Source organism: Nesoenas mayeri, assembly GCF_963082525.1.
Source record: "Nesoenas mayeri genome assembly, chromosome: 15".
Classification (NCBI taxonomy): Eukaryota; Metazoa; Chordata; class Aves; order Columbiformes; family Columbidae; genus Nesoenas; species Nesoenas mayeri.
This window is the reverse complement of record NC_137559.1, coordinates 8,972,428-9,030,588: the sequence shown is the minus strand read 5'-3', so window position 1 is coordinate 9,030,588 and position 58,161 is coordinate 8,972,428. Positions and strand designations below refer to the sequence as shown.

The 58,161-nt window shown below is 47.9% G+C and overlaps 2 protein-coding genes across 2 annotated transcripts; one reads left to right on the top strand and one right to left on the bottom strand.

The window, feature by feature from the left end:
* Positions 1-4,731: 4,731 nt before the first annotated feature.
* VRK3 (VRK serine/threonine kinase 3) lies at positions 4,732-13,723 on the top strand. Its single transcript, XM_080353899.1, has 12 exons — positions 4,732-4,858; positions 4,950-5,275; positions 6,622-6,677; positions 8,603-8,669; positions 9,428-9,512; positions 9,949-10,051; positions 10,404-10,496; positions 10,713-10,845; positions 11,604-11,724; positions 12,002-12,060; positions 12,529-12,677; positions 13,381-13,723. The coding sequence occupies exons 1-11, from the start codon at positions 4,743-4,745 to the stop codon at positions 12,675-12,677; spliced, it is 1,308 nt and encodes a 435-aa protein (XP_080210025.1). The 5' UTR covers positions 4,732-4,742; the 3' UTR covers positions 13,381-13,723.
* Positions 13,724-14,434: 711 nt separating this feature from the next.
* On the bottom strand, positions 14,435-28,210 carry CCNF (cyclin F; the record flags this gene model as incomplete). Its single annotated transcript, XM_080353973.1, has 18 exons — positions 14,435-15,673; positions 16,205-16,374; positions 16,558-16,688; positions 16,986-17,085; positions 17,658-17,745; positions 18,176-18,356; positions 18,740-18,863; positions 19,483-19,647; positions 20,298-20,449; positions 20,858-20,935; positions 21,482-21,586; positions 22,103-22,156; positions 22,507-22,700; positions 22,865-22,932; positions 23,850-23,956; positions 24,384-24,538; positions 27,198-27,671; positions 28,039-28,210. 18 exons carry the CDS (start codon positions 28,208-28,210, stop codon positions 15,225-15,227), a joined length of 2,967 nt encoding a protein of 988 aa, XP_080210099.1. The 3' UTR covers positions 14,435-15,224.
* Positions 28,211-58,161: the final 29,951 nt, after the last annotated feature.

Genomic DNA, 58,161 nt, shown 5'->3' with positions numbered 1-58,161 from the left:
ATCTGCCTGGCTCAGAAGCCCCAGCCCTGTCTGCCCTATGCCTGGTTTCAGGACTAAACCTGTTCCTGGTGCCAGGAAACGACCTTATCTGTCCATTGAAGCAAGGCCTCCCCTTCACCACCCAAACAACAGCCCTTTGGATGGGTTGGCAGAAGCGCTGTATAGTGCGATGTCCTGCTGAATCTCCACCTCAGTCATGCCAACTTGGATGCATGGCTTGGACCTGGCACAGGGTGCACCTCATCTCACCTCCTGCAGCCAGCGGGACAATGCAAATATTGGGAAATGGAACATCACTAAACAATTTCTTCTTTAGTTCCTCTGCTTTCCTTGTGGCCCTGCTGCCGCAGTATCCAGGCAGAGACTCTGGCTGGCGTTCAATGCCTCTGCCGTTGTGCCACCATTCCTGCAATGCTCCCTGCCTTCCCTCCTCCCGCTGCCCTGCTGCTGCCTGTGAGGGCAGGGGGGAGTGTGAGCAGGGCAGACAGCCCGTAATGCCCAGTGGCACCTTCCCCCAAGGCAGCTGGCAGCTCGGGGACAGGCAGCAAGGGCATCCCATGAGCGGCTGGGCCAAGGACAAACACACCGACTGCTGCTAAGAGTGTTTCCCATCTTGTCCTACTTTCTTCCCACACCTTAACTTTGCTACAGTGCTGGATGGTGCAATCCTGGGACTGGCATTTTTTACTCTCGAGGGCCACCGCCCAGGAAGGAAATGCCAGGATGATGGCTCTTGTGAAAGCAGGGGAGCAGATCCAGCACCTTCTGCTTCCCCAGACTGACCAGAAGAAGAGCCTGCTCCTGTCTATCTCCCAGTGCCAGGACTACGCATGGCCTCACAACCTCTGGCCCCACACCTGGGTGTTATCAGCAATGCAGCATCAAGGGGTTACTGCTGTAGAAGGGCAGTGTGTGTGTGTGCACACACAAATGCTTGAATCCTTGCTGGCCATGGGCAGAGGTGTCTGCTCTGCACAGCCAGGAGAGCTGGGAACAACCATTTTTTTTTTTGGGAACACCAGCTGCACAAAAGCAGAAAGGATGGGGGGGGTTCCCATCTGGTCTTATTCTAGGAAAAGATGTGTGTCTGTTGCTTCCCAAGCAAGATCCCGAGGATTGCTGCAGCTCATCCTCCCTCGCATCTGCAGCACCAGTGCCGTGGTGAAGAGGTTCCACTCCCCAGTCTGTCTGCAAGACCCTGGCGGGGGCTTGGGAGGAGAGGCTGCTCCCCCCCAGCCCTGGGGGGAGTTTTGCTGCCTTGCCTGGGTGCCGGCGCTTGTTGGGGAGATGATCAAATCTGTTGGGCTCCTTTCTCCCGGGCGTGCATTCCCTCTTCCCTTGTCCCCAAGGCATGCTGGTTTGCAGCCCCACAGCCTTGGCTGCCAGGTTGGAGTCTCTCAGCATGTCACTCTGCTCTGGAAGAGTGAGGTTTTGCTTGTAAACAAACTGCTTAAATGTTAGAGTAAGACTAAATGGACAGGATCTGTGCCATACCTGTGCTAGTCAATACAGACATAAGAGAGCAGATCTTTCTGATGCTGTACAGTGTTTCCGTGGTCAAATTTAAAGCTGACTGTGAAGAGCTGGAAAGGGATCACAGGATGTCAAGCAGAGAGACATCAAATGCAATTCAATATAATTAAATTCAAGGCAATGTAGAAGTAACCCTATGTGTACACAGCTTTAAATGAGCTTTGTTTTTCAGGAAAGAAATGCTGGGGTCTTTGTGGGTGCTTCGCCTGCGGTTCTGCATTGGCAACAAATGGAAAAGGGCATTGGGAAGGAATTGCTGGGATTGCTGTGATGTGCAAGGACGGTGGGGGCGGCTCGGAGAGGACAAGGTGGGGAGGAAGAGAAGAGCAAGGAGATGGAGCAGCTCCCATGGGGGAGGGACTTGACGCATGCTGCAGCCTGGCAGGGCCATGGGAAAGGGACCTGGTAAGGGGTCACTGAGAGGGGAAAAAAGGAAGAAATATTTCTGTTTCCTAGAGCAGAGCTTCAAGGAACACCACAGGGCTGGAATGACGGGAAGCACTTTCCAAACCATGCATTACCGTGCTGTGGGAAGCTCTATCTGCTGCAGAGATCAAGTGTGCAAATGGGTTCAAAAGGGAACAGGAGAGAGTGCAGGGGGTTGGTTTGCTGGGGCTGCAGCAAGTCCAAGATGCTCCCAGGCCACTCCTGGGTGGAGAGCACCAGGACAAGATCCTTGTTTCTTTCTCTGACTCAGCCTTTGTGTGGTCCCAGCTCCTCCCACCCTGGTCCTTCCCGCTGTGGCTGTGCTGGGCACACCAGTCCAGTGGCACTTCCCCAGTGTCCAGAGCCTGGTACCTGCCACAGGACCAGCCCCAGCCGCTCCCCAGTTCCTCGGCCCCCTCCTGTGTGCCCCAACAGCCTTTTGTGACACCAGCAGCACCTGAGCAGCTCCGGGCCAGGGGCTCCTGCGCTCACCCATGGGGCTTGAGAACCTAAAGGTTCAAACCAGCAAAGCTCTACCTGGTGCTCTGCTCCTTCCTGCTCCCCAGAGGCTCCCCAGGAGTTGGTTCCTGTCCACAGCCAAATTCCAGGCTGGTTTTCAACGCTCAAGGCAGGAAAGTGGGAGCAAACTCCTGCTGAGGCCAAGCAGAAGGTGTAATACCCACAGGCACAATCCCCTGTCACGAATCCGCAGGAACCCAGCCTGCCCTGCCACACCGCTGATGCAAATTACTGGCAACCAATTGGACAAAACTGCTCTCTGTTTCCCCTTTTATCCATTTATTATAGCTTTCTTTATTGCTAATTATTACTTTCAACACGCCACTGAAGTAGGGTGGGGGATTCTCTTTTGTAATGATAGGTTGGTGGCTCTTGGAAATAAATCTTAAAGAATTGTCTTTTTCCACAATTTTCTACCTGCCTTTTCCCACCATCAGTTTTTCTCAGGGTTTTTCTTGGCTTTATGAGGTTTGACTTTTTAAAGCACCGTGTATTTTTGTTTACTGAATGGATTATCCTATGCCCAAATTGAATGTAATCAGGTTGTGATCACTGTTCCCTAGGCAACCACCAATGAAATTATAGAGCTATGATCATGAATTAACACTGTTTTAAAAAGGTTAAAAAAAAGAAAAGGTAACTGCAAGGCTTAATAAGTTATTGCTGAAACAAAATATCCACAGCAGTGCCACCAGTCACCATGGAGGGCTTTAGCATGATGGTGCTTGGTCCTGATAAAAGAACGAGGGGAAGCCAAAATACCAGACACCACCCTGTAAAGGTAAATTCAAACCAATTTGATGAAGAAGAGATGCTTATTTTCTGCCAAAATGCCAAGGGGATGATTTGGTTAACAAAGGAATTGCTGTGTGCACCTATATGGGGTGTGGAAATAACTGTAACTGAAAAGAAGGTTGTGTGGCTGGGGTGACAGTGAAGGTGAGGCAATTCAGCACAGCCCTGCTGCCACCTACAATCCCAGTGAAAAATGACGAGGAGGGATTGTAGAGCGCAGTGTCCTGATGAACGTGGTAGGGAGGAACGCGAGAACCCGGTCAACCTGCCCTGTCGCTCCCCACAGCGCCCACATGCTTCAAAGAAAAATCCCAGCAACAGGCTGCAGAAACCAACCTGAACACATGCTGCACCTCCCAGTGCCATTTGGCAGAGTTTTGGCTTGGCTGGGATTTTTTCGCGTGCTTAGTGAATGTTAGGAACGCATTCTGGTGTTTGGAGGGATTGGGAAGGGGTGATCAGCCCCCAGCAGGATGAGGTCTGTGCAGAATACTTTGTCTGGAGAAGCATTTTCCAAGCCCCAGAGCCCTAAGCTCACTCGTGGGGCTGATACCCCATATATTTATTATTCTATTCTACTTTCCGCTGTTGCTCTCATTAGCCACACACCAAGCCCATTCCTCATTCTCCACTAAGCTTTTGTGAGCGCAACTGTTGCGACTTGGCTCTTCCATCACAAGCCGCCACCTTCCAGCTCCCCGTTGCTCCAGTTCGCACCCCATGGCTGGCGTGGTTGGCTCACTGGGAAGGGTTTTGAGAATTGATATTGTTCCATGCAAGATGTTCTCTGGGATAAGAAATTCCCAGTCCCCACTGCCCTTCTCCTCCTGCTATGGAGTCCTGGGCTGGGGCACCTCAGCATTATCCCTCCGGAACAGAAAAGCTTGAGCTCATCTACACTTATTTTATGGTAATATATTGGTGCACGCTTGAGGTTTATAGGTGTACAGCATATGTAAGGGATGGTATATGCACACATGTACACTGAATGTACAGTTACCCCTCCCAGCCCTATGTAACTGATTAACTCTAGCACTCATTAACTTGTGAGAACCTGCTGTGTAGTCCTAAGGTCGTTTTTAAGTAGCCCGCTGACGTTGTTTAAATAACAAACTCCACAGGGAAGCACTGGGGACAGGGCCAGCTCCCGCCTCAGGGAGCCTGCTCCGCCGGGGCGGCTCCTTCCCCCTCTCTGGCCGCGGCTTGCCAAGGGCGGCCTGCCCGTTCACCTGTCCACCCTCCGGCGCCCCCGCTCGGCCGGCCCAGCGCGGCACCATCCCCGGGCGCCCGCGGAACCGCCCCAGCCTCCGCTCCCCCTGCCGGGGCCACCGTGCACAGCGGGGGCTGCAGCGCATGCGCGGACGCCGCCGCACTTGGAGGGGCGGGGAGTGGGTGCGCGCATGCGCGAGCGGTGGGCGGTGCCGGCGCGTGCGCGGGTCGGGCGGCAGGCGCGGGGGCGGCTCCCGGGCATGTCGGGCCGCGGGCGGCGGACCCGCGGGCGGCGGAGACCGGCGGGGGCGGAGCCAGATCCGGAGCGGCCGGTGCCGGAGCAGCCGGGGCCCGAAGGGGCCGGCACCTCCCCGAGGTGGTGGTGGTGCCGCCGGGGCGGGATGTGGGGCGGGGTGGCCCGGTGGGGCGCGGGCGGTCGCTGACGGCTGTCCCCGCTGTGCCCGCAGGCCGAGCCGGTTCTGCCCGCAGTGCGGGCGCGGCGTGGAGCCCGCCTTCCGCTTCTGCCCGGCCTGCGGCGAGAGGCTGCCCCCGCCGCCGCCGGAGAAGGAGACGGAGCAGACACCGCCGGCCCCGCCGCCGCAGCAGGCCCGGAGCCCCGCGGTCCCAGCCCGGCGCTCCCTGGCAGCGAGGCCCAGCTCCCGCTCGCCCCGCAAGGCGCGGCCCGGCCCGGCGGTGCCGCTCCCGGTTGACACGGTGCTGACGGACCAGGGCGGCCGGCAGTGGAGGCTGGGCCGGCTGCTGGAGCAGGGCAGCTGCGGGCTCATGTACGAAGGTGCGGTGGGGGCCGGGGCAGGCGGGGTCCCGGGAGCGGGGCTGGTCTGCCTGGAAGGCCGGGGATGGAGGGTGGGCTGCGGGCAGGGCCGTGGTGAGGGCAGGAGCTGCTGGGCTGGCCGTCTCCTAGGGGATCTCTGTCTGTGTTTGGTGGCGGCTGTTGGGAGATCCCTAAACCGACAGACCCTGCCGTGAACACACGGTGCAGCGCGGAGGTGAGGGCACTGCAGGTGTCCTCCAGCATGGCAGTGACCAGCTGGTCCCTGGGGTCTGGCCTTCCCACGCTGGGCATCCCAACTCAGATACTGCCACTGGTGTAAGATCGAGCGGACGCTGGGCTGCTCTGTACATTGACAGAATGCAAATCATTAGAGGCCATACCTTTTTTTCTGGTTTTTAGACTCAAAACCTAAACACTGTTGGCACCATACAGGAGTTCCTACATTATAGGTGGTGTCGGTGTTGGCTGAATGTCAGTTCAGGATTCTCAGCCTGTTTTGGAGGCCAGAAGAAAACAGCTAAATCATCTGGGCTGCTTCTCAGCTGTTCAGTGGCTGCCGATCTTTTCTCTGCAGTCTAGTTATAAACTTCCAAAGGAAAGATTTTGATCTTATTCTCTATTTTTAACTTGGAAACAGTCTTCAGGAGGAATTTTTGCCAGTAGTAAGCTTTGCCAAATGCTTGACTTTAGTTTCTTTTTAGTTACTTATGTCGTTGTGTAACAAAGTCCGGGCATCCACCAATGTCTTTAAAAAGATATGATTTAAAAAGAAAAATCTATGTTGTTGTTATAGGGGAGGCTGCCTTTATAGAAACACTTTTTGGATGATGAACAGCATGTAACCTGTGTACAGCCCTCAGTCTAGGAGCAGAAGAGTGACTAGCCCAAAGCCAAGTGATGGGTACAGGAGGAAGGCCATATATAACTCCATATATATATATAAGGCCATATATAAGTCCATGCAGAGCAAAAGGAACTTTGGCATCTCTGACAGAATTGACAGATAATGCAGTGAGCTGTAGGGAATGCTCAGCAAATGAATTTGGGAGTGCATTTCAGATTCGACTAATGATTTGTTCTTTACGTGCCATTTTCAAAGCACCCCACTACTGTAGCCATGCCTAGATGCTTCTGTGACTTAAGCAGAACTGCACTCAAAGCACATCAGGGGTGCAGTGCTTCGGGAGCCAGGTAAGAATTCTTTTGTAGTAATCTGGGAAGATGCTGTCACAGAAGATGCTTTTGCAAAGACCAAGTGAAAGAAGCAGAGGCTAAGTAAAAGCCAGCTGTTTGATGGTACTTCTTGTCCATGCTCCTGTAACCACATCTGTTCCATCCTTCCACAGCACAGTCAGCATCTGGAGGAACCAGTCCTCAAAAGCAAAGATACTCCCTCAAACTTGTGAGTTTTGATCTGTTTGGGTAAGGAATAGTGCATAGTGTGTTGTGTCCAGGGCCTGACTCATTTGGCCTGTAAGGCTCAGAATGTCTGAGGAACTCAGAGAAAACGGTCACAGAAGCCCTGTCTAGCTTAGATGACTGTAACTTCTTGAGAGTGTCACACTTGGATTTTAGTAGCAGTTGACTCTTCCACTAAAGGTGTGAAGAAAACTACATGAGAATTTTAAAAATGAAAAGCCCTCATCCCAGAAGGTTGCCTCTTCAATCCACCAAGCTCAGTAATCTCCAAAACTGAATTTGGTGTTGTAAGGTAGAGATCTTGATTCATTAGCGTCAGACCCTTTTGTTTTATTTTGATGTTTTGTTTTTGTTTTGTATGGCAAGTGTGCACATACCCTCCTGAAGTCTGGGGAAACTGGAGAGGTTAGAACTTAGTGGCTGTGCAGAGGGAGTATAGTGAACCAGCACTGAGAAGCTCTGTAAGGCCAGAACACGTCTTTAAATCAATCAGTAATTATAGTTGGAGTTCCAAGCCAGCTTTCTAGGCACTTGACAATAACTTGGGTTCTCCAGAAACATGTTATTTCCAGTAATAGCTGTTCTGCAATGGAAATTCAGTTTGATTTTCATTAAGTCACAAGCTAGAGCAGAAAGACTGATTTTTTGTCTGCTGTGGCTCTTGGGGGTTGCTCGTGTGTGGGAAGACCAGTGGTGACTAATGGCTCTGTGGGGGACCTGGTGGTGCCTGCTCTTGTGCGCACTCAAAAAATCATTTGCCCTTTTGTCAGAAGAGACATTTAAGAGGATGGAGAAGCAATACAGTGTTAATGTGAAAAGACAGCTAAGTGCCACAAAACTAGAACCAGGAAGTAGGTGGGAAACTAATCACTTTTGTATGCAGCACTCCCAACTCCTCTGTTTTGCTCCTTTGGCATCTTTTGGCGTTTTGCTGTGTGGCCTTCTGATAGTCGAGCCCAGCCCTTGCAGAGGGCTGCAGAGTGTGATAGGGCACAAAGAGCCTTTTGGCTCCTGGGTTTGATGGCTCAGATTGGCTCACCAGGCAAGGTGCAGAATAAAATATCCTCTGGGACGTAGTCAATTGTGTTGTCTGGAGCCTGCTGATCCTCCAGCTACCTCGGCCAGTTGTGGGTAGGGCCTCTAGTATCAAACCAGCCAGAATAGAAAACTTCTGCCTCCTCCCATGCATAATAGCATCTGTCATAAGTTATCTTGCATTATGCTGGAGATGCATATATATATATATATATGTATACCTCCATGTGTGCGTAGGCAAACACATACATACTGATTGTAAACTATATGCATTTCAGGTCACTCGATAACAGCAGAAGTAAAAGGGCAGTAATGCGTACTGATTTTAAAAAGATAGATTGTAGGATGTCAGTACACTTCCCAGACACTGGAATGTCACAAATACAGACTTTCTTACTTGTCTCACTTTCTGACAGCTAGAATAAAATGTTATAGGTCTTTGTTGGAACTTGCCTATTTGCAGAAATAACCTCATCTGTGCTGTGGATGAGAAGGTTGCCTCTGTCTGCTTCTAAATAACAGCTTTGGGCCTAGAGTTCACTCTGGGTTGCCAGATAGTCTGTGTTGTCCAGGTGCTTTTAATCCACAGTTGTAGTGCTTGAAATGTCCCATGTGAGACAGCTGCTCCCTTGTTCTGTGTTGATGCTCAGAGTTTATGTGGTTGTTAGGAACAGCATTAAATAATGAACCAAAAGACCTGAGCTCTCTTCTCAGCTCTGTTGCTGATCTGGTATTTGATTTGGGGGGTGGGAGCAGGGGTTATTAGTTTCTTTAGAATGAGTAGCGAAGGTCTTTTAGCATTCTTGCCCAAGTTTCCGTTTCTAGCAGGGTGTGTGTGGCTGAAGTAACACTTCTCCTTCCTGTTCCCTTTAGGATGTCAAAGATGGCAAGATCTACAATGAACAGAACTTTTTCCAGCGAGCTGCAAAGGCAGGCACAGGTTGGTGCTTCTTGGAGGGGCAAGGACTAGGCTGCTTGTTGGGAATACTGGCATCCCTCTCTCATCAGTTGTGTGAGTCTCTCAGAAGGCCAGGCTGGAATAAACTAATTTGCTGCATGGTTGGTGCCAGAGTGCTGAGCAGTTTGGCCAAGAGCCTGCTCTGCCAGGAGTCTGTGTACCTTAGAAAACCACAGTATTGGCATTTTGAAGCTTTCTTGTTCTACCCATGCTTTGCGTTGATCTCCCTGGTAGCTGTTCCCCACAGCCTGACCTGCCTTGGCCCTCTCTCCTGTGCCCATTCCACGAGTGTTTCTGTCAGCTGCTGTCTGGCGTTTACTTCATTGACCCAGAAACCTGAGCTGGCCAGAGAACCTGGGCAGGTTTTTGAGCAGGGCTGCTGGAGTACTTCATGTCAAACTCATGCTTCTGGGAGGACCATAAAAATCTGCTTCTCCATCCCTCTCTCTCCCCACTTCTTTTACCTAGCCCTATGGCAACCACCTGCCCTCGCTTGCTCCGGTATTCCCCACGTCCTGTCGGTCTTATTGTTCCTCTGCGGTGCTACATGCATTGACGTGCCAATACCCCAGCACATTAGGCTGGCATTTCTGAGACAGAATCAGTGTGAGAGGCTTCCCGCTGTGAGCTGCCCAGGGCAGAGCCAGCCTGCGGGGAAAGGGCATCCCTGAATGAGCTGCTTTGTTCTAGAGCTCCATAGCAGCATCTGCCACACTGTGTCCTCTTCTCTCCCCTTCTAGTGGAGAAGTGGAAGAAGTGGCACTCTCTGCCATTGCTGGGAATCCCCAGTTGCGTTGGCTTTGGACTGCATGCTGATAACTACAGGTGAGGTGACTCCGTGAAGGGCACAGCTGAGCTCTTTTGTCCGCGACTGCCGTCTTCTTGCATTTTCCCTCTCCTCTCCTTGCTGTCTGCTATTCATTTTCTCATTTTCCCCTGGCCTCCTAACCTTATGCACTGCTCCTGTCTCATTTATTAATAAGTGGTTTGCCTCTCTTGTTATCCTGTTTCCTTCAATCTTTGTGTTGCTAGTGGAGTCATTGCTTTTTGCTGTTCAGGTCAGGGGACACCTTATTCCTGCCTTACAAGACCCAGACTATATATCTGCAACATGAGTTCAGCATGTTTCTCCTTTTCAAGGAGTTTTCCCCTATCAAAAGTTGAGGAAATGTTTGCCCAGGTCACCTGGGAGTTGAAGGGGAGTTGCAGGGTGTCCAAATCAGGTGGGTACTGCTATGTGCTAAGCCCTTGTCTCTTGTAGGTTTTTGGTGTTCTCTGACTTAGGACGAACTCTTCAGTCAGTCCTGAACGATGGTTTACACGTGCTGAGGGAGAAGGCAGCTTTTCAGATTGTAGTCCGGCTGGTATGTAGAAAACCAATACTTTCTTAGAGACTTTTTCAGAAAAGACCTGTAACTTTCTTCCGGATCTTTTAAAGGTGTTCTAAAGCTGATCTGGGGGTTGGCTGGGGTCTTGAGGTAGCACCTCTCAATCCTGTTGTAAACTTGAGTAGCATCTTTTAAGCAATATTGAAGGAATTTGGGGTAAGGAGAATGAGAGGAACCTGACACTTGAACATTAGAGGCTGTGAGATGTGGGTTTTTGTGCTCCTCTGCGCAGCCATGGGGAGCTGGGGAGGGTCCGGCTCAGTGATAGCCAGGGCACTGAAGGAGTCTGCGTGGTTCTGATATGCTCACCTCTTCTCTTTACTCCTAGCTAGACTGCCTGGAGTACATTCATGAAAATGAGTATGTGCATGGTGACATCACAGCTGAGAACATCTATTTGAACCCAGCAGACCTCACACAGGTAGGGAGCAGGAGCGGTGCTGCGAGGAAATGGCACTGGAGGTGGGTTTGTGCACTGGGACAGAGCAAGACGCAGGTTCCTGCTGCTGGGTATGGGACCAGCGCAGTCTGCACGGTGCTCAGGCACCTGCTGCGGTGTGGGATTGCAGGCTGTGCTGTAAGCAGAATTCACACCTCACATGTGCTCAGATGTTGTATGCTTTTTGATGACTTCCAGGTGACCCTAGCAGGCTACTGCTTTGCATTCCGGTACTGCCCAGGAGGGAAGCACGTGGCTCAGCGCGAAGGCAGCAGGACACCTCACGAAGGCACGATAGAGTTTATCAGTCTGGACAGCCACAAGGGAGCAGGTGAGTCTCTGTTTCTGACGTGAGCCAGCAAAGCTCAGAGCAGTGATGTGGCAGTGCTCTCTGGAGCTAGGGCTCCCTGCTGGCATTTCTGTTGTTGCTGCTTTCCAGGCATTCACAGGTATCTGGAACCAAGTTCATGTTTGGGCTGTTTACTCTTGCCTCTCCCTGGGCTGCTGTGTTGGGACTTGCCAGGTCACCCAGCGAGTGCAGCAAGAGGTGCAGGGATGTTTCTGCTCCATCTGGAGCCTTGGCTGCTGCAGGTGTGTGAGGAATAGAAAACAGGGCTGCTTTGTGCTGGTTTAGCAGGGAACTTTTTCAAGCCAGACTGTATCCCTGCCCAGAATAGATTTGCAGCAGGCTCTGCTCTGACCTTGAAGCAATGAGAGCTGGAAAGGCATTCAAATGAGCCAGTTCCTCTCCTGGCTGGGATGTGCCTGTTCTCTCCCAGTGTTCAGACTCTGTAAATCTTCCTCCAGAGGCTGGGAGGTGATTCCTCAACTGCGAGTTAGCAGGCTCCCAGAAGTATTGGTATCCTAGAGCACATCTTAATGAAGCTCTTGCATTTCTGTACTTCTGCTCTTTAAGCATGAAGCTGCCTGTTTTACAGAATGGGCACCTCAAATAGAGACTCCCAAGGTTGTGCAGCAAGTGCTGGAGTCTTTACTTCCCTTTGGAGGAGGGGAATAGCCTGGGTCACTTCTGGGATGGCTCCCAAACTCTTATTTTTTCACATGTGAATCTCTCTTCCTTCCCATCAGGACCATCTCGACGGAGTGACTTGGAATCTCTGGGCTACTGTCTTCTGCAATGGCTCTGTGGCTTCTTACCTTGGTCTGATGAACTGGACAAAGTAGAAATTGTGATGGAGAAGAAGGAAAAGTAGGAGAAATCATCTACTCTTTTGGGAAATGCTCAGCAGAAAAAAAAACGAGAGAGGTTTTGTGGCTGAAATCATTGAGTCATACTACGCTGTGGGTAAATCCCACTGTAAAGGCTGAGCCTGGCCAAAGGGTGTTTCATGAACCCTAGTTTCTGCTGCACTTAGAATGTGGCCATCTGAATTCAGCCTTTTTTTGTCGCTGTTGCCAAAGACAGGCTGTTTGGGCACCTGCTCCATTGCTTTTCATCTGACAGCACTCTGTGCTGATTATTCCAGGTACAGAAAGGATGTGAAATGTCTTCTCCATCTGTGCTTCAGGCAGAAATCCATTCCAGGTATGGGCTTCCTCTCTGTGACAGTGTGACTTGGGGAAGAATGACTGACTGTACCTGAAGCTAGAACCTTCCCTGCATTGGGGTGCTAGTCCAGGATGGCTTCCAGTGGTGATGGTGACCAGGCGTTGCATGGACTGGTTGACAGGCTATTCCTGTGAACAACTCCCTTGTTTTCTTTACAGCAAAACAAGGAGGGCTGCTATCCATTTTCTGTACTAATGAGCCTAGCTGAAGAGTCAAATGTTCTGGTGGTTTTAAAAATGCCAAATTTGGGGCTAGAGGTGATTGCCCCATCTTATATTTGAGCTTCATATTAGTCTTTGGCTTTATTTTCTGTCTCTACAGCTGACCAAGGCAGGTGGGTGAACTGTCTCCAGGGAGAGCAGTCTGAGAAGGGTGTTTGGCAGCTTTGTAAGGACAACTGATGTTCCTGTGCTGCTACATGCAGTGATGTTCTTTGCTTTGCAGATGCACTGCTGAACTACCTGCAGCAAGTAGTGGCACTAGAGTATGAGGAGAAGCCTGACTATGGGGCCCTGCGGCAGCTCTTCAAGAAGCCACTGGAAAAGATGAAAGTTTCAGCTTATGACTCCGTGGATATCAAAATGGTGCCTTAAGTAAGTGCCAGTAGCTTAGACTGCAACAGCACAATGTGCTTGTCCTGCTGTGCTGCTGGGGGCACAGGAGCAGGATGGTGCTGCTGCCCTGCCCGTGGGTGCTGCAGGCAGCAGTCAGGAGGTGAGGACAGAGCAAGGTGATCTGTGAGATCTCTATGGTGAGACCTCAGGGCTTTTCCTGGTGCAGAGCACTGACCCTTCAGCATTCCCTGTATAGAGACCAGTCCAGTGCTACACAAAGCCAGGCTTAGCATGTGTTTCCTTCGCTTCTTGTGGTGATACTTGTCCTTGGAGGAACAAAACAAAGGTTAATAAAGCAAAGGCTGAACAGTCTGCAGGGGTGTGGAGATGTTACAAAATGCAGACTCATGCAGTCTGGTCCTTTTTTCTTTTACAGCTCTGGGCTTATCTTTTGCTTTTCCTCTTCAGAAAGCAGCTTGTAGTTCTAGTTTTATTGCCTTGGGCCCGTGGCAGTAAGTGGTGGCTCTCTAGGCCCAGGTGCTATTTTATCCATGAGGCACCTCGAAGACTGAGCCTTGATACAGAGACAGATCTGATGTTAATCTATGGCTGCATCAGCCAAGGCCACTGAATTAAGCAGCAAGCCCCAGGGAATGTGGTGCTAGCTCCTCATCACCTAATCTGCTCTTCCTGGGAAGGAATTTAACTGATTAACATCCCTATTTTGGGCTTTTTCTTTCAGATCAAGAAAACCTGCACAGGAAGAGTTCAAAGATTTCCACAGTGTGAGGCCTTTCCTACAGATATTTAACTTTTACCTACCTGTTTTAGAATTGAGAGAGGTTTTTATAAGTGTTTTCTTCAAATTTTAATGTGACCTAATGCTGAATTTTGAGCCACTGCCGTAACAAGTTAATGTGAAGACATTTCTGCATGGCAAGTCATTGTCAGCGGTAGCTGGAGAACTGCAGTGTAGCCACTGGGAGAAGGGTGAAGCCTGGCACAGAAAAAGAAAAATCAGGGATTTTTATTTTTTTAACTACAGTGGCATTACATAGTTTTGTAATAAACTTTGTGGACAAGTACCCAAGGCTGCTCTCTGCTGCTTATTTGGCATGTTCAGGGCCTTTCTGTCAGCTGTTTCGGGGCTGCTGTAGACACGTGATGGTCATTTGTGCCCTGTGCTGCTTGTGCAGGGTCATGTTAACTTAGAGCCTACAGGCAGTCCTACATGCAGATTCATCATAAGAACTCTGACTTTATCCCCAAACATCCCATCAGTTGTCCAAGCCTCAGGTCAGTGAAATACCAGTCATTGAAGTAAGACAGGGAGCCATCTGTATTACAAAAAAGTTTTATAAAAAAAGTCACTACATTGTATGTATCTGAACTGTTGCCACCTGCCACAGTAACTTCTAAATGAAGGAAGAGCCATGGAGTCCAGTTCCAGTGTTAAATTCAGTGACATCTCCTGGAAGTCTTGTACCTTGGTATTTCAATGCTCACTCCCTGATTGCAGAGAGAAAGCTGTTTTTCTAATCTTCACAGGCTGAAGGAGCATTAACCCAGACTTGCTAGGCTGAGGTCAGTGTAGGTGGTTTCTTGTTACTGAAGCAGCACAGAAGACTTTAATTTTTGATAGGAAAAGCGTATGCTGCCCTTGCGGAGTAGGAGCCAGTAGCAAGGTTTAAATGAGAGCTTTCAGTAAGACAAACTGTCCGCCCTTACCGCATTGCTGCCTGTGTCTAGTGTTCAAGTGATTTGTGCTTTACTTGAGGACATTAATGGAAATAGCAAGGAAGACTGTGCAAGACAGGAAATTAAATTGAGCTGTGGGCTGGAGGTGGCAGTTCAGCCACACTGTTCCAGCAGAGACAACAGTTCACAGAGATCACGGTACTGTAGTACTGGGCAGTGAGGCATTAAGGCACAGAAGGAGGATTTTTTCAGGTGAGGAAAACATGGCAACTAAGAGCCTGAGGCACATGGGGTTTAAAACCATCTGAGAGGTAGGTAAAAGAGAAGCTCGGACCTGCAGTGAGCCTTCATTTACCTCTTGATTGTATCCATAAAAACCTGTATCAGTGCAGCAAATGGTATATACATAGAAGAGGGAAACACCAGCTGAGAGACAGTACATGGCCAGAAGGAAAAGGCAGCACAACCTCAAAAAGGTCTTTCAAGTGGAAGAATTCAAGCATAGTGTTACATCCAGTAACTTGAGAAGCAATTCATTTCCTTTCTTTTATAGTGCCAGGCCTCACAGCAAAGGAAGGGACATGACAAGTTCTTTTCTATCACCAAGGAGTAACTGGTGAGGTATGACAAACTGAGCTATAAAGTTTCCTATGTGGAGAATATTAATTTGCAGAGGATCAGACAATAGGAAGTACTTTTAAAAAGGCAGCTAATCAAGGAAGGAAGTGGCCCAGAAGTGAGCTACAGAATTACAGGATAGGCGTAGGCAAAGTTGAGGGCAAGGGCTCTTTTTTTGGAGGTATCAAAAATTATTCACTATGATCCCTGTCTGACTACAACAGACACACTGTTTCCAAGAACCCTAGAAAAGGAAAGAGCATGAAGAAATCAGAGGCTTAAGAAGCCCAAGTTCATCCTTTCTTCACTGTGTTCTGCCACATTTTTTCGCTTGACTTGCCTTCTGTCATGCTGGCCATCACTAGGCCTAGCACAGACCGGCTGTAAACATGATTCCAGGTAGTGAGGCAGGCATGGCTCCTTGAGAGCCAGTGCTGAGGTAGGTTTGAGAGGTACTCCAAGGCTGCCCTCTACAGAAGATGTAGGACTGGCACTGTTGACAGAAGCATAGCCTGAGCTCCCTTCCAGGTGGGGATTTCTTGGGGTGAGATATGCTGAAAGGCCACGAGTGTCATCCAGCAGCTCAGCCTCCCTCAGCGCTGCCACGTGCCCATCCCACTCTACAGCTGGGTTGTCTTCATCGCTGGAGTCCTGGCAGCAGTGCTCTGCTGGGTCCACATAGACCACCGTCACGTTCAGGATCCCACTGGGACCTGTCACTGCAGGATGATGAAAAAGGCAAGTTTTGATTTTGGCAACACCAAGCAGAAAAAACAAGCAAGAGCATAAACTTTATGTCTACTTACACATGGAGGGGAGAGTAGAGCACTAAGTTCACCCTCCTTTAAAACAGTAACTTTTACCCCTTCAGATTGTCTGGACAGGTACTAAGAGCTGTTTAGAAAACGAACAGCCAGTCCCAGAGTCAACAAAGCAGAGTGTTTCTAACATAGTGGGCCATTCATCATGTTTGGTCCACTATCACCAGTATCTGAAAACAGTCTCACTCTGAAACACTAAGCAGCTACAAAACCCTTCATCATGTTCTGAAGCAATACAGAGAAAAAGAACAGATATATACCTCTACAATAGTTTAACAATTACAACCACTGGGGAAGGGGAAGAGTTTTTCCAACTGGTCTTCAGCTGAAAGTTCAGGCTTCTGTTGCCTGAGAAACAGTTTTAAGCAAAGATGTAAAGACAGTTTTAATTCTCTCATCTGCTTTTTATAAGGAGAATAAAACTCTCACCATCTCCCTCTCTCTCGCCTTCACTTTCCTGATCACCTTCATAACCAGAGCAAGAATCTAAACTCCAATCTAGGAAGTTATCTAGAAGACTTTCTTCCTGGGTGGATAGCTCTGCTGTGGGAGTAGTCACAAAGCTGCCTCTGTCATCCTGAATGCTGTCTTCCCTCCTCCTGTAGAAAGAAAGTTCAGAAGTCACACATTAAAAGTCTTTTTTTTTTCTGGCTCATATATTGGTATGTCAAGGTAATTACAGAAAAATTTATCACATTTAAGAATGGAACCTCAGGATACTAGAGGGGAGGAGAGGCTCATGCTAATCTTCAGAGGCATTTACAGGGATGAATTATACCAGCCTTTTAGTTCTCTTTCCAGAGGGAGAGCTAAGGAAAGTCTGAATTTCCACCACATTTGTGTGCAAGGGACTGGGCTCCGGATCCTCCTGTTTCACACCCAACAATGAACAGAGCTGGCTGTAACTCATCATCTGAAAAACAAAAAGCCACTAAGAATTAGTCTATGTGATTCCTCCGCCAGGAGGCTACTTCTCTTTATTTTCTGGGAGAAACCTATACCAGTGAATTCTTCCCACGTGTGCTCAACCAGAACAGTTATAGGCTCTGCAGATCAAGTTTAAAGCCACCACTTTATTTAGATACTCTCTCCTCCAAAAGTCCAAAGAGATCAACCCACTTCATTTTATTTGGAGTTTACCACTTCTGCCATATGGCAGCTTTGCTGTGGGTGTCAGATATCAGCAAATGAAGACAAAGAGCTCACCCACCTTTTCTTTTCCTATTTCTTCATAACGCTCATCTTCAAATCGCTGTTTCACTGCAGTTAAGGACACCTGCCTGTAATCCTTTGGGACATCATCATGGAAACTGGAAAGAAATATTAAAGCCCAATCTTAGAATGGATTATATGAAACGTTAACAAAACCTACCAATTTAAGTACTCTCCCTCTGTCCATCTCAGCTCTTTGCTAAGGAAGTTGGTGTTTCAGCAGAGCTGCCATGGACCTAGCCAGGACACACAGTTTCTAAGCATATGAGCATCTAATTCCTCTTCTGTTCCTTGAGGTAAACAAGACATTTGCCTTGTACTCTTTAAAAAACAAAAATAAGCTACTTTTGCTACTACAGCTCCTCCCGAAGCTCACCAATAAGTCAGTTGTAGTCTTCTGAAAACAGCGCTTTTTGGCAAGCTGAAACCCTTTAAGCCTTGAGGAGTGTCACATTTTCTGTAACCCAGGGCCACTAACAATTGGGAGAAACAGAAGAGCTGTCCCCAAACTGGCCCCGAGGCCTTAGTGCCTTATGGTGGGGGGAGTAAGGCAGTTTCCCGAAGCCACATTCTTCCTGGGGAAGGGCTGACTGTGTACATGCAGCATGTCTGCAAGAGCTGGAAGCCAAGTACTCATGTGCCTCCCCCAAAAGAGTTCCAAAACTATTACCACTTTTGGTGAAGGCTCAGCACACAGGGCAACAGGTCTTCAAGAGAGAAACCGGTATACTCAGACAGCTGGCTGGTCCAGGGGTGTGCTGGAGAAGAGAATACATATCACGATTTCACAAAACTCAGGAGTTCTGTAATCAGTCAGATTTTATGGGATAAAGATCGTGATATCTACAAGCTGATGCCTGCAGACAGTTCATTGAAGATCACAACTAGCTTCAAGGATAGCTTTACCTACCAAACTGAAGCAATACTTAAGTACAGAAATCTTCAGTCTCATTTAAACACCCAGCTTACATAGTTTGATGCTAACACTCTTGTTCATCATAGCTATTAAAAAGTAAAGCAGACTGAACTCAACTCTTCATTCTGAAGACTTATACCTGTCCCCCTCTTTGCCCTCAAATGATTAGGACCATCTTGCCTAAATACAAAGCGAAAATAAAAAAGCTCCCTAAAAGGACAAGGCAGACCGACAGACCCTGCAGCAGCTCCGCTGAAGAGGCTGTTCCTTACCTTGCCCATGGAGGATCCTGGCCAGCAGCAGAGCTGCAGCAGCCAGCCGAGCTGGGGAATACACACACAGGCTTGTGTTCAGGAGGGACAGTTCACAAATGAAGCTGTACAGGTGAAGAGTTCTTCTCTCCAGTGAGACTATGTTTGACAATACTTCTCTGTAGTCCACAATAGTAGGTATCTAGTACACAAAGCAGAACAAAGTTTGGCAATGCAAGATGAGCATCAAATATTTAGAACACAGTTGCTTCCAGGAGATGCTGTTTTAATTACATTAATGGAGTTTTGTGTGTGTGTGTTGTGGTTTTTTTTTGTCTCGTTTTGTTTTAAACTACTACACTGACATCAAAACATTCTCCGGTGAAACAATAAATGGCCTCTTAAATTTTATAGAAAGGCAGAGGGTCTTGTATCTGCATGCTCTTAAACGTGTGGGCTCCACAGCTGATTGAGAATACTCACATAACAACCTAGCATCTTAGATAAGGAGAAGTGCTAATTACAAAAGCCTGACTTCAATAGCAGCCCAGGGGGTGAAATATTCCATCCACTTTCTGAACTCACCCTTATCTTTCCTTCTAGGGCAGAAATGATCTCACCCATCATTCTGACCAAGTCTTCATATTTGTATGTGTTGTCTGTCAGCCACACAGCTTCCCGTATTGTCAAGATCTCTTTGCTGATGAAACTGCAATATTAAATATTAACAGTTAACCTCAGAAGAAAGGGAATTTGTGTGCCTGTGCACTAATGTTTTTGTGGCAGATAAATGCACACAAGATGACCAAAGAGTTAAACAACTTTATAAGGTACTTTCACAGGTGCAAACCAGGAAAGGAAGAACAGCATCTCCTCATTTATTTCGCCTTTAAGCTGGAGCCACCTACTAGAAAGATTCCTAATTCCTCATTTATGAAACCTCTCTTAGGGGAACACACAAGAGTAATTTTCCACCACACCATGCCATTCATCTGAGTGTAGCAAACTAAACTAAGTAACAATACTGCTGCAGTTATTCTTTCAAAGGTTACTCAAGCTAATATGGCATGAAAGTCTTCAATTGCTGATGGAATGCATTTAGACTAATCCACCACTGTGGGGCTTTTTCATATTCAAAAGCATAATCAAGGTATAACACTTCGTGCCTCGTTACAGAGATTGTGAGTGTCTGTATGTGAACACAGCAATGTAGAGAGAAGCCAAATATTCTTTCCACTATTACCAGCAGCAAGTGGAAAAGCAGCTTGAGAGGCAGAAATGAATTCAAACAATCACAACAGCCCCTGTTTGCCAGTCAGAACCCCTACCGTGTGCAAATGACCATGCAGGCTATTCCCAAAAGTTGGAGTCGAGCCCGAGGTACTGGTCTCAGCTTCAAATAACGATCCACACATCCCACTGTCATGTGAAGGCATAGGCTAGAAAAGTCTTTCATGGTAGCCACTTCTACCAGCCAATCAATCAGGATGTACCTACAGCAATGAGAGAGACACCCAATCTGTGCAGTCCAAAGATATTCAAACTGTTGCTGAACTCCCTCCCCACACCTAGTTACCGAGTCCCTTCTTCATATAAAAGTTCCAACCAAGAAATTCAAACAAAAGGATTTTCAAAATAATGACACGTTGCACTGGGATAAGGATTTGTAACCAGCGGCCAGTGATCCTCTGAAGCGTCAACAGTCTTCTGAAGTTGTTAAATGGAATTAGAAGCTAGCCTATTACTAATAGACACTTGCACAAGGAAAGGGGTAGGGCATATCAGTTAGGAGGCTAAAGGCCACCTAAGATAACCAGAGAGTAACTATACCTCTGACAAGTCAAATAGTGCCTCTAGCACTTGAAGAACTTCAAAGTTCTTGCATCTGACAAAACTAACAGCCCAGAGAAAACCTTACTCCTCATTTCAGTTCTTCATCAGGGCTTGAAATAAGGGCTCTAATACACCCTCTTTGCAAACGTCACGTGATTCTCTGATTGCACGTAATGCATCACAGAAGAGTAAAGCACAAGAAGCCATCTTCCAATAGATCTCGTTCTAGATTTGTTTCATTTTGCAGATGTACAGAGAAATTTGCAATGGTTTCTGCTGTGTGGCCTGGCTCTGAGATACGAGTTTTTACCTCATTGTTTCATTCATTCCTTTCTGCACAGTGAAGATACTTTGCTTGCTGATAGGAAGGGAAGCTTGAAAGATTTGAGACACCACTTCACTGGAAGATTTTGCTTCTAATCCTAGTTGGCTTCCATTCCCACAAGCTTTGGCTAAAGCTATCTGTAGTAGAGGGAACAAAAAAAGAAAGTGTTGTTTTTAATGAAATGCAAACTAAAGCAGCAAAGGATAGTCCTGTAATTTTCCTGCTGAAAACAGAGTGAACAAAACAAACCACTTGAAAGGTACCAGAAACAGTAGTTCTTAGTTTGACTTAAATATTGAATGTACACATTATTTGAGGGCAGGCTTTCAAGTTCATCAAAAGATGCATCTTTATTGAGGTTGTACCACAGATGTGCAGTATTTTCCAAAAGAGGGGGATCTACAGAGTAAATACACGCGTGCATATATAGATATTATTCAGCAATTTTGACTCTGCTTCTAAAGAGAGAAGAGGAATCTTAGTCTATAATCACAGCATAGGAAAGACCAAATTAAAACAGTTTTCCTGGGAAAAGTCAGTCCTACCTGTGCTTCCCAGCAGCCCTTTGCCGCATAGTCCCGTAGCTTCCTGAGACTTTGGAGGTATCTGCCAGGATCTGACATCTACAGAGAGGAATGTAAACAGATTTCAAAAACCATTACAAACAGAAAGACTGCAGTACTAATATCCAAAGGAAAAACACTGCCTTTGGGTACATTTATAATTTCAGCAACCAGTCTGTTTCTCATCATGACAACATTGTTTTTAAGAAACTTTCTTCAGTTCTTGCCAAAGGTCTCACAGGAAATGAGACAGGACACTCAGGATTCCAACCCATGAGCTTTGGGAGGTTTATCAATGACAACACAGGGACTCTTCCCCCTCCTGTTCACAAGTGAGCCATACGATCAATACCCAGCAGCGCCTATGCCTTTAGCAGTTAGTATAAGAGAACTTGTACTTGCACCTTGGCTACAACTGCTTGTAGACTCACTCACCTTAAACACCAAGGCAGGCACCAAAGCTCATTTGAGAGATCTCTCAGTGCTCTCCTGGTTTACGAAGAACATGAGCTCAGAAGGAAATTGCTGTTCCTCAATGTTCATTACACATAGAGGTCTAGAAGTTACAGTGAAAAAGCTGTTTTGTGACAAAAAAATGCTACTTACAGCAGCCTTTCTGTTACTTTCCCAAAGGAGGTAGGAGCTGTTTAAACAACCCTGCTTTGAAGATTCTTCAAACATCTCAAGGGATTCTTTTCTTTTTTCTTCATCCTAAAAACAAAAGGCATGACAGTATTTTTGCTGTCCAGCCAGCTGGGTCCCAGATCTCAAACCTTCCAAAGCTGCAGAACTGTACTGAAACCTACAGAGCAGAATGAACCAGTTGCAAGTCCCCTTCAGACTACGAGGGGTGCTCCCACATCCACTCAGTGCTGGCATTTGAAGGTCCAGGCTCAGGAAGCAGTTAATGGTTTCCCTCAGCTAGACAAAAGCTTTTTAGCTTGCTTGCCACTGAAGGACTTTTTTTTTTAATATGCATTATGACTGAAAGGCTTCCTTTGAGACCTGAACATACTGCAAGCTCACAATCAAACCAAAATTAATTTCGCTGTTTGTAAAATTCAATAAACTAAGGTGATAAAGTTTATTTAAACAAGCAGTAAATTAAACTCATGAGAACAGAAATTCTTAGGCCACTTGCAAAATCAAATTTTTTTAGTCAAGGTAAACAGCATTAGCATCACCAAAAAAAGTACCCAAACACATCAAATCAGAAACACTGCTCACCTCAAAGAGACTCAAGACCTTAGCCAAGCAGTGGAGAATAGATCCTTTTTGAGCCTGAAGAAAGCATTAAGATTAAGCATTGTTAAAGATAAACACAGAACAATAGCAATTTTTCTAGTATTTCCAGTCTACAATTTTGTTTGCCAATCAATCATTCCTCGCCCTTGCTTTTCTCAATGTTTTGTTATCTTTGAGACAGTACTGAATCTCTCAGAAGAGACAGTACAGGCCTCTGGCACTCATATCCACTGTGGTTTGGCAGTAAATTCATTAAAATGATTGATTCGCAGTCAGTTAAGCAACAAGAGAATAGGAGGTCCTCAGGCAAAGAAAAATATTTTTTCCAAAACAACTAGCTGCAGCTAATAGCCCAGGTTAAAGTCAAGGGCAGAAAGAAATCTTACTTTCTCCAACTGACACTCTGCTTTGAGACTCTCACAGACGACAGCTTTGCAACAGCTTCCACTCAAGGACCAGGGAGGACGGATGAAAAGCCAGATAAATGGGGCTGCACACACATTCAAACGCTCCGCCAGACTGAAGAAATGCGATGCCTTTAATCCATTCACTTCAGCACGACCCTCGTCGGAGATGGACACTGAAGAAAAAGAAAAAGGCAGAAATCATTTGGAGTTTATTCACAACATGTGTTTGACATTTACTTAGGCCAAGACAGATCTGTAAATAAGCTTTTAACTCATCCACTTTTCCTTCTGTCATGTCATCTTCCCCAAAGACCCAAGTGCAAGCTTCCATACTTACAGCCTTCATTGTACAAGTACGCTATCCCCAGCTTCACAGCAGCTTCAAAGTTACCTCTTTCAGCAGCCCTGAATGGGAAACAGAGAAGATACGTGAGGTTGGAATCAGTATGTGCTTCCAGGCTCTCAACACATCCTCAAACAAGTGACTTCAGTGGAGGCCAGGCTGTGAATTTGGTGATCACCAGCCATAAACATCTACGTTTTCACTACAGAAGTGAAACATAAGTTATACTGAGGCTTTTCTTGCTCCAACCCTTTTGTTTGCCAACATCCAGGATAATCTGACAATTCACAGCAACTGTTTCCCATTCCCATGTAACATCCCCAAAGCCAGAACATGTTAGCATGTTTCAGAATGTGTGCCCTCAAGGACATGCACCAAGTACTTGTGTTTCTCTCTTCAAAACTAACACGCACATACTGGTCTTCTTCAGAAAGGACATAATATGGGCATCACAGCAGAGGCAATAGTCAGAAGCAAAACAATTAGCATGATGTTTAAACTGACTAATCACCTTCAAATCAGATAAATAAAAAGATGCTCTCTGTCCCTTTTAAGCTGACTTATTATCTGTTCAAACTTCACTCATTTTAATAGTGAGATGTACATATTTTAAAATATACTGGTTTGCACAAGAAATGAGCAAACCAACTCAGAAAGACTGTTATGCTCTTGATCCTCTGATCTCACTTGCACATTCATACAGATACACCACTAACAGATCTTAGTGTGCAATGTTCCAACATGGAACACGAGTGCCCTTAAAGAGAAGCCATATGCCACAGGTCCTGCTCAAGTTAAAGAGACAGGAGTTTAAGCTGCAGCTTAGACATGAATCAATAATTGTTCGTCAGCCTAAGCAGACTTCTACAAAAAGGGACAGTCAGATCCCCAAGTGGCAGTGAAGACTGATAAGAATTGTGTACTTAGCTTCAAGCACCCTCCTCTACACTGTCAAACCAATTTGATTCTTAAAGCTTACCTTTCAAACATCTTCAGATTGTTTGGAGAAGGCCATATTTCTTGGAAACTTGCACATGCCCAAACACTAGCATGATTATCCACAAGGTATTTAAGGTGTGAGTGTACCTGCAAGGGGGGAGCGTAAAGTAATAACTACCAAAATAAAGGGACTAACAGAAAAAAAAGAGTTCTTTGCCATCTAATTTTAGATAGGCAACTAATTAATCACAAGTTAATCATAACCCTTTTCCTGCCTAACCAGCAGTAAGGCAAAAGATGCCAAACCAAACTAACTTGTTTAGTCCCAGTGACCTGGGAGGACAATTCCCACAGAAAATTTACACAGAGCACTCAAATAGTGCTGCTAATCTTGTTAAGCTCAACTACTGAGAAATAAAACTGCTACTGGGATAGCAAAAAGCTAACTACTCTATGTATTCTTTGATTTTCTTGAGGTTTACTCTGACACAAGAAGCTGCTCTTTTCCCTGTGCAGTCCTGACTCCTAAAGGTTGAGGTAAGTCACCGCAGCGGGGAAGCAGTAGCAGACTCACAGCTCTGACCGAGAGGATGTCCTCAGCAGGAAGGCCTTTCAGAACATGAAATAGAACGTCCTCGGGCAGACTTAACAACGTCAAGACTCGAGGCCGTTTTCTTATCCTTCGCTTTGAAGGGAAGGAAAAACACCTGGAACATCTACAGTGAATCACTGGAAAACAAACACACAGGACACCTCAGTTAGTCAGGGAACAGTACAAGGAAAAAAGGCACTACGGAGTATACGCATATATAAACCTGTTTACTTGAGTACCTATTTACTGCAGCATAGGGAACTTCTTCTAACATATTAACTGTAGAGAGTATAGCATGTGTCACATAATGCTACAAGACTAAGCCACAAAGCAGTGACTCATTCAATTTGGTCAATTAAGCTAAGAGGCTTGGAAAAGGATGGCTCACGCACAACTCCTCCTCCTCGAGGAGAATCCCTCCATGCCCTAACTCCATCATTTGACTGTGTTCAGTTAAACTGTCACTACTACAACTTCATTTACCTCCCCCAAACCCCAACTTTTCCTTCTCAATTGATGGCAGTCCCTCAAATGTGACCAGAGAGATGAAGAAGTTAAGACCCACCAAACCAGCTCAAGCCAAAAGCCTGTCTTTCTACGCAGCCAGTTGCTGTCATTGCTGCTCATGGAAGATCCCCCAAAACCAGGAAGCCCTTTTTTTAAAAAGTTCCACCATTCCTAGACTAAGGCATCCCCTACATCTTCTGCTCCTCGTTAAGACAGATTTCACTCTCACTGCATTCGCTAAGAGAGGAAAATGATCTAGCAGATAAGGTAAAATACAAGAAGAGCACATGAGCACTGCTCACAGGTAGAGATTCATCCTCCATGGTCCCTTCTCCACTTCCCAGGGCCAGCGCAGCATTTGAGCTGCTGCTAAGAGCCTGGTCCCCACCCACCAGAGTCTCACAAACAAATGGCATAAAATCTGAACCAGTGAAAGGTGCCATGGGGGAAAAAACCACATTCCCCACCTCCAGCCCTCAAGCAGCAGCAAAGGATCAGCCTTGCAGAGCGGTGCTTGGGTTGGGGGACCCAAATTGATCCTGGTTCATGCTTAACTTTTGGTGTCCTGCCATGCAACAGTGGAGATGCCAACACCTCTTATTTCCAAGTCAGCCTCTTCTAGCTCTCAGGAGCAGTCCATAAAGGCAATCAAGGCCCATTTCTGAGCAAGAAAATGTCTGAACATTTACTTTGCAGACATGAAGGCATAAAAAAATCAATTCTGAAGTGAAAGCTCTAGTCCCACAAATTAAAGCACCATGTAAGGGCCTTTGTCTTTATTACAGAAGATCTCTTGGTTGTATTTTTCAAACCTGGTTTAAGTCTTACATAACGAGGTTGTATTTGGGAGATTTATTTACTGTCTTTTTTCTTAAATAGTTCAATAAAAAGACACAGACTCCATTAGAGAATCCAATATTGTGCAACATGCATGTGCTAGCATTGCTTAACCTATTTCCCTCGTTCATTTCTAGCTTGAAGATTTTTTTACTTAAATGAATACAGCAGAGTCAAACTAGTAGCATAATACATATAACAAACCACCTCATAACCACCAAACCAAGTCGGAGCTATGTAGTCTCATGAGATTATAGGGTCAAAGGTATAAGAGAATAATGCAGCTCTCAAGTTTTTTTACAATGAAAGTAGAAGGCGGTTGAAAAGTCAAGATGAGGCCAGAGAATTTTAGTGGGGCAAATATTTTTCTTCATGAATATTTATTCCCCTCTGGCCTTGTCTTCTACTATAGGTGTTTAAACTTCTGATTTTAACCTGACCATAGGAATGATGTTATGCTAGTCTCCAGTTCTCCACACACAACTTCACTGAGAGACTCAAGAAGCAACACGTTGCATTTCGCTTTGAGAAGAGCAACAGCTCTGCCCGGATGCAGTGAATGGGAAACCAATGGACTGGCCAGTTACCCCCTCACATCTCCAAGCAGGTCAGCCCACAGAACTGGGACTTGCACAGCCCCACAGGCTGCACAGCCAACTCAAAGTTTACAGACAATTTGTTCAAAGTTGTCACATCAGACTCAATTCCTTAATACAGGTTTTCCAGTTTGCAAAGAGAAGGTTATCTGGGTTTTCAGCAGGATCCTTAAGAGGAGCCTGCAGATTCCTAAGGGGTCTGTGAGCCATGGCTACCACTGTAGTAATACAGAGTTTTCTGTTCACATATGCTATTAACATCCTTAGCACTTCAGGTTTAATGAAATGAACCACTAAACTGAAACAAAGTAGCAGGCAGTGTCTCATCAGTAGCACATATCTTATCTGTTACCTATCTTGGATTAAAATGCTATCCCCATGAAAATAAAAACTTTTTGGTGTGCACAGGGCAGAATAGTGCTCTCCTTCTCATCCGGGAGAAGCCTTCAGAAGTATTATGGCCATGAAAAAGAATTGGACTTCTGCACTGGTATGCCAATTAAGCCTGAATGAACACCTGAGTATGGTCAGCATGGGGCAGCTTAGAGAAGAGAAAATTCAATTTCAAAAGACAGGAAGACACGTAGGGAAATTTTAAATTTATTGCTTCACAAAATCTGAGTGGTTTAGGCTGGAGATCACCCAGCCCTGCCCCGGTGGGGTCAGCTACAGCCGGGTTTGAAAGGACGGAGGAAACTCCACAACCGCTCCGGGCAACCTGTGCCACCGTCTGGCCACCCTTAGAGCAAAACCTGCTTTCTTTCATGTTTGAATGGGGTTCCCGCATATCGGTTTGCGCCCAACAAATTCAAAGACGCACTGTATGTTATTCCGCTCGTAATCTACTTTTCCCCACGCCTGGCTTCGAAGCGAGACGGGCAGGAGCGCCCCGACACATCCGACAGCCAGAGATGAGCTCCGGACCCTGCAGCGGCGGAGGGAAAAGCGGCCCCGGGTGCGACAGGGATCCCCGTGAGGCGGCCGGCAGCCCCCTGCGGGCCGGGCCCGCAGGCTGAGCCGTTTCCCAAGAGAGAGGCCCGGGGAAGCGGCAGCCCGGACGGCCCGTGCCCCCCCCGGCGGAGCCCCGAGCCCCCCGCCCGGGTCGCACCGCCCCCCGCCGGCGTTTGAATTCCGCGCGCGGCCGCCAGGGCCCCGCCGAGGCGCCGCCGCCGGCACCCGCAGCCGTTGTGTCCCCGGCGGCCCCTCAGGCGCCGGCGGGAGCCGCAGCGGAGCCCGCGCAGGGTCTGCTCCCCCGAGGCGCGGCCCTCCCGCCCCCGCAGTCCCCTCAGGAGGGGTCGGCGCAGGGCGGGGGGAAAGACCGCGGCGGAGCCTCTCAGACGGATGGGGGAAAGCATGAAGAAGGACGAAGCAGTGCCCGCGGCTCGGTCCGTACTCACCGCCTGCCTTCATCGCGGCGCGTCCCCCGGAACCGAGCGGACACCAGCAGCCGCCGCGCCCAGACCGGCTGTGAGTGAGGGGGCCCGCGAGGGGGCGGGACCGAACCGGCCGGCGGGAAGGCGGGGCCTCATGCGGAGGACACGCCCCCACCCTTCGCCACGCCCCCTCGCCTCTCAGCGAGGGTCAGGGAAGGCGTATGCGGCGAGTCCCGCCCAGGCCACGCCCCTCGAGGCACCTCCCTGGGGCGGCCGGAACTCCTCCCACCCGCGATAGGCCCGGCTCTTCTGAGCGACGCCTACCAGCCGCGCGCACTTTTTTTTTAAACACAGCAGGCCTCGTGATTGGCTGGAAGGCTGAGGAGAGGCGGTGCCCGTCCCGCCTCGCGGGCCGTGATTGGGCGTCGAGGATGCGAATTCGAATTGGGGCAGTTGGCGGTTCGAGCTGCTCGCGGACACTGCGGCTGCGGCGCATGCGTACGGGTCAGGATTCCCCCCCCACCCACCCAAGTGTGGGGGTGTTGCCGTGACAACCGGCTCCGGTTGCGCGCCTGTTCCCCTCGGGTCGGTGCTGCGGTCCCGCCGGGGCCCAGCACGGAGCCGGAGCCTGCGGCTATGGCGCAGCGGTGGCCCGCGGTCCCCAGGAGCCCGGGATCCCCTCCTCCGCCCTAGCCCTCAGCCGGCAGCGGCCTTGCCTGCTGCTGTGGTGCTGCTCACCCACAGCCGCCCACTCCAGCAGCGAGGCCTGCCCGGCCAAGGGAGCTACACCATTCAAACTGCTGAGGGAATGCTGGTGTCTTACATCCACCTGATTTATCTCCGCTCTGAGTACCTGAGGTCTGAGGGTGTCAGTGTTGGAGCAAGAGCCACAGGGATGCTGGAGAAATGTCAGACAGACCATTTCTGATGACCTGAACCTTCACCTCCGCAGAGCCCAGCTCCTGCCCCTTCATGGCCTTGTGTGAGCGGGAGGGGGAATTAGGAAGACAATTGGGAGTCAAAAGTTCAAACCCGAGTCAAGGATTCAGAGGAAAGCCCTGATCCTCAATGCAAGGAGCATAAAGGTGCAGAGAGATAAAGACGTGTACTGAGGAGGCTGGCAGACAAACAAGGCGGTGTCGGGAAAACCAGTTATTGCTCTAGCTCACCTGAAGACTTTTGTGAGTTTTTTAGAAAAGAGCAGCAAGAAGAGGAGCTGTCATTTTGTGGGACATAAAATGACTGTGTAATGATTTGTAGTGGCTGGAAACTTTCCCAACATTGTGTACCTTGAATAAACATTGTCAGTCTCAGTGCAGTTGAGGTTTCTTCCTGGTATCGTATGTATGAGTTTTTAAATAAAACCAACCATAGATTTCACAAGCATTTTTCATTGGTAGAACATGAAGTTCTGGATGCTTCTATGCATATACACCCTTGCAAGTGGTTGGGATCACTTTGAAATCTCACCAGTGATCTAATTTTATGGCTGAGGAGGCTGAGTTGAGGCAGCTTGATGCTCCACAGCCCTTTGCAGTGGCGACGGGGGATGAGCTGCTGTGGACAGGCTTTCTTCCATGCAGATCCACCTCCTCCTTCATCTGTAAAACTGCGTAATGTTCCTGGGGTGTGCAGCAGCTGCTGGCATGGAAAAGCAGTATCAGGAGCACAGGGAATATTTAGCTCATTTGAATTAAGAAGCGTTTTGAGTTTAAAAGTTAATCATGCTGTCGGCTTTTGTCCCTTATTTGTTCTCCCCCTCACAGCTGTTTCTGTCAACTAAAAATAAGTTGAACCAGCAAACAAAACATGAATAATCATCTCCCCACGGAGAGCTAAAATACCAGCAGGAGCTGCTCCTTGAGTCATAGGTGATCCGTGGTGTAGGGTCCCCTCAGGTTGACCCCATTCTTTCCAGACATTGCAACAGCAGAGGAAGGCAGAGCATGGGGAAGGTTGTATTTGAGGAACAGGTTATAACCGAAGCTGAGGTGGGTGTGGGGAAATGGGAGTTGAGATTTTTCAGAAGTAAACTTTGGCCTGTTTTGTCCTCTCTGGAGTCAGATGGTAGAACATCCAGGTGGTTCTATCACTGACAGACAAACCAGATCAGAGGCTGACTGGCATGTGGTGGGATTCATGTTGCCTAAACACAGGCATCTGGCAAAGATTTCTGAAAGCCTGTGGTGTCTGCAGCCCACGCCCAGGGGCAGCAGATGGGACAGGAGAGAGACATGCGCCTTCTCCAACAGGCAGCTGGACACCAGGCTGGATACGCCGTCCTTCACACTTCTGTGCCTCCTCGCAAAGGCATTACACGCTTCAGAGTCAGTCCCTGCAGAGAAGGGAGGCTGGTTAGTGTGTGTTTAACCACTGTTGCCTCCTGAGCTGGTTTTGCCTTATTTATCATGTCTCTTTCTTGCCTTATTTATCATGCCTATTTCTCCACTGAAGAGCAGGCAGAGGGTTGTGTTTCTCCTAAACCAGAATGCCTCCTTACTTCCTTCACATCTGTTGGCTGCAGAAGTGAGGCTAAATACAGCAAAAGTCTTTTGTTCACCTCGATTGCTATGATTTATACAAAACTCAACTAAGATGTAATGCTTACTCTTGATATTACCAAACCTGTGATTCTTCTGGGGGCAAGAGATGTTGCTACACTAGCTCAAGTTTCAGTCAAAGTGTTGATCCCTCTAATGAAGAGATTCAAAGGCGTGAGACCATGGCATCTAAGCAATATGTCCACAATGAACAGCAACATTCCCCTGGCAAAACGGAAAATTTGCTGAAAATACCATTTAATCGGGCAAATATCAGCTTGCAATATTTTGAGTCCATTTGTGAGAGAAAGAGGATTAATTGCCACACAGATTATTGCTTGCTGGTATCCTGTTTCTCAGCAACTTCAGCCTCTTGAGCCTTTTCAGATGGGCATCTGTGAAAGTCTTTTTAGAGCTAGTCTGTTTTTCCACCCTAATTTGTACATGGATTGTGATCAGATCCAAATGTGCAGATTTTAAGGAAAGAGCACAGATGAACAATTTCAGTCAAACAGGACTAAACAGAAAGTGATATAAACAAATATGAACGTAGCACCCCATCTGATGTCTTCAGCTAGTGAGCGGGTTAACAAAAAACTTAGTTTGGACATGCAGGATGTGTTCGGTCTGGTGAACAAGGTAAATACAAGAAACTAAACACTAAAGGTTGCATTATGTGCCACCGCTAAAGTAATTTCATTTAGATTTACGATAAAATGGCATATGTCTATGTTGCACAGTGGAACTGTGTGGTTTGCAGAGGTTCTTTCCCCCTGGACTAGCATGGTCCAAGATAGTTCCAGAATTGAAAACAAAATAACTGTGATATTATGGGGCTACATGGAAGTTAGTTAGATAAGCTGAAACACAAGAGTAATTAGCTGAGCTGCAGCAACATCACAACCATACTGCCTTCAGGATTTAATGTTTCTGCAGGGTCTGATGTGATGCCATCTCGAATGTGAGGATGCCTGAGGCTGAGAAAAAAGCGGGCAACAGGGAGTCATTTAGCTATAATTTTTACATAGTCTGTGATTAGTCAATCAAGAAACAAGGTATTTTTATATTATAATTTCTGAATAATGTGTTCAGTCAGCTGTAAAATGGTATGTTTTCCACAGTTCAAAGGGCAAACAAAAGCAATATAGGCCATTTACTGGATGAAAGGCTGAAATGCTCTATGAATTTTCATGGCAAAATGTTCTCTGCTGTCATACAGCTAAATTACTGAGAAGGTAGAAGAGTCGATTTTCTCTTGAAAGAGCCAATCCTCAAATGAAATAGTGGTACTATTCTTTGCAACTTCTCCTGTCTCACTTTTAAAATGGTGATGTAACTCAGGTCTTTACTACACTCAGCACAATATGATAACTACTGGGCTGGAGAAGGAAGTTGCTCCCCAAGGGAGAAAAGAGCTGCTCTAAATCTGCAAATTCAGCTCCAAATTGGGAGGAAGTATTTCTCTGAGGTCTTTTGATGATGAGGCAACTATGGCTAAAGTTTTATGTCAGGACATTTCAGCATATTCTCCAATGGCCACATCCCTATCCTGTAGGTATTTCCACATACGAGGGAATAGAGTGTACTATCAGCAAGTTTGCTGATGACACTAAGCTGGGAGGAGTGGCTGACACGCCAGAAGGCTGTGCTGCCATCCAGAGACCTGGACAGGCTGGAGAGTTGGGTGGGGAATAACCTGATGAAATTTAACAAGGGAAAGTGTAGAGTCCTGCATCTGGGCAGGAACAACCCCAGGTTCCAGTATAGGTTGGGAAATTACATATTAGAGAGCAGTGTAGGGGAAAGGGACCTGAGGGTCCTGGTGGACAACAGGATGACCATGAGCCAGCACTGTGCCCTTGTGGCCAGGAAGGCCAATGGCATCCTGGGGTGTATTAGAAGGGGGGTGATTAGTAGATCGAGAGAGGTTCTCCTGCCCCTCTACTCCGGCCTGGTGAGACCACACCTGGAATATTGTGTCCAGTTCTGGGCCCCTCAGTTCCAGCAGGACAGGGAACTGCTGGAGAGGGTCCAGCGTAGGGCAACAAAGATGATTAAGGGATTGGAGCACCTCCCTTATGAGGAAAGGCTGAGGGAGCTGCATCTCTTTAGTTTGGAGACGAGGAGACTGAGGGGTGACCATATTAATGTTTATAAATATATAAAGGGTAAGTGCCACGAGGATGGAGCCAGGCTCTTCTCGGTGGCAAACAATGATAGGACAAGGGGTAATGGGATCAAGCTGGAACACAAGAGGTTCCACTTAAATTTGGGAAAAGACTTCTTCTCAGTGAGGGTGACAGAGCCTGGATCAGGCTGCCCAGGGGGGTTGTGGAGTCTCCTTCTCTGGAGACATTCAAAACCTGCCTGGACATGTTCCTGTGCGACCTCACCTGGGCGTTCCTGCTCCAGCAGGGGGATTGGACTAGATGATCTTTTGAGGTCCCTTCCAATCCCAAACATACCGTGATACTGTGATACTATGATAATGTTACTAACTGTAATTTGCAATCCCTGCATTTCAGGTTTCTACTGGTATTTATTAACAATGCTGTTTGGAGGCAATACTGCAAATCAGCAGTGAAGGGTGAGGCTGGAGCAGGACGTCTGTAATATCTCCATCCTTTCTCCAAACTGTTTTTCTCTTTCCTAAGGAACACACTTGGGAAACAACCCGAAAGGGTGGAAACCTTCCCTTGCAAATCAGGACATGGAAGTACCACGAGGTGGCATCAAACCCATATGATGAAGCATCAAACCTTCACCTCTTGGGGATTTTTTTCCTTTCTGAGATCAGTTCAATGCAGAAGTCCTAACCCAAGGAGCAGTGTACTGATATTTTAGAACTGGAGGATCTTCATTTTACAAATCTTCATGCATAATACTGCTGTGTGTAATTTCACTGCCTTCCATGAGTAGTCTACTCCACAGTAGTACATGCACATGAATCAAGCTATCTGCATGAAGTAGTTTAATGTAGTGCTTTCCAAAACCCAGGTCCATCTCCACCAAGGCAGAGTGAACATGGCTTTTGGCAACAAATGGCTTGGCAAAAGAGGCCTGTGATGGATTTCATTTTCCTGACAAGGGAACCGTGGGCTCTACTGGCACTGCCATCTGCATCTGAAGTCTCAGTGCACAAGGTGAAAAAAGGATCTGTTGTGCTGGGTCAGCTAACAGACATGTGTTGGCTCATTCTACGAGGACAGGCTGTGTGGCCAGGTTGGAAGCGGTGGACGACCCCGTTGGGCTCCTGCAAGCTCTGCAGGGGCCGCACTCTGTACAGTGCAGGGACTCTCAGCAGTGATGAACAGTGTTGGGGAGCTCAGGGTGGGAAAGGTGCAGGGGCGCTGCAGGAAACCCATGGGAGATGTAGCACAAGGAATGATGCTCTTGTTTCACGGGACCCGACAGCTTTGGGTCCTGTGGTGCTGTGTGTGAAACGAGTGCTGTCTCAGCCGAAGTTCAGTGACAACCCCCCTCCCGTGATGGTCAGAGCCAGTACAAGCAGACTCAGGATAGGCCACTGAGCAGTGACTGATCTCTGGAGGTCCCAGGGACAAGCTCACTGTCAGTCTGTGCCTTTCCCATCCCCTGAAGTGGCTTCTTCACTCTGTGGGGCTCTCAGTGGGGCATCTTTTATTCCCACTCCATTGAAGGGGAAACTTATCACCTGCCCAGCAGAAAACTGAGAACTCGGCCAACCTCTTCTGAACAATATCTGATTCCCCTTAAACTCTTGCTAAAAGAGGGGCAGTTTAAACACTTGAAGGGTATCAGTTCTTAAAAGAACACACTTATGTGGGAGGGAGGTATCTGGAGTGGAGCCAGTGAGCTGGGAGGAATGATTGCACAAGGAGGGCAGAGTGAGGAGGGCTTTATCTGCCAGACAAGCACTGACCATCGTAACACAGAGCCCAAGGCTCTTACTGTGATCAGTCTTTCTTCTCCAGAGGCTTTTGCTGATACGAGACATTCAATTTATATATTTTTATTTGAAAGAACAAAACCAACCAACCAAACCAACACAACAGCAAGATACTTTACACAGATCGTCCCTAGAGGCAGAGGTGCCAAGAAGAGGCTGTTGCACTGGGCCCATGATAGCTGGAGCCACTGGCATGGCTGGGTAAGGTGAGCAGCAAGCTGGCTCTTGTTTATGCGAGTGCTTCTTTCCCTGCAAGTCCCTCAGTGCCGCTGAAGAGGTCTGGACCTCGCACTGCAAGGGAAAGTCTTAAGAGTTAAAAGCTCCCAGATACCTCTGTAACTTCTATGTTTTATCCTCCTCTCAAAACAAAGTGATTGCCAGCCGGGTCTTCCTTATCTTGCAAGGCTGAAAACATAGATCCCCTTCTGTGCATGAATACGTCCCTGGAGGATTTCTCTCTCCTTTCCTTTCTTCAGATGCCCTAATTGCTGTCCCTCCACCACAGGAGTTAGAGATTCTCCACCCTTCTATTCCTCCATCATCCTTCAAAGCACTTGGGAAAGCTGCCCTCTTTCCCTGGTGTGCATCAGGGATGGACAACCCTGGTTTCTCCTGGATTGGCACAAGAACATGGGACAAGAGAGGATCCGCAAGCTCAGCTCCCCCATGTACACAGCACGCACATATGCAGGTTTGATTCAGGGGAGACCCCAGAGCTGCTTCGCTGCACATCCTGTGGCACTACAGGCAATTAAACAGCCTTCAGTACTCCATGCTTTATACGTACAGTTAGAAAAGGAAAAAAAACATGTACCTAACCTGTTGCCAGCCTGATGCTTGCAGGCCAGCCCGCAGCTCAGTGCTTCCCAGCAGCTCTGGGTCCCTGGGAAGCACTGGCCCACTTTCTGTGTGAACTCTTGGAATAAAATCATGAATAGCTTCATTATAGCTGAAGCACAATTTGCCATGACTAGCTACGCGTATTTATATCTATCAAGTATTTTGCTGCTCCACACGAGTGATTGAAGAAACCACATAGCTCCAGCTGGGCTCCAGATCGCTGTGTATACAGCTTGTCAAGCTTGGCTGTATGTGCTGCTGATCTATGTATAGCTAAGCACTAATCCATTGCAGAAGGTGGCAATCACCCTGAGTTTCAGAATATGTGAAGGAATCCTGCCCCAGTTCTGTGTGGTTCCTCGCTGATTACACAGTCTCCACCACTTAATACTGGGTGTAGGGTTGTTTTTATTTCCTGTAAAGAACAGAGTGTTTGGCAAAAGAGGAGAGTGAGAATGACAACTGTGTACACATTTCACGTATTTCTAGTATTATTTCTCCTCCAGAGAAGAACAGAGCTGTTATTAATAATCACCTCGCCAAGTTTCTGAATTGATATTTTGAAATGAGCTGGGTGTATAATTTAGGAACCACAAGCAAGGGAGAAAATGTGCTTTCAATTGAATTTGAAATGGGTGGAGAGTTGATGATGCAGACAGATAAATGCTGGCAATTCTGGAGGGCTAGAGCTGCAGCGAAGAAAGATATAAAACAGATATTTTCCAGACTTTGAGAAGCCAGAGGCATTGCAAGGCCTTGAGGAGGAGAAGGCGGCACAAGAGGAGGAGGCACAGGCAGTGTCCCTGTGGGTGCAGTCCTCAGCCTGGAGCTGAAAAGGCATTCAGCCAAGGCTGAGCATCGTGAAATTGTGTCTCTCTGCACAAGCCAGACAGCGGGTGCTGGAGCCAGGAGGTCTCGGGTGGCCATGGGGCAGGAGGCTGAGATAGAAGGACAAGGAGAGACCCAGTCCCAAGCAAGATAGAGGGGGCTTAGACACTGGTGCAGGCACACGTGTGGTTTGATATTTTCTCTCCAAGGAGTGCTGACTTGTGCCTGGGCAGTGTTATCTCTTACCAGATACACAGGGAAGATACAGGTATAGACACCCGGCAAATGTCTTGTCACTTAGGTTGCATTAGAGTGTGCAAGGCTTTATAGGGGGAGTGAGCCTTTGGGAAACAGGCATTTGGCATGTGAACGGTACAAGGTAAATTGTAGGATTGTAGGAGTACTTGGCAACTTTGTCAGTGTTTCCTTTCTTGTAATCCATGATCTGCTATATATCTACTGATGTGCTATTTGAAAACAGAAGAAAGGAATGAACTGTTTAGCCACTGTAACTGCAGCCTCTCTGGACCATGACTCAGTGTCTGTGCGAGCCTCCCTCCACTCAACCTGAAACAAGGACTCCGAAAGAGAAATGGTGTGGGATTACCGGTTTGCCTCTTTAACCCCAGCAAAACCAAACTTCCTTCCTGCAAAAACCAAAATCTTTGTAAAACCTTGCCCATGGCTAATGTTACTATGGAGCTTTCTCTTCTTGCTGGCAGTCCAGTGCAGGCTGGCTCAGTCAACAGGACAAGCATATGTCTTTTTACAGTAAACTTACCTCTGCTGGCCTTAGACCTATTAGTGCAAATATCCTCGGTGTGTGTCCTGTCCCTGCCCAACAACTATCACCAGGCATTGCTTGTCAGAGGACAGGCAACACGTGGGTGACAGAGACACCCTTTCCAGGTGTACACTGCAACCACTGGCCAGCTGCTACCACAGAAAAGCTTCCTTATAATAGAGCAACCATTTAACAAACACCGAACCCTGCACATTTAGAAATGTGGCATTCACAGCTCAGCAACCCCCCAGCCCTGGGGACCCCTGGACCCCTCAGTGACCCCTGTGGCCCCCCAAGCCTGAGCTGACTCATGCTTGCAACACACAGCTGCCCCAGCTTGGACCCATGAAGCAGCCTGTGGTGACTCCCCTCCTGGCCTGCACCCATGGCTTTGCGTAACACAGGGATCGTTTCCCAGCATGTGGTTCTCCAAACCCAACCCCTTGCAGGATATGTGACGCTGCTGGCAGGGCCTTCAGCACAGCCGCTTCCCTTCCTCGGGGCTTGGCTCTGGGGCCAGCTCTGGCATAGGGGTCCATGTCCCAGAGCTGGGATCAGACTGCTGTGCAGGACAGAGCTGCAAGAAGCCTTGTGGGGATCTCCAGAGCTGCCCTGAAGATCAGACTCCTGCCCCTGGCACAAGCTACATTGCAGCTATGACCATGCTTGAACGTGTCCCTCTCTGGTCCAGACCCTGACCTGCCAACTTCTTGGCTTGACCTTGGACCAAGTCCTACTACAGTGAGATGCTTCCCAAATAGGCAATGTTTTCTCTGGGGTAGCATATGTCAAAATGTAGTTTGCAGGGTGATTAGAAGGCTGGAACACAATCTTCTCTGACTTGACTTGGGTTAAACACAGCCCAGCCAGTTGGAGTCTTATAAACACAGCAGCTTCCCAGGAGCTAACAGGGGTGCATCTGCACCTTTTGTGAAATATAAGCCTCAAAGCCCTGCAAACACAAGGCATAAAAACATCAGTCACTTTTCAGTCTCCATTTCAGCAAAGAATAAATTTATGCATAGTCACAATGGGAGTTCATTTCTCTGAGATTTCTGGTGCCAGGATTTTGTGGTGTCTCCCTTTACACTTTAGAGGCAGTTTTAAAAGGTAGATCTGTAGATACCTGGATTTTTAATACTAAAATGAAGTGGAATATGAAATGTGCAAGGATACCTTAGAGCTTTCTGCAGACAGAAAGAACCTGCTTTTCCTCATGTCTTTTGTCTCCTGCAAATAGATAATGATATACATCAAATACAGGTCCAGATCCCCCAATGAGTTTTGCCAACTACCTGCCATTGATTTTATTTATGGATCTATGGCTTCTTTCTCCGCTCTTCACAGCAAACTTTGCAGAAGTGTAGGAAAGAACCCGACTGATGCCTCTAATTGCAAGGAGAACGAATCATTAGCACATTTCTAAACAGCTTAACTAGAACAGAAAACAGAATCAAGCTGTAAGGCCATCATTTTATTAATTAAAAGAGTGAGGGTAAGAATTAGGCTGGCAAAAATCTCCCATATGAATTGTTTTGCAATGGAAAGTTAGTGACTGTGAAGCAAAATCAAAATGGACAATTTGTGTCAAAATTATTTTTGATTGCTTGTTTTTGTGTTATGGGGTTTTTTTTCCTTCAATTTTGGGCATTTTTTTCTGTTTGTTTTTGGTTTGGTTTTGTTTTGTATGTATAATAACTTGCAGACACATCTGGAGACAGGAGAGAGAGCAGCTCCTCTTGGAGTCCACAAGGCAGGACGAATTCTGTGTCACTGTAGGACACAGTCCCTTTCTTTGCTTTTAGTTGATTGCAACATAAAACTTGACTCCATTTCTCCTGCCATCCCAACTGCCTTTGTTTCAGCCTGCTTCCCAGAAACTGCCTCTCTGAGCAAGTACGAGCGAAATGTCTGCCTCCTGCAGCGAGCGGCCGCATCCGCAGGCTCAGCCAGCTCTGTGCAGGTGCAGCCGTGTCTGAAATCCAGTTTAGAAAAAAGAATTGGTTCCTTTTTCAGTTGATATTTCTTAGTCGTCTGCTGCAGTGGGTCATTCTGGGGGCTGGATATACCACATGGTACATCCAAAACACAAGCAGTTATCCCCACTGGGGCAGGCTAATAAACATTCAGCCTATGATAAGGATGGTGATGTCCATGAGGTGAGGAAATGGGTGGAGGGTGATGATTTGTCTGTCTACCACCATGCTCTTCTGCACCTCCCCAGCAGCCCTACACTCTTACGCCTTTTAGGCTTTTTAGCATTTAAAGAGCTGACCTGTGTGCTGCAGTGGCATCGCTTAGTTCCCATGTGTTTGGTGCCCACATGCTCAGAGTCAGCTCTGGATTTGTCCTGCTTGACTCAATACAGCAGAGCAAACCCTGACCAGGAGCAGAGAGCGTGCAGAGGTCCCTGCCTGGGGCAGCCGCCAGCCCCTCTGTCTGAAACACGAGTAATCCCTGTGCAGATGCTGGTTTCTTTAGTGACCTGTGGGCTTTATGTGAGCTCCGACTTCCAGCACTGCTCCCCGAGAGCTGGGCTTCTTCACTCCCCAGTGTGGTGGAGTGGAAAGCACTGACAGAGCTCTAGGACACGGAAAGACTTCTTAGCAACTCTTTCCACAACAATTATGATCTTTAGGAGCAGATGAACACTCATCTGCACATGAAAATGCAGCTAATGGATCTGGTTGATGCTGTTCAGTCATCCAAGCCAGCCAGGGGCTTTTCAGTCCAGGAGTTCATGGTTCTGCTCAGCCATGTGTGCTGGTACGCAACTGGCAGCTGACATCACTCACAAACCTGACAAAATCTGATGAGGGCACTAAAGATGCTTGACTTAAATGGAAGGAGCAATTAAATCTCTTTTCTGCAACAACTGAGGCAGTGGAGGCCACCACAAAAAGCACAGAGGTCTGAGCAGAAGCCCTGGAGCTCCTTGGTCATCCGGAAACTAATCTTGCAAAGTTTTTGCTGTACAGCCACACAAAGCTGGCACTGGGGAAGGGCAAAGCAGTGCCCAGAGCAGGATCCCAGTGAGGCAGGGGATGGGCACTGGTCAGCAGGGATTGCATGGGCTTGAGTCCCACGGGAAGCTTCTTTTGGATAAAGAACTTCTGCTAGAAGTACATGTGGATTTCTAAGCAAGGAAACTGTCATCCTACTTGTTTGTACAGGGCTCCTGAAACCAGGCTTTATTTGTGTTTTCTGTAAATATGTCCCATTACACTGAAGAACATACCCGACTGATCCTCACTTTCTCCTACCAGCAGAGCCAGCTGTGCCAAGTCTCACCTGGCGCGGTATCACACAGGCTAGACAAGATACCTCCCAGATCCCACTGAGTAGGAAAGTAAAATTTTCACCTCCCTCTGTGGTGAATATGATGAAGAACTAATACTCATCCAGCCTAACTTCAGACGTTAATTAAATTACCTAACCTAGGTCCTGGTGGCCACTGGTCCTGGTGGAGCCAGCAGTGATGGGCAGGCATCTCTGACACATGAACCAGACGCCATGCAGGTAGTACCACCTTCTCCAAGAGAAGGACCCCAGTTTTTATACTCCAAATGCATAAAGTGGGGTGAACTCTGACACAAATGACATTCTTGATGCTGGAAATGAAATCTGCAGCATACAAGCCACAAGCTAATATCTTAGCTGCTGAACTAGCTTTCCTCTCACCCTGGTGTAATGTAAATTAAAAGACTCTTCATGCAAAATTACACCAGTGCTTAATTACTGTTGTTGGCATTACGAGATCACTAAGTAGCCCTATCTGCAGTTGAGGACCTGGCTGTTTCAGGCTCTGCACAAGCAGTGCCCACTGTTCCTGCCAGAAGCCTGTGCACACTTGGTACTGCATGGCAATGGGATAATGTTTGGCTCAAAATTACAAAAATCCTGTGCTATCCAGGAGTTGCATACACCAGGCTTGGAGATCACATTTTCCAGCTTCTGCTGTAAATCAAGATTTTTTCTGAACATCCTATGAAATAAAACATTTGCAAGGGAGTCCTGGCTTGAGAAAAGGAAGTCACTGATATGCTTGTAATTACATTTCTGGCTTTATGAACTACGAAATTAGAAGGGGTTTCTGTAAGGGGCTGAGGATGTAACAGAAGAAGCTTGGACAAGCAGAGCCAAAGAGACAAGCATGGGAATGCATTCAAAGAGCTGCTTTAGCCTCAGCCTGCATTACACGGTACTGACAGCTGGCCTGGAATACACCAAGCACGCTGCAAGGTCCAGGCCCTGTCCAAGGAATCTGCAACCTAATACCGGCAAACTCAAAGCCAGGACATCACTGGGGGAGGAAGGGAAGTGTGTCTGCCGCAGGAAGGAAGAGAAGAGCAATAACACAGTTGCAGAAGCAAAAAATTTGATAGGGGACTTTGGAGGACAGAGAGTGACTGGCCAACAGAACGGAGAAAGGGGCAGCCTGAGGTACAGCAGGTGGGGAGAGAAAATGAGTTCAAACTCCATTTTTAATATTACTCATTGTGGATTAAAAGATGGGTTTTAAAAAGTGCTCGCTGTAAAAGTCCTGTTGCTGTCCTGCTGCTGTGACACTGTGTGCTCATGTGCCCACTCTGCTGAGTCCCACAGATCACCCCATTCTGTGTTGTGGGACACAACAGCCCCTGGTCCCTGCCCGGGAGAGCAGGTGAAGGCTGAGCTTGGAGCAGCACCTCGCTGTGGCCCTGAGCACTTTCAGGGATGACCCAAGCTTCTTCCCAGACCCTGATGGCACCACGAGGGTGAAAAATCAAGCCAAAGCCTCTGAATGTGCCTCCCGTGGCACTGCCCCAGTGCTACCAGCAACTCCATGGTTAAACAGTATTACCCTCTTCTGACAGCTGTCTTCAGTAATTATAAAATTTCATTTTCTTTATGGTGGTGCTGTAACTTAGTGAGCTGGAAACATTCCCAGAGACGAAAGAAAACTGTTCTCCGAAGACATTTATTTTAATTGTTTCATGAGGCAGTCATAGAAAATGACACTAAGTTGTCTCTAAAGAGGCAACATTAAAGCATGGGAGCTTCTCCTCCCAAAGAGCCCCCTCATGCTGAGTCTCTGACAGATCCACTTTGCCTCTAATGTGCTTTTTCATGCTGCTGTATGCTCTTTACAGCTCATTGATAGGTTTATTTTCTGCCCTTCATCTAAGATGACTGGTGGTCAGCTTGGCTTGTACTTTCCCAAACTGAGATAAGAGCAAAGCTGCCAGGAACCCGAGTGATCTCAGAGAAGGGCACTAATTAGCCTGACTTTCCTGTCACTTGTAGCAACGTAACCTTGGGGAGCTGCTGTCCTGGCCACAGACTGACTAAAGGAGATGCCAAAGGCTGCCAGATGTGTGGAGCCATGCACCGCCTCGCTCCGGGTGTCACCGCCCTGCGCCGGGGGAGTCACAAGTGCCTGACACTCTAGCTTGGGGTTCAGCTGCTGAGTGGTTGAGCTGTGCCAAAGGCCTCCAAGGGATAAAGCTTTCCTGGCAAGGTTTCAAGATATCAGTCGGAAGCTGTTTCCAAAAACGAAATCAAAGTGGAACAAAAGAACCACTGGAAGAATGAAACATTAAGGTTGAGACAGAAAGGCTTCAAATGCTCTGGAGATATCATGTAACTTACAGGACTACCATGAGGCTGTGGCAGGAGGTCTCCTAAGCCGTAACTACAAGTGGCAGATGACTTTTCAGAGTCATCTTAGGTCCATGCTAGGTGGAGAAACCAGAGAAGAAATTCCTGGGAGGGTTGGTTTGCCAGGGAGTGAGCTGGGTGAAGCAGCTGGAGTGGCCTTCAGGGAATCACAACCAGGTCCATCCCGGTCTGCGAGAAGACCAAACAATCAACAACACCACGTGAGCCTTCGCTTGTGCATGACACGGTATCTGAGCAACTTTGCTTCAGTGAAGCCAGACCTCATATGAAGTGCTTCAAATACTTGTGATACACACAGAGAACAGTAACTTTATTAACCAGCTTTATTTCACTGAATAGTCTCTCCATAATCACAAACGTTACAAATTGCATTCAAAAGAGCGTGTTAAAGTCATTAGCTGAAGATTGGGTGAGGAAGTTATCCATTCCCTAAAGATTAACCAGCGATTTCCCATCCATCAAAGCCCACTGTACTCTGTTAGATTTTATGCAACATGCAAGTAATGTGCATGCAGAGAACATGGTAATTGCCTTAATTACAGTTATTTTGATTAGTAATTTTCTTCACTGCCAAGAGGGGTGCCTGCTCCTGCATTTGTGGAGATCAGTTTTCATCCCTCCTTCTCAGAACACGTTTTACATGAGCAATGGCTCCTCAAAACCCGGCCACTCTTCCCTGAAGAAGGGCACGAGGTGTTTGCCTCTGTGTGTTTGCAGGACAAGAGCTGTTGTGTTTTGGTCCTTTCTAAGCTCCCTGTAATACTCTGCATCTTCATAGCTGCAGCACAGCTTAATTTTGAGAAGTCAGCAGGCAGTGTTTTTCTTGCCTCATCTGTTCTCAGACAGGCTCATTAACATTGCTGCTGTCTTGCACTTCAGTGCTGTCTTTAATCAGATCATACCTGTCCCAGAGGATACCTGTTTCAATTGTTGGAGCAAACCATTACATTTCCAGAGCTCACATCTGATGGACAGGATCAGCTGATGCCATTGGATTAGGGCAAAGGTAGGGACAGTGTCATGTAGTGTGTTGGAAGAGTGCAGGACCTGTGGTGGAAGGAGAGCAGCAAAGGCTTGGATGGCACTGGGGTGATGAGAAGAGATTTGCCTTCAAGGGTTTGTTGCCACGTGCTCAGCAAATAATTTTACTTATGAGTGTTCTGCCACCAGCATCATTTGGGTGACCACCTGTACATGCGCCACTGCATGGTTAATGGTTGGCAGTGTGCCCTTACTAAAAGCCACCCAGTGATACTTTGCTGACATAAAGCTGGAAGGCACTTTGTCTTAATCGAGTGCTCCAAGGGTATAAAGAGAGCACGATATTCAAAACCTGTGACATGCCCCAAAGTCATGGTCCGAGAGACTCTGGGCCATGGTTGGTTGTGCACAGATACTGGTAGATTCTTGTTATCTGCAAATACTTGGAGCAGCTCAAAGCCTTGCCCATACATCTCTGTTAGCTGCATGATGGGATCAGTAAAACCCAGGACTTTGAAAGACTTTATCACCAGAGAAATAGAGGCAAGCTCTTTATATCCATCTTACCTCCAGAGAAGTATATCTAAGGATACAGAGAGATAACATGACTAAATCATTAGTAGTTGTGTAACGAAGTACATCGGGATTCATATCTAAAAATATTTGTACTGTAAGAGGTGAGAAAAGCTATACAAACAGGGCATTAGTTCTCTCCCAAGCAGGGAGAATGCGGTGGCTGTGAAACCCCACACTGTGTGGACAAACTGCGGGCTGGTGCGAGAGGACAAGGAGACGAACGTGCTCCCAGTCCCTGGACTGTCAGCAGCTGTCAGATGGCTTTGCCAGTGAAGGTTGATTGTATGTACAGCTCAAACCAGAGAGCGTGAAACTGAGGGAAACTTGTTCATGAAAAAAAGAAAAAGCATTTAATGTAGGTACTAGAGAGACAAAAAATTATGTTATTGGAAAAAGAAATGAGGGCATTGCCAGGGATGGATGCTGCAGACATCTGGGGCCAGAGTATGTGTGATTGCCAAGGCAGGAGGCGTCTGTGACACATTCCATTTACAAAATGCCTATAAAATATGAAAAAAGAATGGGAACCCCTGCTGCAGCCTAATAACACTATCACAGCAACTTGTGTAGGCAGAGTGTTCCCACATTAATTGAAATCAAGCCAGGTCAATGGGATTAACAGCCTCCTCTTGGGAATGTACCAAGGGAACTCCGCGGGACTGCGAGCAGGCTGGACCTCCTCGTTTTCAGTTCCATCAGCAGGAGGACGGCCTCGCTGGCAGCACGGCATCCTACAGCACAGCCATCCCCAGTGGAGGCAAAGCGGAGAGCACGGCTAGTGGAGCCCTCTGCACTGCCTTGGTCCACTCAGGAGTTGTCTTGTCTAATCTTACGCCAAAATTTGTGCTCTGTTTCAGTCTGAGATCTGGCAGAAGCAGCTGCTGTTTCAGACAAGCATGGGGCTCCCGGTAACAGCATGCAACTGAATTGCTCCAGCTGGAAACCCCAGATCCAGCATCAACGTCAGTGACCTCGGCACGGACAGGAGCTCGGGCACTGCCAGGAGAACTCGACGCATTCTGTGTTTTAGTTAGCATTGCTGCATGTGTGCCCTCCTGTCTCACGAGCCTGAATTCATTACAAGCCTGAGGTTATTACCACCATAGCACAAAGTAGCTTTTGTTAAGAAACACCTGCCATGAGACTGAAGCCTGTGCCACTGCCGAGGGGGCTGTGCTCTCATCCCCCACAGGGAGTTGGTGACAGCACACTCCAACCCAGCCTTTCAGGGACATCAAAGTGATGGTACAATAAACATTCTTGAGGTTGCATTAAATATCAAATTTACGTATTTTTCTCAAGCAAGAGTAAAAAACAAGGAAAGAATAGTGATCCTGAGGGTGTCAGGATGAAGAGAAGTACAATATCACAGCTCCTATGATGGGTGGTGGGCTTAGCTTTTCCTTAGCAAGCTTCAAGTGCCATTTGAGAAGGCAACACAGTCACAACTCGTGCACCTCTCCTTGCTTCTCTGCTGTGACCAGCAGAAGCTTAAGGTAAAGAGATGGGAACTTCAGTCAGTCACTCGTCCCAGCACCAATACTCGCTCTGCTTAGCCAGCTACCAGCCTTGCATCCCGGAGACAGATGCTGATGGGTCTATTCACACACCATTCCAGATTTAAAGTTTTTTGTCTCTGCAACCTGAAGGCTGGGAGATGAAGTGTTTTAATTTGGATGTAAACTTAGAGTTTGACAGAGGAAGGCAGCCTCCAGAACAACAAGTACGGGGCTGAGTTGCTGCAGGTGGAGACTAGAATGAAGCACGTGTGCAGCCCTGACCCTCCCCTCTCCCAGAGGAAGCTGTCTCTGACTCCATCAGACCAATTTCAGATAAAGGCAGGACCCACCGATCCAGTATCTCCTGATACTGAACTTCTCTGAGGTCTGGAACATCCAGTGAGCCATGCTCAGGAAGAAAACACTCACAGCTGACCTGTCCTGATGCCATCTGGGGAGGACAATAGGGAAGAGTGATAAAGGAGCAATGGAAAGCTTTTAGAGAGCTATTTTTAACCTTTCCCAGCCAACTGAAAAGCTTTACAAATTGGAAGTGAGGGTTGTGCCACAAAAGCTTGCTCTGTGTCACTCTTGCCTCATAGGAGAGCACAGGCTGGGAGAGGCAGCAGACAATGCTTTTCAAAGGCCAGCACAGACGCTGTGCCAGCTACCGAGTAGAGATGCCTTCTATTGATGATGAATCATCATGATACCTCACAGCACCCAAAGGCTGTGTTTTAAATCATCAGCTTCTGACATGAGGCACTGCAGTCCCTGCCCTAGAACTCAGAGTTTCAGCAGGGGATTTCAGAATGAAAGGCAAAGGCTTTGGATAAGTCACACATGAGATCTAGAGCAAAATGGGAACCAGTCCCAGATGTCTAGTTCTGAAGGCATCCATCTTTAAGCCATCTTTTGCCTCCAACAGGGAAGTTTCTTACATTTACTTCCTGATGACTGTGGAGAAATGGCACCCTTCACAGGCTTCTAGGGAAAAGCAGCCTAGTTTCTTAGAGAGCAAAACTCTAGGTCCTCATATTTCTCTCTTAGACAAAGGGTGGTTTTCATCTGTTTTTGCTTGAATATTGCACAATGATTAAGCAAGAGGGTGGGAAGATTCCTGTTCTCAGAGAAACTAAGTGAAATGTCAAGAGGAACATTCCTGCAAGCCTAGCATTGAATGTAAATATGCATGAAACCCCAAGGCTGAGTCCTTTCGTGTGAGGAGATGTTAATAAAAATTTACCCTTCGGCTCACAAGCCTGCAAACCAGTGAATAATAGCCACATGCTGGTAAACTGAAATATTCCATAAGAGAAACAGAGGAACCTTCTGGGCACTGCATACTTTCATTAAAACACGAAGAGAAAAATAATAGTGTGTTTTACGGAGACAAGGACCATCCTCCATGCGAGGTGTGGCCATAGTGCTCATGGTCTGTGCTCCAAGAAGAGCAGCTTCCTCTTGAACCCAGACCAGGGAGGCTCAACTGCAAAGAGCAGTTTATTCAGTTGCAGCAGAAAAGTCCAAGGGCACTGGCTGCCTCCCAGAGCGAGAGTGTTACGGGTGCGAGGAAACGTGCCTACCTGGAGTTCAGGTCTGGTCACAGCTCAGACTTACTCCCGTGGTTCCTGGCAGAAGGCAGGAGCTTTCCTCTACTTGCACAAGAATGGGGGAAAGTTACAGAGCAGGATAACAGGGTCTGAGCTGCAGACTGTGATCCCCCTGCCCCCTCCATCAGCAAGTTTCTGGTTACCGTTTGCCTGCCATGTAGGCGCTGATCTCGCTCCCAAAGATGGATGTGTTCCATCTGAGACATGTAACTGAAGGAGGCAGTAAACAAACTCAATGTCAGAGCCAGGGGATGTTCCTTCTCAATCAGCTATCTGAAATGCGCAAGGTGGCCTACGGCTGCCTGGGAGCCTCCTGGGCTCTGACATAGCTCCATAAATCAAGAAGTTTTACAGCAGGTCTCCGTGTCCTCGCTGAGTCTCCAAGTACAGTGGTGGCTCTGGACTTGTGTTCCTGTGCTGGGGCAAATTTCCAGCAGTCACCTGGTGGTGTCCTTCTTGGGAGCATCTCTGCAGAAGGGGCGTGAGGAGGCTTCTGTAACTGACCCCAAGTGAACTGGTGAAAAGGTAGGGTGAGACTTGCAGATGCATCTTATAATCCCCACATCTCTTGGTGCGGGCAAATGACACCTCCAGGCCCCACTCTACCTGCGTGAAGGACGGGCTTTACAGCTCCATCGGGATACTGGGAAGACAGTGTGCAATGATGGGAGCTGCTGGGGCTGCAGTGTGTGACCAGGGCATGACAAGTGTGGGGCTTTCCTACTCCTGAGAAACCATATGGTCTCATTTGCTGTGTCCAAATCTTACTTCACTCGTGTTTGTTTTCATATATTGCTGCATATCTGGAAGACCCTAAGCTCTTTGGCACAGGGGCAACATCTGTCTCATGTGAAATAAAATTTCACCTTAGGTGCTACTTTAATAAAGAATAAGACCAATTAATTCTATGGATTTACAGTGTATAATTGAAAACTCCTAAATGTTTGAAGCTGCATGCCAGCACACCTACTGATTCCAAATTTTTCATGGCAGAGCTCACACCAGCCATTTGTTTTTACTAAATTAGCCTGGGTTCTTTTGTGGGTTTTGGCTGTTAACACATTCTCCCTCCTGCAGAAATGAAACATTAACATTTCTCCATCCCAGTGAACTTCAGAGAAACAAAGACATAAAATACAGACGCCTCCACGTATATTAAACTGGTGTTGAAGAAGAATGAAATGCAAAAGTGCTAGGGGAGGACAGGCGTTCACAAGTAGTCCCTGGAGTCAGAAACCCTGTTAAATCCTGTTTATCTAACAAATAACACTTAAGCATCGCATCTGACCCGGAGCTTGACTGTGCTGAAAACAAGGTTTGTTCTTGAGTACGCAGAGGAGAGCAGACTGCTCTGCAGTGATGAGGGCTGGAAAACTGCTTAGAAATATAAATGATCCATGCAGAAGAGGTGAGCTTAAGCAGCTGAATGTGACACTGGAGGAAAAAAGCTTTTTCCTGTGCTTTTCATTGCCTCAGTTGAGGCATCTAACTGCACTTCAGATGGGGGCCACTGCACTGCTTCTTGGAAGTCCGAGGCTTTCCTTTAAAAAGAGGAAGGAAACTGCTGTCTTTAGGGATGGGAAATGACTTTTAGGGAACCACACAGATGTGGCAAGAGAAGCTTCCCCTTTGGCTCACGTCTCACATGTCTCTGTGCCAGCCTCAGCCCTTTCGCAGGGGACTGTCTGCAGGACAGCAGGGTCAGCAGGGATGCTGGGGCAGGGCTGGGGTCAGGGCATCGCGCTGGCTGTGGGACGCTGTGGCTGCACATTGCCTGGGACTGGGCTGTGCACCGTCGCTGGACCTGTGCTTGCAGAGGGGGCTGTGATTCAGCGGCTGGCTTGTCTGAGGCCCCTCCCTTCTTAGCTGATGCCCTACGGGGAAATAAGTGAGTAGAGGTAATAAATGAGAGAGAAATTAGGAGGAAATAAGTGAGTAAAGGTACCTACCTGAAACTATCCAGGGGGCTGGAAGGGAGAAAGGTTAATAAACATCCTTGAGACTCAATCTTCTTCCTTCCACTGCACCACTGTTCGGGGTGAGGGTGGTGGTGGATGTCCAGGCAGGACCCCGAGTCACGACCTGGTCAGAAAGCACGAGGCAGCCCTGGCCAGCCTACATCAGGAGAAAGTGGAAAACTACAGAGCAATCTGAAGAGCTTTCTATAGCCCCAAGGAGGCTGACTAGGCAATCTTTAAAGCTGTGTTACTATAGCAGCCCTGATGGTAATTTCCCAGTACATCTCCTTTTCTCTTCTTCGCGCCCCTTTCACAACAAAAAAATGAGATTAGTCTTATCTTCCCCAATTACCTCGCCATGTTCCCTTCGCAGCCTTCGGCTAACAGCTTTCCAGAAAAGCCCCACAACATCTCTGCACAGCTGAGGGCCCTGTATTATTCACCCCCGGTGCAGGGAGGAAAACAGTCTGTGTCAGGAGCATCCTATGGGGATGAGGATGGTGCCACAGGAGAAGACACGTGGCTCTCGCACAATGGTATCCCACGGCACGGTGCCTCTGCTGCACCAGCCACAGTTTTGGCAGGAGCTTTTTGGATGAACAGGAGAGAGTTGGGGTGTGAGCAGGAAACACTCGTCTGCCTCAATCCCCACAAATCTATGGGGTACAGGAGTAAAGCCATAGACCAGTGCCAGATTTCCACTCTCTGCTTTTGCCAGTGACAGTCAGTTTTAACTTTTACATTCTTCTCTGGAGACAAAAGTGACATTTGGGGTCTGGCCCCATCTGGGGAGACTCAGAGAATATTTAGTGCCCCTCAGAAAGCAGGTGCTGAGTGCCCTATTCCCGTACCCCATTGCTGCCTGCACTCCAGGACACCCCACACCAGCGTCCCTCACGCCTGGTGTCACCTGGGGCAGGGCAGCATGGTGGCAACCAGGCACCAGCATGCCCAGGGACAGGGAGGGCGTCAAAGTCCCGTGGGACCCCCAGCAAGGACAGAGGTGCTGCAGACCCCACGTCGACCCACCTGTGCCAGGAGCAGGGCTCTTCATTTTGGCACACCATTGCAAATTTTGCAACTGTGTTTTTTGCTGTACTGATGGAGCTATGAGCTACGTTCAAAAGCCCTGGGTAAATTGTGCAGGAGATCTGTCACAGGCCAGCCTACCCTGGTCTGGTCCCACCACTGCACCATCCTTCTTCACCTGGACTCCCAGCATGGGCCAGGAAATGGCCCAGAACCAGCCCCTTACTTTGTGCTTCTCTCCAGTCCTTTTCCATATTGCAGAGGGTGCTGGAGCCTACCAGAGATCTCCCCAGCATAACTGGTATTCAACATGCTCTTTCTTCCTTGATACTTTTCCTTAATCCTGCACTGGAGGGGAGACAGGAGTCCTCCCTTCTCTGTTGGTGGTGCCTAAAGAAAAAAGGCTGCTCCCACTGTGCTTCATGCTCAAATCAACCTAATCACCCCTTCCAGTGGCACCTAATGAGCTTAAAGCTTTCATGGCCAGAACCTCGTTCCCTCTCTGCGGGAGAGACAGCTTCAGCCAGGACTGTCCTTAGCTAAAGAGCTTTCACAGTGGCGGCGGAATGGGAAAAGAAATCTTTGGGGAACAGAAGAGCACCACTGGTGTTGCTGAGGCTGCTGAACACAGAGCTATTAGTCACCAGCAGAGCTCTCAGTGTGCTCAAAAGCCCTGTGTGTGAGCAAGGCTGGATGCTGATGAAAGGGGGACTTGGTGGCTCACTGTCATTGTTCTCAGACTTGTGTCTTGCAGCACCACACGCACATGCAGACACCATCCCAGGCTCAGTATCACAAGCACTTTCCTCATGCTACATGACATGGCTGGCAGCACATTTGTGTTGCTGTACAGGGCTGCTGGTAGGTGAAGTCCCCGTGATGGAGGAAGACACCACCAGATGCTGCTCTTGATGACATCTCTAGGCACATGGCTGTCTGGCTGCTTGCCCATGCTGGCTGTCCCCAAACTAACTCTCCTGGAGAAGGATGGCCCATTCCCATCAGCAAACTGCTCCTGGCACTTGTCCTCTGCGTGTCCCCTGTGGCCTGTGCCCTGTACCTGAGTCACCCCAGCATGAGCCAGGAACTGAGCTGAGATCGCCATCATCTGCAGTGTCATCCCTGATCACTGACACAGTCCATTATGGGGCTCCTGGGTCCCACATGCCATTGTGCTCCCCTTTAAGTACAGCATCTCACCTACTGAGCAAGAATAAATCAACTTACTATCCCCAGAGCAAAAGTATCCACCTGAGGGGGCTTCAGTGGGCACCACTCTTCAGTTGCTAGTTGGGACTGCCTGGAGTACGCTGCGCTCACTGCAGTGTTTGACATCTTTGCTTTATTGCACCAGCCGTGAAGCCATTCCAGAGCTGCAGCACTAATCCATCAGCCAGAGGTCACCCAGCGCGAGTGCGACATTCGCACTGGTGCGAGCAGGTTTCTGGGTTGCTAGGAGTGACTCACACGTGTGCATGGACCGTGGCTGCCGAGAGGCACTAATACAATTTTCTCAAACCATGATTGGTTTCTCAATTTCTAAAAAGCCGTCTGGCAGGCTGGGCCTTTTTCCAAGCTTTCCTGGAAATATGGAGATGTTAAGAAGGTGCTGCTGTCAGAGGCGTTGAGTCAAGATCCAGCCCCTCGCTCAGTCCACTCTTGGCTGGTGCTGCCAGGTCAGGGCTGCAACTTCTTAAAATTAAGTCAAATCCATAGCACCAGACCACTTGCACATGAGGAGCTTGTGGCTGAATTCCAGCTTGGCTGGTTCGTCCTACACACACCAGCTTATTTTCAATCCGGCACCAAGTTTATCCTTCGCTTCTGGTCATGAGCTGTTGTGTAATGTTAATTATCGCATGCTGCCATACTCCTCCCACGTTCACAGATGTATTTTGGGACTGAGCAAGGTGATTTCTGCACATGGAAGAATGGGAAATGCTTGGGCACCTTTGGTATAAAACACGCCATGTCACTGAAGGATGAGGGTAGGAGAGAGGATGATGCTAACAGAGAGTGAGCTCAGAGAGGAGAAGGATGCATAGACTTTAAGTGATAGCTTTATGCCATGCCTGTCCCCCAGCTGCTTGGTGGATTATTCATTGCATTTATTAACTCTGTTAAATTACCCTTATTTTCCTGTAATTGTTCAGGAGGTTTATTGTTAAAAATAAAGCTTTCAGAGGCCACTAGCACAACACCCTACAGAAAAAGAGCATCTGTTTCTTCCCAGAACAGGCACCAGGCAGAGCTGGAGGAAAAGGTCCCCATTACACTTGAACACAGAGTGTGGGCAGCGCGGCCGCGCTCTGCGGCTGGCAGACAGCTCCCTGCAGGGCACGGGTGGCTCTAACCGCCAGTTCAGCTGTGAGCACTTGCCATTAGGAAATGGCCCAAGATCACTTAATCATCTCCAGGCGGCCAGCAGCCGCCTTCCAGGAGGTCCCAAAGCTCATCCTTGTCTGAACTGCTGTCCTCATGGGAGACTTCTCATGATGGCCCTGTCCCCTGCATGACTCCCTCTGGCCACCCAGCCTCCTCTGCCTGTCGTTTTAGCCATTTCCACTAGTTCTCAATGCACATTTGTGGAGCACTGGGTGGGCTGTTGGGGATGCTCTGCAGGGCAGGGCAGTGCTCAGGGGGTGCTCTCCCAGAAAGACCACTTTAAAGCAGTGTCAGCTATCCAGCGAGGGCTGTGATCCGTGGACGTGGATGTATTTGCTCAGTGCATGATGTTTTATTTGGTGCTGTTTCAGCTTTGTGGCTACATCAGGCTGACCCAAGCAGAGTCCCCTGCTCGCACTGCTCACGCTGTTCACACTGCTCACGCCGTTCACGCTGTTCATGCTGCTCACACTGCAGCAGCATCACATGGCCAGCCAGGAACCCGAGGCAAAGTGAAAGCACATTTTTCTCCTGAGCTCAAATTCACTAATTAAAAATCAAAATGTTAAAATGAGAATCAGAAAGATGAAGTGCTGCTCCAGCTAGACCCTCTCCTTACAGACATACTGGCCTCAGTGCATGCTGCCTTCACCTGCCCAGACAATGGAAATAAATCTTTTAACAAGTACTCAAGTAAAAAAACTTCCATTTATTCTGTGGCAATGTGCTGGCTCCAAAGCTGAGGGACTCTGGGGCTGTGTGTCCTCACAGCCTCTTCTGCTCTCTGGGGAGGAGGTGTGAATTGCAGCTGAGGTGATGAACCAAGACACAGAAAAGATTCCTCATGCAGGTGAGAGCTCAGGCCTTTGGGGTTTTAGAAGAGAACAGATGCCAGCTTACATTTCTGCGCAGATTTAGTTCAGTCTTGAATCTCTGGTGCTTTCACAGATCCCTAATTCCTCTCCTTGTCGCACCATGAATACACAGCTGTGTGCTTCTTTTCTGCGTGCCAAAAGCCACAAAGGCATCTCACTCCACAATCCCCCTTCATACCTGTCCAGAACCGCCTCTGCCTGCCCTGCCCTTGCCGTCACTGTGCCTGGCTGCCACGTGTGACACAGGGACATCTTCTGCACAATCCCCTGGCAGCTGAGTGCCACATGCCCTCTGCACTCCAGCTGCAGGTGCGGAGAAGCCTCCACAGCTCTGCAAGAGATGGCTGGATCCAGAGGAACCAGCATTGCCTGGTGCCCTTGGAGCAACGTCGTGGTCCTGCCTGCCTGATGCATGTGGGTGGTGTGGGCGGCCACGGCTGCCAGAGCCAAGATCTGCCCAGCATCTCTTCAGCGAGAGGCCAGAGGCTGTGGGCTGAAACGAGCTCAGGGACGGGCACCAAAGCCTGTCAGGGTTGGTTGGAGCTGTGAGAGCATCTGCAAATACAGTGAAGGAGCATCATCAGTGCAGAGGGGTGCTGGCCTGGGCGCTGGGCAGCGGAGCACCCGATTTATTGATGAGCCAGGTTATGGTGGTGACTCACAGTCACTGTCTGTACCTGGCAGTGACTCAGCTCTCGCTTCTCTGATGTGACAGAAGCTGTAATAAAATCCCTGCTTTTTTGTCGAGAGGGTTTTTTACCCTGCTTCCCACCCCCACTGCAGGGTTAAGGACATCATTTACCAGTACGGCAGATGCCTGAGCAGCTCTGGCTATACTGCAGCTCTGGCCCAGTATACAGGGATGAATTTGGCATGCAGGTACACTTTGCAGTGGCATTAGGCTACATCTCACAGCAGAGTGGATCTGTTGTAATCCTAGATCCGATTTGGAAAAAAAGAGTAATTGTTCCAGAGTGGCCCTCAAATATGAGGTTCTCCTCTGGAAAAAAGCATATAGACTTCATGTTTGTGTGTATTCCTGCTGATGTTAAAGTCCTCAAAAAAGGAAGGCAACAGAAAGCTATAGACAACAGACACGTGGTGAAGAAGATTGCTGTGCTCTGTTGTCTCCTAATGAATGAGCAGAAGGGAAGCTGGAAGGCATGAAATCTAAAACTGATAGGAACCGTCTCACGACATCCAACTCACTCCATTCCCTGCCATATATTACTGCAGGAGGTCGTATCCAGCAGAAGCTCAGAAAAACAAATAAGGCTGACCTTTACACGGAAGCGGTGCAGTGGTGCTGCAGGACTTCCACGGCCAGCAGCACTTTTTAAAATGCTCTTACTTGTTCCTGAGTGCAAAAGGCCTCAGAAGCCCAGGGGTTGTCACAAGAAGAGGGGGAGGCTGTCTCTGGGGAGATGCAGAAGAGCAAATGGCATGGGATTAAGGCTCCCAAGTGTGCCTCCAGATCCGAGCTTTGCTCTGTGGCTTTCGAATGCATCTCAAAGTATCAGAAATCCCTGGCAGACTCTCAGAGGCTGTGTTTTACCTCCTGTGGTTGGTGTTGCTGTCTTGTTGCTGGTTCAACTTGAGAACTTCTCTGTGCTGGGGAGGGAAGGTGGCGCTCAGTTCCTGAGATCAGCTGATCGGAGCCAGCTTGGCGGGTCCCGATTAAGAGAAACCTTCGACGTACAGAGAAGCCTTTTTTTGTTTTGTTTTGTTTTTCCTCTCAATCGGGCACTTTCGTTTGCGAGAGACCCGGCAGCTCCCGGCAGCCCTTGTGAGAGCAGCTGATGGGGAGCGGGCGTTACCGCGGCGAGGGCAGTCGCACCCCCGCCCCTCGCCTTGAAAAAGCCTCCTGCCTTGTCAAAAAAGGTTTGTTTTTAATAGCTTTAATAAATTTTAGTCTGCAAGAAAGGCCGTCATGAGAGGATTCAAACAGATCCTTCTGAAAAAAGCCACCCATCATCAGGTCTCCTGTCCTGGAATTGTCTTCATATTGTACAAGGCTGGCCGTCCTTTCCAGGAACGGGTAGTCTGCCGTTGCTTGCAGCTCTGCATGAAGGACTCCCACAGTTCAGAAAACTTTGAACACCAAACTCAAGACACCAATTTTCGTGCTTAATTTCTAGTTCCGGAAATGCCTACATTCAGAAAAGCCAGAGCAAGATCAGTAAAGGCAATGTAGTCAGGGGCCATTTGGTTATTTTTACTACAGATTGGTCAAGTGACTTAAAAACCCTCCCATGTGAGCAGTGACCAAAGTGACAGTGTTTTCCCTGCAGGTCCCCTTGGGTTTGGCCACAAGCGTATGGCAGCCCTCGTTTCGTGCATCCCGCCTGCAGAAGGAGAAGACTCTTCAGAGTGACTGTGTGGGTTGTTTTCCCCTGGTCTCTGCTTCCACCGTGGCCTCACCATGACATAAATATGCAACTATCAAAATCCAAAAGACAGACAAATGCAATGATGATGATTTAGGAATGTCAGCTGGGTCCTCTTAGGTTAATGCCATGAATGCTTCATTCCTCTTCTGTGGTTGCTGTATCTCAGTGGGACCACATGTGCCATGATGCACCTGAGCTTGTGCCCAGGAGAGGACAGACACACAGACGGCGATGATGTAATGTGCTACGGCTGTGGAATTTCCAACTATTTGTGTTTGTTCACCTACTATAACCCCAACGTCTTTAGTCAAACTGAAAATCTCAAGGTAAAGATTTGATAAGCTGGAGTGGTTTTTTATGCTGAAGGATCAACACCCTGGGTGAAGAAGCTCAGACTTTGCAAGATTCCTTGTCCCTTTTATGCCAGCAGGATCCCTGCTCCTAGGTGGAGTTGGCTGTGAACTAACCCAGTTCAGGCTTGATTCAGGGAATGCCTTAAGAAAGTGTCAAACTCCCAGCAGCTTCAGATCCATTCTTAGTTCTGGCAAAACATTTCAGCATATGGTCTTGAACATATGCTTAAAATAAATCCCATGGCAGTGCTTTACAAGCTGGGTCACTAACATGAGCTACTGCCTACAACCTGGAAGTTATGCAAATTCAGCCTTTATTGGGCACTTCTTAAAGTCCCACAGAAATAGATATTGCAAACAAAAGCTAATCAAGAGCAAAACCAGGCAGCAAAAAATGACCCACAGGGTATGAGCCAAAGCCACGGTACTGTTAACTGAGATGAGTTTTGCTGGGCTCTGGTGTGGTTTATGCTTTTCTTCCTTTAAAGTGCCTGCTGAGTGCCTTGTGAAGAGTAATTGTAGCAGCTCTGCATAATGAAAAACCAGAGCAAACATCTCAATCAACGAGTGGCCCGTGAGAAAACTAATTGCTGAGTTGGCCCCGCAGATTTCTGCGAGGCAGTTCTTCAAGAAAACACCCTCAGGACAGAGGACTTGGAGAAAAACAGTGATTTTGCTGTGAACAGAACAAGGAAATAATAAAGGCCTGAAAATGTTGTTGCAGAGAGACCCAGTGCAAAAAGGCACAGTGGTTTTGGTTCGCAGGGGTGCTGGGTGAGGATGGCCAGGCTCCACGGGCTGGACCACAGAGCATCGCTGGAGGGCGGCTGGGAGAGCATCCACCAAGAGATGCCTTTAAAAGCCTCTATGACACCTCAACAGAAAAAGACAAACTCACGCACAGGTGTCACATTATTTTTGAGTTTCTAAGTAGAACACTACAAAATGGAGACCTAAAAAAAAAAAAAGGTATAATGTACTCTTAAAGTACTTTCAAAGGAGTAGTTTAAATAAGTCCTGTTAAAGAAGTATTTTAAAAGAAGTGTCACTGCCATGATCTTGTTCAGTTAGGGGAAATTTGCTCAGTGGGAAATGCTAGTGAGAGCTCTACAGCCCTGCCAGCGTTAGCAAATGTCACTTCAGTTTAAACAAAACCTCACTGCCTCTTTTTTTTTATTTTCAGTTATCACTATTTTTCCTGACTCTGGTTATTATCTCCTCTCAGAAGCCTTAAAACAAACTGTGTTTTCCACCAGCTGCTGTGCTGCCTCCTGCTAGAGCAGCTTTTGCTGTCCTTTCTCCTGCTGCTCTCCTGGAGCACCACACTTGTTCCTTTACAGTCCTGCTGAGTGGAATCTTTTTCAGAGGGATGCCCACAGCAGCAAACCCTAGAAGAATGATTAGTTGCTAACAGGTACCACAACGTTTCCCAAAACACCCTCCTTGCCTACATACCCCACCATTTTAACTATCTCCAAGCTGGCTACCGTTAAATAGCTGGGGGTTGGCTGGATTTTTAACATACTTCAGAGTGTGCTTGATACTGTGCTATGATTTGGTGGAGACAGGTCACAACTTTGACCTAATGTACTAATGCTTTTAGGTATGGAAGTGAGTTTTCACTCCGTACTTGTAGCTTTGAGTGCAGGAAGAGCTCTCCATAAGTGCAATGGGGTGGAGAGGCACCGCGGCGGCCCGCCCCTCTAATGGAAACTGATTTTAGTCCAGCTGAAAGCTATAACAATGTAATGGTCTCTGGCATTTTACCTTGATAATGTCATGGTATTTATAGTCTTTTTAATATCTTTCATGATATAATGCTGTTTTGTACCTGGTTTTCACAAGATCTATGAGAATTATAAACTTCTATCAATTTCTTCTACCTTCACAGGCTGCATATGCACAGATTCAGGAAAGATGTGTTTTGCATCTCACCAGGCGGGAAGCCCAGCCCAGGGCGTCATTGTGATCACAAAGAAAAGCAGGTGGGGAACTCATCAATTTCTTCTCCTGCTGCCTCTCAGCTGTCCCGTATTGGAGCATCTTCTTCCTCCCACTGTGGACAAGTGCAATTGTGGAGGCTTCCTCCTCAGCGCTGCCCACTGGGCACCAGCATCTGTTCATTTTGAGTAAAAAGACAGCAGAATTGTGTCTTAAAATTAAAAGTCAGTATCCCATGGGTGGTTTAGCTGCATTCTGGATATCTG

What these genes read in the sequence shown, in the direction of transcription:
- VRK3 (XM_080353899.1), top strand. Translation starts at nt 4,743, where the DNA reads ATGTCGGGCCGCGGGCGGCGGACCCGCGGGCGGCGGAGACCGGCGGGG. An exon ending in CTGCGGGCTCATGTACGAAG is followed by an intron (nt 5,276 to 6,621) that starts GTGCGGTGGGGG and finishes ATCCTTCCACAG; the next exon opens with CACAGTCAGCATCTGGAGGA. An exon ending in GGACAGCCACAAGGGAGCAG is followed by an intron (nt 10,846 to 11,603) that starts GTGAGTCTCTGT and finishes CCTTCCCATCAG; the next exon opens with GACCATCTCGACGGAGTGAC.